The sequence below is a fragment of the Antennarius striatus genome, chromosome 10 (assembly GCF_040054535.1).
Source record: "Antennarius striatus isolate MH-2024 chromosome 10, ASM4005453v1, whole genome shotgun sequence".
Lineage (NCBI taxonomy): Eukaryota > Metazoa > Chordata > Actinopteri > Lophiiformes > Antennariidae > Antennarius > Antennarius striatus.
In genome coordinates, this window is record NC_090785.1 from 1,505,001 (window position 1) to 1,560,799 (window position 55,799).

Sequence of the window (55,799 nt, forward strand, 5' to 3'; positions counted from 1 at the left end):
TGAAGAAGAGACTAGTTTAAAACCTGAAGAAGAGACTAGTTTAAAACACCTGAAGAAGAGACTAGTTTAAACACCTGAAGAAGAAGAGACTAGTTTAAACACCTGAAGAAGAGACTAGTTTAAACACCTGAAGAAGAAGAGACTAGTTTAAACACCTGAAGAAGAGACTAGTTTAAACACCTGAAGGAGAAGAGACTAGTTTAAACACCTGAAGAAGAGACTAGTTTAAAACCTGAAGAAGAGACTAGTTTAAACACCTGAAGAAGAGACTAGTTTAAACACCTGAAGAAGAAGAGACTAGTTTAAACACCTGAAGAAGAAGAGACTAGTTTAAACACCTGAAGAAGAAGAGACTAGTTTAAAACCTGAAGAAGAGACTAGTTTAAAACCTGAAGAAGAGACTAGTTTAAACACCTGAAGAAGAGACTAGTTTAAAACCTGAAGAAGAGACTAGTTTAAACACCTGAAGAAGAGACTAGTTTAAACACCTGAAGAAGAAGAGACTAGTTTAAACACCTGAAGAAGAAGAGACTAGTTTAAAACCTGAAGAAGAGACTAGTTTAAAACCTGAAGAAGAGACTAGTTTAAACACCTGAAGAAGAGACTAGTTTAAAACCTGAAGAAGAGACTAGTTTAAAACCTGAAGAAGAGACTAGTTTAAAACCTGAAGAAGAGACTAGTTTAAACACCTGAAGAAGAGACTAGTTTAAACACCTGAAGAAGAAGAGACTAGTTTAAACACCTGAAGAAGAGACTAGTTTAAACACCTGAAGAAGAAGAGACTAGTTTAAACACCTGAAGAAGAGACTAGTTTAAAACCTGAAGAAGAGACTAGTTTAAAACCTGAAGAAGAGACTAGTTTAAACACCTGAAGAAGAAGAGACTAGTTTAAACACCTGAAGAAGAAGAGACTAGTTTAAACTAGTCTCTTCTTCTTCAGGTGTTTAATCATCATCTTTCATTTCCATTTGTTTTTTTGTTTCTTTTTGTTTCTTCTTTTGTTGTTTCTTCTACTTCCTGTCTGTCGTCTCCTCATTGGTTGACTCTTCCATGTTTATGTCTGAGGCAGGAAGTAAAACGTTATGACGCTTCAGAACCGAACCAAAAACGACGCCTCTGATGGACAGAAGAAGAGACTAGTTTAAAACCTGAAGAAGAGACTAGTTTAAAACCTGAAGAAGAGACTAGTTTAAAACCTGAAGAAGAGACTAGTTTAAACACCTGAAGAAGAGACTAGTTTAAAACCTGAAGAAGAGACTAGTTTAAAACCTGAAGAAGAGACTAGTTTAAAACCTGAAGAAGAGACTAGTTTAAACACCTGAAGAAGAGACTAGTTTAAAACCTGAAGAAGAGACTAGTTTAAAACCTGAAGAAGAGACTAGTTTAAAACCTGAAGAAGAGACTAGTTTAAACACCTGAAGAAGAGACTAGTTTAAAACCTGAAGAAGAGACTAGTTTAAAACCTGAAGAAGAGACTAGTTTAAAACCTGAAGAAGAGACTAGTTTAAACACCTGAAGAAGAGACTAGTTTAAAACCTGAAGAAGAGACTAGTTTAAAACCTGAAGAAGAGACTAGTTTAAAACCTGAAGAAGAGACTAGTTTAAAACACCTGAAGAAGAGACTAGTTTAAACACCTGAAGAAGAAGAGACTAGTTTAAACACCTGAAGAAGAGACTAGTTTAAACACCTGAAGAAGAAGAGACTAGTTTAAACACCTGAAGAAGAGACTAGTTTAAACACCTGAAGGAGAAGAGACTAGTTTAAACACCTGAAGAAGAGACTAGTTTAAAACCTGAAGAAGAGACTAGTTTAAACACCTGAAGAAGAGACTAGTTTAAACACCTGAAGAAGAAGAGACTAGTTTAAACACCTGAAGAAGAAGAGACTAGTTTAAACACCTGAAGAAGAAGAGACTAGTTTAAAACCTGAAGAAGAGACTAGTTTAAAACCTGAAGAAGAGACTAGTTTAAACACCTGAAGAAGAGACTAGTTTAAAACCTGAAGAAGAGACTAGTTTAAACACCTGAAGAAGAGACTAGTTTAAACACCTGAAGAAGAAGAGACTAGTTTAAACACCTGAAGAAGAAGAGACTAGTTTAAAACCTGAAGAAGAGACTAGTTTAAAACCTGAAGAAGAGACTAGTTTAAACACCTGAAGAAGAGACTAGTTTAAAACCTGAAGAAGAGACTAGTTTAAAACCTGAAGAAGAGACTAGTTTAAAACCTGAAGAAGAGACTAGTTTAAACACCTGAAGAAGAGACTAGTTTAAACACCTGAAGAAGAGACTAGTTTAAACACCTGAAGAAGAAGAGACTAGTTTAAACACCTGAAGAAGAGACTAGTTTAAACACCTGAAGAAGAAGAGACTAGTTTAAACACCTGAAGAAGAGACTAGTTTAAACACCTGAAGAAGAAGAGACTAGTTTAAACACCTGAAGAAGAGACTAGTTTAAACACCTGAAGGAGAAGAGACTAGTTTAAACACCTGAAGAAGAGACTAGTTTAAAACCTGAAGAAGAGACTAGTTTAAACACCTGAAGAAGAGACTAGTTTAAAACCTGAAGAAGAGACTAGTTTAAACACCTGAAGAAGAGACTAGTTTAAACACCTGAAGAAGAAGAGACTAGTTTAAACACCTGAAGAAGAAGAGACTAGTTTAAAACCTGAAGAAGAGACTAGTTTAAACACCTGAAGAAGAGACTAGTTTAAACACCTGAAGAAGAGACTAGTTTAAACACCTGAAGAAGAAGAGACTAGTTTAAACACCTGAAGAAGAAGAGACTAGTTTAAACTAGTCTCTTCTTCTTCAGGTGTTTAATCATCATCTTTCATTTCCATTTGTTTTTTTGTTTCTTTTTGTTTCTTCTTTTGTTGTTTCTTCTACTTCCTGTCTGTCGTCTCCTCATTGGTTGACTCTTCCCCCTGCCCCCCCCCCTCCAGCGCTCCTTCCCCTACATCTCGGCGATGGTGAACAACGGCTCCATCAGCTACGATCACGGGAAAGATGGCCGCTCGTCAGAGCTGGGGGGCTGCTCCGCTGAGATCCGGAACAGGGACCACGACACCTACCTCGCCATCCGCTACTCCAGGGGGAGGCTGACCGTACGTAGAGCTCGGGGGCCCCCATCCGTCTGCGTGGGGCCCGACTGACCGCGGGTGTCTGTGCTGCAGGTGATGGTGGACGTGGACGACAAGAACGAGTGGAGGGAGTGCATCGACATCGGAGGGGTTCGCCTCCCCACAGGGTATTACTTCGGAGCGTCGGCGGCGACGGGAGACCTGTCAGGTGAGTCTGAAGCCGCCGTCGGTTCACGGAACCTGGTTAAACTTAAACTGTTAATGTACTGCTAATGAACAGTTAAACTGTTAACAAACTGTTAACTAATGGTTATCTGTTAATAAAGTGTTAAACTTTTTATAAATAATTACTAAACTGTTAAACTTTTAATAAACTGTTGATAAACTATTAATCTGTACTGCATTTAAAACTTAATATTCTGATCTTTATGTTTACAAATCACTGCATCAGTAGCAGCTAGCGAGCAGTAGCTGTTAGCAGCTAGCAGCTAACGTGATCCGTAAGCTAACCTGTCGTTTAACTCTTTCTGGTCCAGATAACCACGACATCATCTCCATGAAGCTCTACCAGCTGATGGTTGAACACACCCCCGAGGAGGAGAGCCAGGACTGGACCAAGATCGAGCCCAGCGTCAGCCTCCTCAAGTCCCCCAAAGGTATGGGGGGGCAGCTCTGGACCCCCGGTTCTGACGCGGGACCCGGAACACAGGCCTGTCTCTGACTCCGTTTTCCCTCTCAGACAACATCGACGATCCTACGGGGAACTTCCGGGGTACGCCGCTGACGGGCTGGAAGGTGTTCCTGCTGCTGCTGTGCTCCCTGCTGGGGATCGTGGTCTGCGCCGTGGTGGGGGCCGTGGTGTTCCAGAAGCGCCAGGAGAGGAACAAGAGGTTCTACTGAGCTGGGGGGCGACCCGCCCAATGTGAACCGCTCTATGAAGACTGTACAAATGTAATATCTGTGAAGCACATCGGGGGCTCGTGGTGATTGGTCGGTGAGAAAGAGCAGAACTCTGATTGGTGCAGGTTTCCTTCTGTGTTTTAACGGCTTCCTGGTGGGGGAGGCGCCGCCGGTCTGGTTTCCGTGATGCGACTAAGTGGAACTTTAGGTTTTCATCTTCCAGGTTTTGTTTGTGTGAGCGAGGGCTAGCGCCCGTTAGCCTCCTGGGTTAAGCTTCAGGCTCCTCCCCCCCCTGCAACAAAGTGACCAATCCTGTGCCGCCTGCTAACGTGGTTCTATTTACAGCTGAAGTGGCGTTTGTAACCTGAAGTTTTGTGCTGCTGCAGATAACGTTAGCAAATCTGCAACCAGCGCCGCTCTCGCTCAAGAGGCGTTCGACTGCTTCTAGGGCGTCAACCTTGTGACATCATCAAAGCTCGCCAGACAAGTTGTGATTAATCGAGTCTTGTCAGTTTCTTCCGCTGCCATTGCTAACGTTGGCTGGCTTCAGTTATCACTGATGAATTTTTGCGAAAAGCAAATGTTAGCACTGAGTTGGAGATAACGGGGCTTTATTAACCATCTTCATGATGTTAGCTTAGCATTTTTGCTAGCCTCACAAAAGTTAGCCACTGACTGTCTCAACTTCCTTAGCAAAATGCTAATTGGTCGCTAAAGCAGTCTGAAACATGTAGCTGAAGTTTGTACGACTGACAGGAAGTACTGCGATATCCAATCACTGTGGTTGTAGCACCATGACGGACAGGTGGGGGCGCCGTTTCTTCTCTGGATGAGGCAGACGAGATGCAATACAGCCAACCTGGATACATTAAACCTGGATTAAATGAGCCTGACCTCAGCTGCTAGCGTGGTGTTTGTATTAGCAGTTAGCGCCTGAATTTTATAAATTTTTTATTTTTCGTTTGTTTCTGGAGGAAAGAAAGAAAAGTTTGTTTCAAAGCAGCTAGTTAGCGGCTGACGATGCCTTCACGTGCCGATTGGACCGCTGCTCCCACGCTGCAGCCAATCAGAGTGCTGGGTTCCGACCTTCATCCTGACGCTCTTCCGATGGGATCTGATGATGGTGATGATGATGACTCTGTGGTGAAGGTTTTGAAGTTTAAAAAAAAAAATTTGTATCAGAAAATAAACGAGTGCTTAAAAAGTTTGCTTTTTAAAAAAAATTTCCCAGAATCCTCTGCTCTTAGAGTCATTACAGCAATTTTTTTGGCTCTGGTGTCCTTGAATCGTTGTTTGGTGATGAGTGGTCTTCCTCACAGATTCTGCATTAAACTGATGAAGAAACGTTTTGAGTGTTTTAAGCGTTTTGTTCTCCAGCTTCTGGGTCGCAGCCGGCCGTCGCCTAGGAGACCAGACAACCGCGACGATCTTTTCTGACCACTAGGTGGCGGCAGGGCGCCTGAGGAGGAGGACGAGGAGCACGTCTGCTGACGTCACGCTGCTCAGAGGCGTCATTCATCACAGGACGGTCCAGGATTGGTTGATTAGCAGAGAGCTAATGCTAACGAATGCTAACAGGACAGACTGGAGAACAACGGTCCATCCTGCGCAACTTAAAGGTGGTGAGGAACCAGTAAGGTTGCCCCCGGTTACTGAGTCCATGACGGCTTTGATTTTCATCACAGTTTGTGAAACTTTTTGGAAGCTAGCGAATGAAGTGTTTTTCTTGAAGCGATTGATTGGTTGATTGATTCTCAAGAACACCACCTGTTTCAGCTACACCAATCAGAGGGCCTCATTCAGCCGAGCTAACTCCAGCAGTGATGCTAACAGCTCTTCCTTGACCTAAAAGGTAATGTTAACAAATGCTAATTATAATGCTAAACGACACTATCACCAAATGCTATTGACTTGAAGAGCAAGTAGCTAACTAATAGTTGTCTTCTTCCGCTGCTGCTGCTCGTTCTTCTGTGGTTATTCAGACATGACAAGTGAAGGCCACGCCCCTTTGAAGAACACCTTGAACTCTTCAAGGTGAAGAAGACGAAGATTGTCCACTTGGGGGTGTTTGCAGTGGCGGGTGTTGACCAGCAGGGGGCGCTGCACACACACAGCCTGGGGCTCAGCTTCGTGCTGCATGGAGGCTACGGAGGTGTGATGGGAGGTCAACAGGAAGGAGCTGTTAGCCGTTAGCTGAAGCTACTTCCTGATCACTGCCTGAGTCACTTTCATCTTGTCAAATCGACGGCTCCCATAGTTCAACAAGTTAGAACGACGCCACATAGGCCACGCCCCCTGGGATCGGGAGCAGCTCGTCGATGTCTCAGCGTTTCGACACCGGCCGTCAGAACGGCATCATGGGACGGGATGGGCCCGGCGCGGCAGGAACAGATTGAATCACCCTTACTGGAATCACTGAGTCATCCTGAGGTCAAAGGTCGCAGCTCCCTCCCCAACACGCCTCCATACGGCGTCCCTCCGCCATCTTTAAACCATGAGCCAGGTCACATGATCCAAACAGTAAACGAAGGATTGGTGAAACATCCCATAATAAACAGGAGCACAATCCGAGTGTTCATTCCCTTCCTCAGGAGGATGATGAGCGAGTGAGTCTCTGAGAACGACAAGAAGACCCCGCGACCCGGAATAACCAGAACCAGAATAACCAGAACCAGACTAACCAGAACCAGGGTGACCAGAACCAGACTAACCAGAACCAGAATAACCAGAACCAGACTAACCAGAACCAGTGTGACCAGAACAAGGAGTTCTGGTCCTGTTGACCTGCACCTGCTGACCAATCAGAGCCGTTGAAACAAAGAGACTGGTTAGAAACACCTGAAGAAGGAGATTAGTTCTAGTCTCTTCTCCAGGTGTTTAAACTAGTCTCTTCTTCAGGTGTTTTAAACTAGTCTCTTCTTCAGGTGTTTAAACTAGTCTCTTCTTCAGGTGTTTTAAACTAGTCTCTTCTTCAGGTGTTTTAAACTAGTCTCTTCTTCAGGTGTTTAGACTAGTCTCTTCTTCAGGTGTTTAAACTAGTCTCTTCTTCAGGTTTTAAACTAGTCTCTTCGTCAGGTGTTTAAACTAGTCTCTTCTTCAGGTGTTTAAACTACAGTAGTCTCTTCTTCAGGTGTTTTAAACTAGTCCCTTTTTCAGGTGTTTAAACTAGTCTCTACTTCAGGCATTTAAACTAGTCTCTTCTTCAGGTTTTAGACTAGTCTCTTCTTCAGGTTTTAGACTCGTCTCTTCTTCAGGTTTTAGACTAGTCTCTTCTCCAGGTTTTAGACTAGTCTCTTCTTCAGGTTTTAGACTAGTCTCTTCTTCAGGTTTAGACTAGTCTCTTTTTCAGGTTTAGACTAGTCTCTTCTTCAGGTTTTAGACTAGTCTCTTCTCAGGTTTAGACTAGTCTCTTTTTCAGGTTTAGACTAGTCTCTTCTTCAGGTTTTAGACTAGTCTCTTCTCAGGTTTAGACTAGTCTTAACTGTATTAAACTTTGCTCCAGACTTCAGGTTGGTTGAGAACACAGGAAACTCTCCGTCCTTCAGTTCTGATTAAACCCGGTGGACTGAAGGAGGACAAGGACACCAGATAAGACCTGAACGAGTCTTTGTCTGAAACAGGACCAGACCCTGTAGACCCGACTGAAGGTCACATGACAGGAAGCAGTCGTTTCACACCTCTGGCTAGCTGTGAAAGCTAAATATGCTAATTAATGTTTAAAAAAGTGAAAACCTTGAACGATTTAATGTCAGATAAACATGATGTGTTAAACATCAATCAATAATTAATAATCTATATGAATATCACTGAGTCATCGGCGTGGGAACTCCTCCTCGGCGCCGGTGAGTGAATCTTACCTGCTCACCTTTGCTCTACTTTACCTGAGGAGGGATCTGTCCCAGCATGCCTCAGTCCGTCCTCATTCCTCTGCCGACGCCCCCACATCTTCATCCACCAACAGGAAGAGGGGCTGATTGATGATGATTGATGACTGATCGATTGGCTGATCGATCGGCTGATTGATACGAGGCTTTCAGGTGGAGTGTCCTGCTTTCTCCTGCACTCACCTGCTGACCTCAGGTGTGTGTGTGTGTGTGTGTGTCCTCTGACCCCTGAGTGAATCCGTCGACGGACGCGCTGACGGATTCTGGTGATGGTTGTCAGGACCAATCAGGAGCCTCCAGCCTCTGACCATTAGCAGGGGGGGTCGCTGACGGTGGTGACAGGTGTCCTTTCACTTCCCGCCTGGAGACGATGGGGGGTGACCCCCTACACCTCCCATCCCCACCCCCCAATGGAGGAGCCCCCTTTGCTCAATGTCAACGATTGATCACAGCTGAGTCAGCACTAGTGACTTACAACTAGTAATTTAGTGTTAGTTAGTCAGTTTTAGTTAATTAGTACTAGTTACTTGAGTTATTTGTCGTTGTGTCCTTGGGCAAGACACTTTACCCTCCTTGCCTCCAGTGGGGCACTAGCTGGTGTGTGATTGTTCCCATGGTGGTCGGAGGGGCCGTTGGGGCAGATTGACCCCATGCCTCCGTCAGTCTGCCCCAGGGCAGCTGTGGCTACACACGTAGTTACCATCACCACGTATGAATGAGGAGTGAATGAAGAATGGATTTGATGTAAAGCGTCTTTGAGTGTCCAGAAAAGCGTTATATAAATCTAATCCATCATTATTATTATTATTATTATTATTATAATTTTTCGCCGCCAAGCGCGAGAAAAGTCGAGAGAAAACGTGACGGTAATGTGCTTTTTAATTTAGTTTACTGTATTCAATAATTTTTCACTTAACTTAGCGTTCCATTGCCTACGGTACGAGTTACGGTACCGTAAACTTCTGTCCCACAGGTAACTCGTACCTGAGGCTAACCCGATTACGTCCATGATTTTTCTTTTTCTTTCTTTCTTTCTCATGTTTGCTTCCTTCTTTTACATTTCTTTGATATGTTTCATTAATATACATTTTGATATCTAAATGACATAATGAAATAACATTATGTTGAATAAGGTAGTTTTCTAGCGTGTTGGAACGGATTAAGACCATTTACATTATTTATAATGAGAAAAATGTCTTTGGAATTCGAACAAATCGCTTCAGCCTTCAGGAACGGATTGTGGTCGGAAACCGAGGTTTGCCTGTATAGTACCTGTCTCAGTTACTCGGTACTAGTTACTTAGTATTAGTAGTACTAGTTAGTACTAGTTACTTAGTGTTAGTTACTTCTACAAAAATCTATTATTGTGCCTGAGTAGCTTTAATGAAGCCTTCTCCCCCACCTCCTCCTCCAGGAGGACCTGAGCTCGTTTCCTGCTCTGCTCCTCAGGCTGGTGGCCTGATGCCCACCTTCTGTCGCTGTTTATTTGTGGAGCAGACCTCCTCCTTGCTCTTCATCTGCCACACCCTCCTCCTCCTCCTCCTCCTCCTCCTCCTCCTCGTGGCGTCTCCGTGCGTCTCATCAAACCTTTGTGTCTCTTCATCCCTCCATTGTTTCCCTCCTCACCTCACCTCCTCCCCCTCCGTCTTACCTTTCTCTCTTCTTTCTCTTTTTTTCTCTTCTTCCCCTTCACTCTTCCTGCCCCCCCCACCACCACCACCAACACACCACCCCCGCCCCCCCTCCATGGACCATGTGTTCTCTCTCTCTCTCCTTTCTATCCTCAGGTCTCTTTACCTGGACCAGAACCTGGAGCCTCAGGGAGCCTCCGGTCCCCTCCTGTCCCCCGTTAAAGGGGCGTGTGTGTGTGTGTGTGTGTGTGTGGGGGGGGGGTGTTCATCTATCATTAAATTTAACCAGCACATCCAGGTAAAGGGGGTGGAGTCAGGAACTCCCTCACCTCCAGACCCTGAGGGCAGACATTCAGATCAGACCAGAAGTGGTCTGGAGGGATCTTGGAGGGGGGGGGGGTCCAGTTGGGCCCGGTGGGATCCGGGGTGGTGTGGACTGATCCAGGTTCTAGAGACGGTTCTGACGGTGGAACCTGAAGGGGGGGGGGGGGGGGGGGCTGCAGAACGAGAGGAGGCGCGTCAGAGAGAAAGAGCTGCTGGCTGTGTTGTTACTGCACACACCAACCATTTGTTTGTTGTGTGTGTGTGTGTGTGTGTGTGTGTGTGTGTGTGTGTGTGTGTGTGTGTGTTCACTTATGTTACTGCATTCATGTTTTGAAGGATAAAGTTTGAACATTGCCCAAAAAGTACCAGATTACTTCTAAAATCCAGCAGAAGCAGAAAAAAGGGGGCGGGGTCAGTGTTTTATCTCCTTTTAGGACTTTTTTTTGTCTGTTTTAACTTAAACTAGTTGATGAGAACGAGTTAAATGTTTCTTGTTGGGTTTTTTTCCCTTTAATCGTTTTTTTAATCGTAATTTCTAAGAAGTGAATTTCTGGTTCCTCGGCTCGATCCTGGCCGGGGCCCAAAGGCCTGGGCCCTCAGGCGGGAGGCGGGGGGAGGCACCATGTGGGCATATGGAGGAGTGTGTGTGTGTGTGTGTGTGTGTGTGTGTGTGTGTTTGTCAGAGAGGAGGGACAGTGGGTGGAGAGGAGCGGAGCCTCATTCTGGTTCAGACCTGTGAAGTCGGCGGTTCCTCTCCTGTCCTGGATGGATTTTAACGGGACGAGTCCAGAGAACCTGAGGGGCCACGGAACCGGGGGCCAGGTGAGCGCCGCCTTTACCTGACACACAGCAAACAGACAGGGGGCTGGGGGGGACATGTCAACAGAGGAGGCGTCGCCTCGAGTGTGTGACAGTTGCAGCGCGGATCTCTCTCACACACACACACACATACACACACACACACACACACACACACACACACACACACACACACACACACATGTCAACGCATGCAGACAAACACTCCCTCCTGTTGCTCAACCGGAGTCCGGAGTGGCTCCGCGTTCCCGATCCGTTACAGACGTTCACCTGAGGAGTTCTGACCCAGAACCTGAGAGGTGGGGGGCTTCGGGGGGGGGGGGGGTTAAACCCGACGGTTCTGATTCTACATGGGTTTAAAGTGAGATTGTTAGAATAACCTTTACTGAGGAGGAGCTGCTGGGTGAGGGGGGGGGGGTCAGTGAAGGTCTGATCTGACAGAACCCTCAGCTGGGACCCCCACCACCACCACCACCCCCCAGCCTGACGGCGTGTTGCGTTCAGGGACCGTTCTATCTGGACTCCTCTGAGGTTCAACAGATTTTATTCGCTTCTGATTGGCTGCATGGGGATGACATCAGAGATGTCTTTTTAACGAGGGAGGGGGTCACGTGATGTCACTGATGACAGCTGATTGACAGGAAGTCCAGACTCTGAGCTTCCCGCCATTTAAAGAGTTTCCCATCATGCAGCGGAGCTGTTTTTACTGGCTTGCAACTCACCTGGTCTGATGACCACTAGATAAACATCACACGACACCCCCTCAAAACCCCCCCAATGCTCTGGCATTTCTGAAACACCCTGTAATTACAGCAATTCTGTTGTCTGTGTCTGTTGGGGAGGTGTGGGGTGGGGGGCTGTTGTCCAGCAGGCAGAGAAAGCCTCAGATAGTTAGCTGTTAGTGTCACACCTCCCCAACCCCACTAATGACATTTGCAGGCAGTGCTACAGCTAGCATGACCCAGTCCCCCCCCCCCCGCCCTAAACCAGACAGAGTTTAACCCCTCTGATGGACAGCAGGTCTGGGCTCTTATCTCATCCCAGTTTAAAACCAGTTAAAGGTCTGGACTCTAGCTGGGGGGGGGGGGGCATACCTTCATCATGAACCCTTCTAGATGAGAGTTATAACAGCGTGCCCCCACCCTGAAAGACCTGCAGTTGGAGGTGAAGGGGTAATAAAGTAGGAGGCCTGACCTGGACCCCCCCCCCCAAAAAAAACCCCAACCCAACCCCCCCCCCCTGAGGAGGAAGACCCAGATGTTCACTTTAGTCATGGACTGATGGAGGTGATGGAGGTCATCATTTATGACCCAGTGCTAGCAGAGGACATGCTAACGCTAGCTGCAATGCTAACATAGAACATGCTATCGCTAGCTGCAGCGATGGCTAAGGGCATGCTAATGCTAGCTGCAATGCTATCAAGGATAAACTGGTTAAACAATGTCAGTGACTTGTGCAGCTAAGCTAACGGTCGCTACTTGTCATTTACATAACAGAATCAAAGTCATGCTGGATCTGGTCTAACGGGGTTGGGGGGGTTGGGGTCGGGGTTGGGGGGGTACTCACTGTTCTCTCGCTGCTCCTCTAAACTCCTGTCATGTTTTGCACCTCCTTCAAGTGAAAGAACCAGTTTGGCAGCGAGTCGCTAACGCTAAAACGTCCCATTCAGAAGTTCCAGAGGCAACATCCTGGTTCCTGGGGGTGCGGGGGGGTCACTCTCGCTTAGCGCCACAGCTGGTCTGTCAGTTGTCAGTCATTATTTACGAGACGTCCTGTGGGGCTCCACAGAGTCACGTCCTGGGGCCCCCACTAAACCAGGGATTAGCCTAAATCGCTCATAACCGGGGGTCTAACCATATACTTATCCCAAATGGACTCTCTGCCCCCCCCCACCCAGGGGAAAGATTTACATCCCATCAGGTCAGACCTGAAGTCAAAGACCATGTAAGTCTGCGTTCAAACGCAGAATGCCGACCGCTAGCACGGCTAAAGCGGCGTAAACTAGCCCCGCCCCCCAAAGAAAGGGTTAGTCATGTGACCCGTCCTCAACTAGCGTGTTAGCGTACCTGCTCGCTTATGGACACTTGACCTGTCCATGAGGTGTCAAGAACTTGTTGACACCATCAGGATTTTTAGCGTCCACAAAAACCAGGAAGTGATGCGACGAATGTGGGCGGAGCTAGAGCGCAGTGGATTCTAGATTTCATAGAAAAAGAGGAGCTGCTAATCTTTTAATTCCTTCCTAAGAACATTATAGATTAACTGATGGACGACTTTGTCCCGACATGTGCAGATGGTTCTGCTTCCATCGGGCCTGACCGGGCCTGCTGAGTTCTGCTGGCTCCCACATCAATCCCACATTCTCTGCCATCCCATAATCAAACGCCCCGGAGCGCCTGTAGGTTGGCAGCTGATGCTCCCGTGACTCAACATGTTTGTGATTCAGTTTTCATCAGGCAGGACGGGAGACGACTGTCGTGTTCAGAACCCCCAGTAGAGGCAGGTCGGGATGTGGCGCCTCGCCGGGTTGGATCCCGGTCCGTGTGTGTGTGTGTGTGTGTGTGTGTGTGTGTGTGTGTGTGTGTGTGTGTGTGTGTGTGTGTGTGTGTGTGTGTGTGTGTGTGTGTGTGTGCAGGTTGGAACACACACAGCGACTGGATCGAGGTGTGTGTTGGAGGTTTGTGTGATGTGGGTTCAGATATCGGCGTCGACCTCAGTGCTGGTAACCCAACGAAGGTTCTGCCCCGCGGCGCCCCTCCAGTTCAGGTTCAGTTCAGTTCACACTGGTTCAGGGGACCAATCACAATCCTGCAGCCCCCCCACCCCCCGCACCCCCATTCACGTGACCCAAAACTCCAAAAGGTCAAACATCCTGGAAAAGTCTTAAAACCAGGTTTAAAGTCTGAGGATTAAACTGGTTTGATTGGTGTTTACACTGGTTTTAACTTTAAACTGGTTTAACGGGTGTTTACATTGGTTTTAACATCAAGCTGGCTTCATTAGTGCTTCATTGGTTTTAACATTAAACTGGTTTAACGGGTGTTTACATTGGTGTTAACAATAGACTGGTTTAATTGTGGTATTAAATATCCATCATCTGCATGGGGACTTCCCTTGTTTTGTGACAGAGGTTATCCATAATGCAATGCAGCGACAGCTGTGGTGTGATTGGATGTCTGGATCTGTGATGTCTTGATGGAGACTTGTCTCTGCTCAACACTCGCCACAGCTTCCCGCCATCCAGCTGTCCAATCAGGTGTCATCTGTCTTAAGTTGAGAATCTGTTTGGGCGGAGCCAGGCAGCCTGGTGTTCCCGCTGTGGAGACAGCAGACCGACCCGTCAGACCCGCCCCCGGGTTGTGAGACCTGAACCTTGAGGTATTTGGATCCTCAGGAAGTCCTTGAGGTTCTGAAGTGTCTGCGGGTTCAGCAGAGCCCAGCTCCTCATCTGATGAAGACGATACCGCCCCAGTGACCCGGACCGTCGAAATCTGATTGCCCCGCCAGGAGATAAACCCCACATCCCTGTCACCCTCCACTGGAGCCCCCAGCGCCCTGCAGTCTGCCTGGAGACGGCCGACCTGAGGTGTTTTCATCAGCCCCCATGATAATGGACCGCTCAGGTATTCACAGCCTGGTGGGGCGGAAAGAGTCCAGGTTCACATGGTGAAACAGTCCAGTTTCACGTGGTGAAACAGTCCAGGTTCACGTGGTGAAACAGTCCAGGTTCACGTGGTGAAACAGTCCAGGTTCACACTGTGAAAAGTTCAGGAAATAGTTCTGACAAATCCAGAGGCACCACAGGATGTGATGTCACGTGTCAGTAAGGGTGGAGTCTTTACATCGTAGCCAACCATTGATACAGGTGGATGACCATGTCAGAGCTGGTCAGCGGCTCACTAGTGTGTCACCAGCAGTGCTCATTTGTGAATCCTCCGATATCGATGCGTCTGAGATTCCTTTAAATATCCTGCAGCGCTGATTTCAGAGCAGTTTCTGCAGCTGATGGTTTGATCTCATTTCTTCGTCATGATACTGATTTATAAAGGACCTCTAAATGGTTTGGAATGAGATGCTGATGGATCAGATTTGGCTCTCTGACTTGTGAATGGTGCCAAAACACAAGTGTTTGGGTTTGATCCTCGTGTACGACTTTGACTATCAACCCACAAGGATCAGAAAACAGTATCCGAAACTGTAAACAGTTAGCTTAGTCGTGGACGCTAATCCTTCAAATCAAAGACATGATTTTTATGAAACATTGATAGCATCAGTTGTGTTATCAGACCTTCAACACCAGACAGAAGCAACAGATCAAGATGGAGATCAGGTTGGAGGACGAGTGCTGGAATGTCACCGCTGGAAAAAACCAAAATGAAAGAAGAGAACGCTGCAAGCTTCCTCTCCGGGTACCGGGGAGAGCATTCCATCCTGGAGACAGGAAGGTAGAAAGGGAGGCAGGGATGGAGGGAGGAAGGAAAGTAGGGAGAAAGGGAGGAAAGAAGGAAGGACAGATGAAGGAATGAATGAAGGAATCAAGGAAGGACTCATGGAGGGAAAGAAGGATGGATGGATGGATGGATGGATGGAAGGAATCCAGGAAGGAATTAAGGTATGAAGGAAGAAAGAAAGGAATGACAGAAGGGTGGAAGATAGGCAGGAACAAAGCGGGAAGGACAGAAAGAAGGAATAAATGACTGAAGGAAAGAATGAACGTAAATAATGTTTAAATATTCCTGCAATATCATTGTTTCCATGGTAACATGTGTTGACTGAAGGGATGGATGTAGTGGTTGTTTATCACTGGTTACTATTGTCTCTATTTGTCTGTCCAGTCCTGTTGATTACAACAATAGCAATGCAGCTCAGTCTGGTTGACGTATCAGGACAGTATCAGGACTGAGCCACCTACATTATACTTACTTCTACCCCCCCATACCTTCTCCCCCCATAGAGGTGTGATGACGAAGGCTCAGCGCTAACATAACGTGAAGCTTTTAGTTGCTGCCTTTATGAAAGGCCTGGAGGCCCTCAGGTCCAGAAACATTGGGACGTGTCGGGACAGGATCCAGATGCCTCCTCTGTGTATTCTGGTCCATTTGTAAAGCTCAGGGTAATAATTGGTCTTTTTGAAGGTAGAGTTTCAGGTATCAGGTATGAAAGGTGAAACAAGGTAAACGCCATTAAACGTATTTGTGTTTGTTTCAGCAGGTCTGAGGATCCTCATCAACCCACTAAAGATGGCAGCTCTGGGAACGTTTCTCTTAACTTTAGCGGCAACCTTCCCGTATTTGTCAAAATGTCAGGGAGGACTGGGAAAAGGGAAAGACATCTCGCCACTGAGGTTCACCCACCATCTCTACAACACCACCATCAATGAGAACCCTGCCCCCAGGACGTACATCGAGACGCCGGTGAAGATGGGCATCGAAGTTACTGATTTGTTCTGGGAAATCAGCTATAAAGTCGTCTCAGGCGATGATGATGAGCTTTTCCAAGCTGAGGCCGTTAAAATTGGAGATTTCTGTTTCCTCAGGATCAAAACTCGCAGCAGTAACTCGGCCCTCCTCAACCGGGAGGTCAGAGACACCTATACCCTAACGGTAGAGGCGACGGAAAGCACTTTTGACTTCCAGGCAAAGACGCGGGTGTTAGTCCAGGTACTAGACACCAACGACCTAAAGCCTCTTTTCTACCCTGCGTCCTACAATGTGGCCATCAGGGAGGACACCCAAATCCAGTCGAGTGTAGTCCGGGTTAGCGCCATGGACGCCGACATTGGGACCAATGCCGACTTTTACTACCTGTTCACCAGCAGAGCTCACCCTTTTGTCGTTGACCCATTCACAGGTACAGTCAGCCTCGCCAAGAAACTCAATCACACCCGCAGAGAGAGGTATGACCTCACGGTTTTAGCAGAGGACAGGACAAAGAAGATATCTGGCGTTCAAAAATTTGGTAATGTTGCAAAGATTACGGTAAACGTACAAAAGTTGTCCAAGGTGGCCCCAGGCATCACTCCTCCCCTAAAGCCTGTACTCTCTCCGGACGGGAAAGTGACTATCAATGTCCATGTTGAGGCTGGAGTTAAGCCCGTGGAATCCCTTCATATTGTTGGAGGAGATCCCCGCAAGTGTTTTGAGGTGATCCCTTCAGGTGTGCATGGCGTAGACTTCCAGGTAATCTCCTCAAAGCGGATTAACTGGTCTCAACACCCTCTTGGTCTGAATCTGGCCCTCCAAGCCAAAGATAGGAGTCTCCCAAGTTTACTCTCTCCGGTGACACACATCCACATCCCGCCCTATCATTATAGTCCTCTGGCATTTTTGGAAGACACCTACATTATCACCCTGAGCGAGTTTTCCCCTCCTGGAACTCACGTTGGGAAGGTTGACACCACGCCTGTCCCGTATAATGTTACCTTTAGCATCAGGAATAATCCAGATAGCGTGAAATTCAAGATTAACCCCAAAACAGGAATTATAATAACTACAGAGAAACTTGACTATGACGTGAAGAAGCGCTATGAGTACGATGTGGTGGCCAATGGCGGCGAAGCTGAGACTCATATTGTGGTTGAGGTAACGGATGAAAATAACCACAGCCCACAGTTCAGCCACACTTCCTACGAGGCCAGGCTGGATGAAAACGCCCCCGTCGGCAGCAGTATTTTGAAAGTCGCAGCTACAGACAAAGACGAAGGTGAGAACGGCTTTGTGACCTACGCCATCGTCAACTCAAGTCCCTTACCTTTCACGATAGACCCGTTTACGGGTGTCATATCAACCTCGGAACACCTGGACTACGAGCTCATGAAGCGGCGTTACCACCTGAGAGTTTGGGCTTCGGACAGCGGCAGCCCTTTCAGCCAAGTCAGCGAATGCCCCGTGACGATAACCCTGAACAACGTCAACGATAACATCCCTCTGTTCGAGAGGGTGGGCTGCAACACAACCATACCTAAAGATTTACCTGTGGGGCAGGTGATTGCCCAACTGTCGGCCATCGATTCAGATGAGCTGCAGCAGCTCCAGTACAACATCGAATCAGGAAATGAGCTCCATCTGTTTGGGATTGGTCCTTCCTCGGGAGCCATCACCCTCAAGGAACCGATTCCTCCACTCGAAGGGTCGTTCACATTAAGAGTCATCGCCACTGATGGCCAACACCGCTCGGAAGCTTCCGTCGTCAGGGTAACCGTCACTAGCAAGGGCGATGACGCAACGGTCAGCTGTCAGGAAACGGGAGTTTTTAAGAAGCTGACCGATAAACTGATCGAGTCCATCAAACCCATTTTGACCGATCCGGAGGAAGATGCGTTCTCCGATGTTCACATCACCAACAAACATTCACCAAAGTTTGACCTGAGCGCCCCGAGTTCCGTCGACCTCTTTGAGAACCATCGACTGAATTCCACCATCATTCAGATCAAGGCATCGGACGCTGACACGGGATTCAACAGCAAGTTGGTGTACGCGATTTCAGGAGGGAACGAGGACGGCTGTTTCTCAGTTGATACCTTCTCTGGCGACCTTCGGTTGGCTTGCCCGTTAGACCGGGAGAGTAAAGAGTTCTACATCCTGAATGTCACCGTTTACGATCTGGGAACGCCACAAACATCGGCATGGAAATTTGTTGCGGTGAATGTCAAAGACGTCAACGACAACCCTCCTGTTTTTGATCAGCCCAGACACGTGATCCGGGTGCCCGAAAACACGGAGGTAGACTCCGTCGTGTTTACAGCTGGGGCAGTTGATCCGGACGTAGACGGGAGTATCCAGTACTCGATGATGACGTCCACCGATCTGTTCAGGATCGATGAAATCACCGGCGAGGTGACGGTGACCGGCCGTTTAGATCGAGAAACCTCACCCAGGCACGACCTCCGAATCCGAGCCACTGACCAAGCCAAAGTCAGCCCTCAACTGTTCTCCACGCTTGACCTTGTGGTGGTTTTGCAAGACGTAAATGACAACCCTCCCAAGTTTGTACCCAAAATTTACAAACTAAAAGTTCCAGAAGATGTTCCTATAGGGACACTTCTTCTCTGGGTTGAGAGCATCGACCCAGATCTGAGCGGCGGACACGTCGTCACCTACAACCTCAAGAACACAGAGGGCGGTATCTTCCACCTTGACCCGTCCTCCGGTGGTTTGACCCTCGAGAGGGAGCTGGACTTTGAGAGGCGGCCAGCTTACAACCTCACAGTCCGGGCAGTTGACCATGGTCTTCCTCGCTCCCTGTCCTCTTCTTGCTTTGTGGAGATTCAGGTTCTGGATGTCAATGAGAACCTCCACAGGCCTGTGTTCTCGGAGTTTGTGTATCAAGCCGGTGTGATGGAGGATGCCGCCGTTGGAACGTCGGTGGTCACGCTGAAGGCTTCGGACAAAGATCCGGGAAGAGATGGAGTCATCCGGTACCAAATCCATGATGGCTCTGGACTAGAAGTCTTCGCCATAGATGAAGAAACAGGTAAAGAACACCTTGTTTAGTCTGCTGCTTGTATTGTTAGTGCGACTGATCCACCGTTGACCCAACAAGATCTGATCCAACGGCCCACAACATGGACCTCAGGGGGTCTCTGTAGACTAGATGGACCCTTTAAATGTTTTCTGGGTAATTCAGCATAAAAGTTGTTTTGACCCACTTTTCTTTGTTCTGAAGCTGAATTCATTAAAGCTTCATCAACCATCCTCCAACAGGAATCCAGGCTGTGTAGCTTAGCTTCGACGTTGCCCTAAGGATGACATATTCTGGCCCCAGGTGTCTTCTAGAATTTCCTGGTTGTCAAGTGTTTAGATTAAAACCCTGAACAGAACTTTAGCCTTCGCTGTCAGTCGCTGTGACCGATTAGCATATCATTCCCAAAGTTAAACAATTTAGCGCTTGTTCCAGATCAGATCTCACATCACAAGCTGTTCTTCATCCCTTGATGGTATCACAGTCTCCCTTGTCAGACGACATATTTGGTCCCTGCGCTGGAGATGAGCTGGAACATGCGTGTGTTTGCACAGCAGACGTACATCAGCAGCTCTTAGCATGATGTTCATTCCATTAGGCTCCTGTTGCATTCAGGGCTCAGATAAAATCAGGGCAAACACTTTCCTGTCATAATGGAAGCCGTTGAAATGCCCCCAGCTGGGGTCGATCCGGAGTGCCTCTGTGCAGAAAAACAATCAGAAACCGACGCCTCCCGTATGACAAGAATCTGACTGTATGTTGGCAACAAGCGTGGAGGCGTCGGTTTGCGTTGATGTGATTAATCCTTCCTCCGCGGCGACAGGAGTGATTTATAAAATGTATGAAACCATTTCTTCCTCAGGCTCAGCGGCAGGTCTTGTTGCTACGAGTTATTAATTCTCCTCCCGTTGAACTTCAGGGATGATCCGAACCACCGAGGTGCTGGACAGCGAGGCCACGCCCCACTACTGGCTGTCCGTCTACGCCACCGACCTGGGGACGGAGCCCCTGACGTCCTGGACTCACGTCTACCTGGACATCCTGGACGTGAACGATAATGCCCCAGAGCTTTCTCAGCCGGTCTACTTCGCTTCCGTCCAGGAGAACGTGGACAAGGTGAAGTCGGTGGTTCAGCTGTTGGCGACCGATGTGGACAGTTCCTCCGAGGGGAAGCTCAGTTTCCACATGCAGGAATCCCGTCGCTCCGTCTTCGATGTGGATCCGGAAACAGGTAAAGCGCTTCCGCCGGACACACAGTTAGCTTTAGTGCTTCTACAGGTTGACAACACCTGAAGTAGAAACAGGTCATCACCATTTTTCATAATTTTTTTTTCTGCAAAGACTCAAAAGAGTTTCATGATTACAAAACTTTCTTTTATTCCAATGAGAGTTTTTCTTTTCAGCCGCATCCAACTTCCAACCTGAAACAACGGGTGTTTAGCTCCAGTGTGAGAATAAAGACACACACACACACACACTTCAAATAGACCAAGCAGGACATGGGCTGTTAATGTTAGCTTCAGAATTGCCAATGTTAGCAGGAAATGCACTAATGTTACATGCAGACAAGCTACTGCTAGCTGCAGATGGCCAAAGGTAGCTGCAGACATGCTAACATGAGTTGCACACGTGACAATGTCAGTTGCAGATGTGCTAACATTAGCGGTACAAGAGCTAAAGTTATTTGCAAATGTGCTGATGTTAGCTGCAGACATGCTAACATTAGCTGCAGCCGTGCTATTGTTAGTTGCGACATGCTAATGGTAGCAACAGATGTGCTAATGGTAGCGGCAGGTGTGCTAAAGGTAGTGACAGGCATGGTGATGGCAATGCAGACGTGCTGATGTTAGATGCAGATGTGCTAATGTTTGCTGCGGACGTGCTAATGGTAGCTACAGGAATGTTAATGGTAGTTGTAGACATGCTAATGTTAGCTTCAGACATATTTGGAGTTTGACCAGGTGTTTCCTCAGGTGAGACGTCCTGAATGCTGATTTTCTTCATGATTAAAACCAAAACGTGATTATTTACATTCAGGAGGGCGCCAACGGGTCCAAAGCGACTCTGTCAGATAATTATCCCTCATTAATTTCATTCTGAACAGGACGTGTTCGGGTGAGTCATGAATGCCTTTCCTGCTCTTCTTTGTTTGACACGTTGCTAAAGATCTCCATCACGTTCTGAGCGGCGAAACGTGGAAACGTTTGAACGCCCGGGCCAGATTTGCATTTCTCTGCAGCGAGGTATTCCCCAGAAGGGAAGATGTACAAATCTCATAATGCACAGTTGCAAGTCGAAGCAGAAACAGGCAATTACACGGAGAACCCCTCAGAGGTCAGTCCTGCTCGTCTCCACCTGAACCGAGGTCCTAGAGAAGGAGATACTCGTCCCGTTTGACAGCGGCTGAGTCACTTTCATGAAGCTAAATTATGGCGGCCTCAGCTTTTATGTTACATGCCGCTGCAAGCCTGTTCTCCTCATTTAGCGTGGGGGGGGGTCAACGCCCTGAGGCCAGTATGCTGGCGGATTAGTGGAGGGCGAGTCCGGAGAGAACCACAAAGACGGGAGGTGTTGAAACAGCGGAGAGTCACTTAAAAAAAGCTTTTTGTGTGAAACCAGGTGTGTTTGATTTAATCACCCAGACGACAACAACGGCTTGAAAAGACTCATTGTGTGTGTGTGTGTGTGTGTGTGTGTGTGTGTGTGTGTGTGTGTGTGTGTGTGTGTGTGTGTGTGTCAGACCCAAAGTCAGAAGGACAGACACACAAAATGAATAAAGAAAGAAACAGTAGAAGAAGTTCTCCTGAGAAGTCTCCATGTTTAGGAGAACGTGGAACTTCCTGTCATGAAGGAACATCAAACTGATCACAGGAACGTCTCCTGAGGAGCGACAGGAACGTCTCCTGAGGAGCGACAGGAACGTCTCCTGAGGAGCGACAGGATGGATGTGACTCACGGCTCTGACTCATTGTCTTCGTCACTCTTTGAGATCCATCGATCGCCTCAAGATGTGATGAAAGAGAGAAGATGGACCTGAAGATGATCGTCCTCCCCAACCCCCCAAGAAACTTGGTCTGGAGGAGGAGGACGTGGCCCCTGAAGGGCCCCGACTGGCGGGAGGCAAACACTCCGGGTCCTGACTTGTCGGGCGTCTGTTTATCTCCTGGTGGTTTTGACAGCAGCCCAACATGGCTGAGTGAAAACAGGCGGCGGGGTAGGGGGTCAAGGCTCCGCCCCCTGGTTCCCACGTCTGCACTAATGACAAAAACACACTTTCTAATGGCCATCACCTGCCTGATGATACCCCACTTCCCCGGTTGGCCTGAAACGACCCTCGACGGGGCACAAACATCTGCCCCCGTCATTCCTTGAAAACCAAAGAGGAGAACCTGTTCAGGCCTTGTTCGCCGCCTCCGGCTCGGATTTGATTCCGTCTTTCTTCTTTACGATTGAACAAGTTGGTAAATGTTTACAGTCTCATTTCTGAGTAGGAGGCTCCGCGCATAGCAACAGCAGAGGACTAGTACAACAAGTGCTAACGCTACGTCTGATAATTGGTTTTTAATTTGTACACTTAAGGCTCGTTGAGGAAGAACACTACATACAAGGAGGCAGTCTCTGATTGGCTGGTTCCTCCTGGGCAGAGGACGGCTGCTAACGCTACGGTAGCATGCTAAAAGGCTCAGGCGGTGGAAGTGACCCGGGCTGAGTGTTTAACGAGAGTCTGACTTGAACTTTTGACAGAATGAACGTCAGGGTTGATAGAACATCCATAAAACAGATGACAGATGTTTCGCTAGCAGCGCTAGCAGCGTTAGCAGCGCTGATGTTCATAGGACGCCGTTGTGTCGGGACACGATCGACCAAGCCCAATAAATCTGTCAGGACGACCACGGAGATCCAAGAGCAATGAGCTTGTTGGGTTTCGACTCATCCTCCTTTAAATATTAGCAGCATCACGTCGTTTCATACGCCGTCGCCGCCACGTCGTGACCAACGGCCCCACGGAGAAGTTTGTGCGGCGTCCTGCAAAGACACCTTTACTTCATGCTGTTAATCCTCATGCGTCGTCGGGTCGGAGGTCGGATTTATGACTCCAGTCGCGTTAGCGAGGCGGCAGTAACCCGGCAACAGGCCGACCAATGGGAGACAACGATTCAGAACTTTTCAGATATATTGTTAAAAATAAACTTCCTGTTGTCGTCCAATGAAATACACTTGTTTGTGGCAGTGCGCACACACACACACACACACACACACACACACACACACACACACACACACACACACACACACACACAGGAGAAACAACAGACATAAACCAAATTGTTTGTTTTTAGGTGCAAACAGCTGCTGATGACACACACACACACACACACACACGTACACACACACACACACACACACGTACACACACACACACGTACACACACACACACACGTACACACACACACACACACACACACACACACACACACACACACACACACACACACAGAGTAAAAGTTTATGTAGGTGTAATTGATTCTTTCTCACCCTCTCTCCGTGTGTGTGTGTGTGTGTGTGTGTGTGTGTGTGTGTGTGTGTGTGTGTGTGTGTGTGTGTGTGTGTGTGTGTGAGCAGGTGTGATTCGTACCCTGTCAGCCTTGGATCGGGAGGATAAACCAGAGCACAGCTTTGAGGTGAGAAGGTGTTATAAATCTGTGGGTCGGAGAGGGAGGGGTCAAAGGGTTAAAGGGGCGTGGTCACTGTCTGCCAATGAATGCTAGAATAATGGTTGTGAGGTCAGGATGATAAGAACTATAAATATAAACCAGATGATGAGGAACCGTTTCCGTGACGATCCAATCGCCTCCCTCAGGTGGTCGTCTCCGATAACGGAGCCCCGCCCCTTCGATCCACCGCCACTGTCATCATCAAAGTCTTGGACGCCAATGACAACAGGCCCAAGTTCACCGACACCGTTTTCCACGTCAAGCTGCTGGAACAACGCCGCCGGGTGGGTCGACAGGAAGTGTGCAGGATGGTCGCCCGTGACGACGACGAGGGCCCGAACGCCGTGGTGACCTACAAGCTCCAGGACAACGCCGACGAGCGCTTCCAGATTGACGCTGTGACGGGGGTGGTGACGGCGCACGGCGACTTCTGGTCCGGGAACTACAGCATCCTGTCGGTGAGGCTCCGCCCCTCTCTCCCCCCTGAGGCGGGTGGGGTTCTGATTGGTCAGGTGACAGGTCTGATGATGGTTCTTGGTGTTCTAGGTGAGGGCCACCGATCAGGGCCGCCCGCCGCGCTCGTCCTCAGCCAGACTGGACATCGAGTGGACGGCGCCACCACCGCCGTCGGACGAGCCAATCGCCTTCAACGAGCCTCACTTCCCCTTCGCCATCATGGAGACGGAACCCGTCACGCACATGGTGGGCATCATCAGGACGGAGACGCGGCAGCAGAGGTGGTTCCACATTACAGGTGAGCGGCTGATTGGCTATCGATCGGTGGGGGGGAGGGGGCTGATCCCCACCACATACTTCCAAATGTTTATTTATTCGTTTGTTTCTGTCTCATTATGTTCTTTTTACCAAATATAAACATCCTCGTCGTCGTGGAGATAAGTCGCTTTCACTTTGACAATTTAACTTTTCTCTGATTCGGCAATTTATGACGACACCAGTAAAAGATAAACCAGCAGGGAGGAACGGAGGAAGAGGAGGAGTGAAGGTTCTGTGTATCAGCAGGAAGTTTTTTCTCTGAGGATAAATCGGCTCCATTCTTTTTCTTATTACCTATCAGATCTGCTCCAGACGATCCTCCCTCCTCCTCCTCCTCCTCCTCCTCCTCCTCCTCCTCAACAATGTGTGGAGCTTTGTGAATTATGAAAGCTGTGTTTCATTCGGACTGGAGGTTTTGGAACGAGAGGAAAACATCCGACTTCCTCCGGCTGTGTTTCTGTGCCAAGTTTGAAACAGAACCGAACCAAATAGAATAAAACAAAACCAAACAGACCAGAAACAGAAACCGGAATTTGTTTAACCATAGCATAGCCATTAGCCTGCAGCTAACCCGATAATCAGTCGCTAACAGCTGGAGTCAGAACTGTGGTACCGATGAGGTGCAGCGACAGGAACACATGTAGACGTGTTGATGAACACGTCAGAAAAAACGAGACGAGAGGGAAGGATGAGGGGGGAGGAGCCTGGAGGACGAGTGGATCTGCGTGAACAGATGGACGGAGGGCGGCGCTGGAAGACCGTCCAAAGACAAATACCTGCAGTCACACCACCTGTTTCCACGGGGACAGATCCAAACACTGGATCCAGGACCCCTGTAGGCCCCTGACTTTTAGTAGAAACTGGCAGGAAGCTCAGTCCACCAGATGGCTAAACTAGGCTAACCCAAGCTAAGCTAAGATGAGCTTACCAGATGAATGACTGTCTTTGTCTCAGCTGGAGACGACCACAAGGACTTCGACATCCAGAGGAACACGGGGGCCATCACCATTGCCCGTCGCCTCGACGCCGCCCGCCGCTCCAACTACAACATGACAGTGCGGGTGACTGACGGCCATCGGAGCGCCACCACTCAGGTAAGAAACACACAGAAAAACCTCTCACGTATGAAGGAAAACTGGTCACATGACCCCCGCGTCTCGTCTCTAGGCCTACATCCGGGTGCTGGACATGAACGAGCATCGCCCCGCCTTCCTGGAGCCCCAGTACGAGGTGAGTCCTTCTCAGAGGCCCCACTGTGACATCAAGAGAACTTCCTTTCACGTGTTCCTGCTCTGTCTTCCAGGTGAGGGTCCCTGAGGACACGTCGCCCTGGAAGGACATCCTGCAGATTGGCGCTCAGGACGCCGACGCCAACAGCAAGCTGGTGTTCTCCATCCACCGCAGCCTCCACCCGGACAGCGCCAAGTCCTTCCACCTGGACCCAAAGAGCGGAGTCCTGGTGCTGACGGAGGAGCTGGACTACGAGACCATCTCTGCTCACACGCTCATTGTCGCGGTAACGACACGTTTACCTCAACCAGATAGGGCCAAGTCACAGATCAATAAGCACCGATGATTTTAACATGTTTTTATCTTCAGGTTCGGGACCAGGAGATCCCGATGAAGAAGAACTTTGTGAAGGTGGTGGTTCAGGTGGAGGACTGTAACGATCACTCGCCGACATTCCTCAGACCGCGGTACGAGGCCAGCGTCTCCAACCAGGCCCCCAGAGGCTCAGAGGTTGTCCGGGTCAAGGCTCTGGACCGGGACACCGGCAGCAACGCAGACATCAGATACTCTCTACACTCAGGTGGGTCGCTTCAGCTTGGGTTTATGCTAGTTCCTGTTAGTTTCTGGCCACGCCTTCGCCTCCTGAGACTGGATTAAAGCAGGAGGAGTTTCATGTTGGATTCACTCCTCGCCTCGTCTTTAATTTCCTGCAGGAAACATCGACCACATCTTCACCATCGATCAGGAGCTGGGCTCCATCAGTGTGTCCAAACCTCTGCACCTTCAGCCTCTGGACCACGTCCACCTGACGGTGAAAGCCACCGACCAGGGCTTCCCTCCGCGGACCGACTTCTGCTCCGTCCACATCAACATTCGCATTTCGGACCACACCCCACCGGCCTTCCTGTCAAATGAATACTTGACCGAGATCAGTGAATCGAGCCCTCTTGGAACCCCAGTCATCACCATCTCAGTATCCAACCCACCTGCAGTGCATTATGGGATCGAAAGTGGCAACCTAGACGGTACATTTCACATAAACCCCTACACTGGGCTCATTTCCATCCAAAAACTCCTTGATTTTGAGACGTGCACCTCCTACAAACTCAAAGTTACGGCTTGCACGGCGGCTGGCGCTTTGTCCAAGACTCTGGTTCTGGTGTACGTCGTTGATGAGAACGACAACGCCCCTGTTTTTCAGCAGATAGAGTACCTTGGGCAGGTAAGCGAGTTGGCTCGCATCAACAGCATGGTGATGGGAGAAACAAACACCCCTCTGGTCGTCCAGGCGTCCGACGCCGACAGAGACGCCAACTCTCTGCTGTTGTATGAAATCCTGGAAGCGGAGGCCCAGAATGTCTTCAAGATCGACTCGAGTACGGGAACCATCTCTTTAATATCGCCAACTGATTTTGAAGCCAAGGCAGAGTTTCACTTCAGCGTGCAGGTAAAGGACTCGGGGGAACCGTCACTGTACGCCGCCCAACCTGCCAAGGTCACCATTCACATCCTGGATGGGAATGACTGCCCACCTCATTTTAACTCCCCAGTGTACGAACCATCCATCATCTACCCAGCTGTCAGAGATGCAGAGGTTGTTCAAGTCACAGCCCATGACCCTGATTCCGCAGTCTCATACAGCATCACTGAAGGGAATCTTCACAACGCCTTTTCAATTCAACCCAATACCGGAGTCATCACCGTGAGAAATGTGTCTGAATTTAGGCCCTTTTACCAACTGGTTGTCCAAGCCTCTGACAGTCTCTTCAAAGACGTAGCTACCGTCAGGGTAAACACCACGAACCTCACGGCCAGCGATCTTGAATTTGAGCAGACAGTGTATTCAACCAGCATTACCGAGAACCTGGAGAACGTGCGTCGTTTGGCGGCCCTCAGGGCTAAGGGGCGCTACTTAAACGAGCCTCTCTTTTATTCGGTTGTCAACCCAAACGGAAAATTTACCATTTCAGAGTCATCAGGTGTCCTTCAGACAACAGGTATCCCTTTTGACCGAGAGGAACAAGACACTTATGAAATGGTGGTAATGGTACAAGACACGAGAAACCCACCGAGGACCGCTACGACCCAGGTCAAGGTTTTCATAGACGATTCCAACGACAACGCACCACAGTTCCTCAACCTGCCTTTTTCAATGATGATTTCTGAAACGTCTGAACCGGGAGATGTTTTATATCAAGTAACTGCGATTGATAGAGATCTGGGAGAGAATGGATCCATGATGTACTCATTGGAGGAGGACTACAGCCTCTTCAGGATAGATCCTGAGGTGGGTGATGTATCCTTACAAAGGCCTCTGGACTTTGAAGCTCTTAACAAGTACGTGTTGACAGTGTTGGCTACTGACGAGGGTGATCCCAGTCACACCACAGCAGCGGAGCTGAGTATCCAAGTTAGGAATCAAACCAACCCCATCTTCCAGACTCTTCTTTATCCACTTAAAGTCCCCGAAAATGTCCCCCCTTTCACCACCATCTTACACGTTCAGGCCAGGAATCCAGAGGGCTATCGGCTCATCTACAACCTTCAGGAGGAAAACGCCTCCAAGCACTTTCACATCGACTTCAAAACTGGCGTCCTGACCGTCACCAACCCCCTGGACCACGAGAGCCAAACCTTACATGTGTTAACTGTTCAGGCGACCGACTCTGTGACTGGAGCTTTCTCAGAGGCTTCCATTGAAATTGAAGTAGAGGATGTGAATGATAACGCTCCAGTGTTCTCAAAGGTAAAATACCCCGTGACCATTGCCGAGGGGCTCCCAGTTGGGACCCCCGTGATACACCTGTCTGCTCTGGATAGGGACTCAGGCAGGAATAAAGATCTCACCTACCAGATGGTGAAGACGGAGGGGAACGAGACTGATTTCTTTGACATAAACCCCCAAAGCGGGTTGATTATTACGAAACAAGTGCTGGACCATGAAGACACAAAACATTTCAATTTAAAAGTTAGAGTCAGCGACAAAGGGGCGATTCCTCTGAGTGCCGAAGCTTACGTCTTCATCAATGTCACTGACGTCAATGACAACCCACCAGACTTTGCCACTTCCAAGTATGAAGCCATGCTCGATGAAATGGCAAAGTGTGGCCACATAGTCATCAAAATCCAAGCTTCTGATCCAGACACCGGCGACCTGAATAACCTCAAGTACAAAATCTTGTCTGGGAATGAGGGCCGGTACTTCAACATCAATGAATCCTCGGGGATCATCTCCTTTTCCAACGTCTGTAAAAGGAACCTGGACCCATACTACAACCTGACAGTGGCCGTGTCTGACGGAGTGTTCCAGAAAACTGCAAGGGTCAACATTGACATGATGAACAGCAACAGACACAGTCCGTACTTCAAGAAGAGTGTCTACGAGGCAGAACTGGCCGAAAACGCGCAGGCAGGAACCGAAGTGATCCGATTGGCCGCCATCGACCCTGACGATGGCCCGTATGGCAGCATTGACTACACCATCATTAATAAATTTGCAGAAGAAAATTTTGCCATCGACAGTAATGGACAGATTGTCACGACAAAACCACTGGACAGAGAGAACCCGGACCAGAGGGTCATAGCTATCAAAGTGATGGCGAAGGATGGCGGCGGGAAAGTGGCTTTTTGCACAGTCAAGATTATCCTCATGGATGAAAACGACAACAGTCCTCAGTTTAAAGCATCGCAGTACCACGTCTCCATTCAGTCCAACGTCAATAAAGGCTCCCCCGTCATTCAGATCATGGCTTATGATGCAGACGTTGGCAAAAATGCGGATGTCACCTACACAGTGGATGAATCCGAGAAGGTCACCGAAGACATCATTGAGATCAACCCGTTCACAGGGGTTGTGAAGGTCAAGGAAAGTCTTCTTGGCATGGAGGACAAGATCTTCAACTTTAACATCAAGGCTCGGGATGGCAGCTTACCTTTCTACAACTCCACGGTACCGGTTCAGGTCACAGTGGTCTCCCCTGAGGTTCCTCTGCCCAAGTTCTCAGAACCTCTTTACAAGTTCTCAGCTGCTGAAGACAGCCCCATCGGGACGGAGATAGGCTCAGTGAGGGCCAACTCTGACACGCCCCTTATTTACAGCCTGGTGGACGGGAACACAGTGGAAAGCAACAAGGACAAGATTTTCACGTTGGACAAAGAAAGCGGGACTTTGTTGTTGCAGAAGAACATCGACCACGAGAAGACGAAATCGTACGTGATCGACGTGATTGCTCAGGGGAACCACAACGGCACTGATGTTGCATCCCTGGTGTCCATCAGCATCCAGGTTCAGGATGTCAATGATAATGAACCGGTGTTTGATTCCAGCCCATACCGGGCCTTCCTGGCCGAGAACCTGCCTGCTGGAACCTCTGTCATTCAGGTGAGACCAACTTGACGTTGATGAAGCTGTACGTGAAGTATTTCCGTTAAATGTTTCCCTGGACCCACAGGTGACCGCCAACGACCCCGACACCGACACCAACGGTCTGGTGACCTACAACCTGGAATCGCTACCCGGTGACACGGCTGGTGACATCACCGAGGTCTTTTCCATCGATGGAGAGAGCGGCTGGATCACCACCGTAAGGGGCACCGACTGTGAGGCGACCAGGTTCTACAGGTTCCACGTGGTTGCCATGGACCACGGCAGCGACGTCAAACTGTCATCCAGCGTCCTGGTGGAGGTGACGGTGACTGATGAGAACGACAACCCGCCAAAGTTCTCCAACGACATCTACCAAGGCTCGGTGGTGGAGAACAGCAGTCCTGGTGAAGTCCTCGTATCCATGACGACCACAGATGCCGACGTGTCCCTGGAGAACCGCCTGGTGACGTGTTACATCACAGGTGAGACGACTGTACAACAACACATCTGTTCAAGAACACACCTGCTGGTCGTTTCTTTGTCATTTGCGACACACCTGACCTTTGACAGAATTGGTCTCGTTTATCAGTTCCTGTATCAACCAATCACAGACAAGCGCTGACTGTACCTGTTGTTGCAGATGGCGACCCTCTGGGCCAGTTCGCCATCATCCAGGAGGACGAGGGCCAGTGGGGGCTGATCACCAAGGAGCGCCTGGACAGAGAGACCCGGGACCGCTATCGGCTGAGGGTCACCGCCACTGACGGCAAGTTTGAGGCGCCGGTCGTCGTGGACATCCACGTGTTGGACATCAACGACAACAGTCCTCTGTGTGAACAGGTGGGGGCGGGGCTTCATCATCTCATTTATTATATCTTTATAAACACACAGTCTTCTGCTGACTGTGTGTTTGGAGTTTAATTTAAACTAGTCTCTTCTTCAGGTGTTTTAAGCTAGCCTCTTCTACTTAAGGTGTTTTAAACTTTTGGAGAAAAAAAAACTACTTCAGGTTTTGCGGTTTGATCTGAATATTTAAACGGGTCTGAAGGGTCTATCTGAAGCTCCTTTGACTTCAGGTTGCTGGTTATCCGTATGAACTGTTAGCTTCTCTGGCTGTTAGCCTAACTGTGGTGTTCCTGCTCTCCCAGCTGCTGTACACGGAGATGGTGATGGAGAACTCGCCCCCCAACAAGTTTGTGCTGAAAGTGTCGGCCTCGGATCCGGACGTGGGCGCTAACGGCCAGGTCTCCTACAGCCTCCACGGTCCCAAAGCTGACATGTTTCATCTCGACCACAGGACCGGTATGACCCAGTGTTTGTATGTTTGGAGTCACAACATGAGCGCCGCTGGGTGTCTGAGTTAGCGATAGCATCGATGCTATAGCTGCCATTGTCTTGAGACTTCCTCACATCCATCACACTCCAGTCCTGTCATAACATCTGTCCTGATGTAATATGAGATATCCGCCAAAAGGACGTTAAAGCATGAGCCTATAGATGATGTGATGCTACCGGTGTTAGCATGCTATAGCGACGGGAAGCTGCTGACGTGTTTATGCTGTTAATATCAAACATTATGAAACAAAGTCACACCTCCATGTCCCACAGGCGATCTGTTCACGTTGGGGGTGTTGGACCGGGAGACGGAGGCGGAGCACAACCTGGTGGCGAAGGCGACGGACGGCGGGGGGCGCTCGTGTCAGGCCGACATCCTGCTGATGATCCAGGACATGAACGACAACCCGCCCCGCTTCTCGGCCGGACACTATGAGGTCACTGTGTTCGATAACACGACCATCAGGACACCCGTCGCTGTCCTGTACGCCCAGGACCCAGACACCGGTAGGCCCCGCCCCCTCAAGATGTCGTTAAAAGTTACGACACATCGAGACGTTATGGATCAACGCACTCCTAATATCAGGCCAGAACATGTAGCAACAACAGGTTGTGTGTGTGTGTGTGTGTGTGTGTGTGTGTGTGTGTGTGTGTGTGTGTGTGTGTGTGTGTATGGATTAGTTACTCAGTCCCAACATTTTATTGTGACATAATCACATTTTCATCCACGTGAACGAATGATTTTTCAGACTTAAAGTCTCCGCTCTCATAGACGTGTGACGTCACAGCTGGTGGAAAATTATCAGGAGGACGGCTGCTTTAATTTAACTGTTTCACTGTGTGAACCTGGACTGTTTCACCACGTGAACCTGGACTGTGCTGAACCTTATAGAAGAACTGAGTGTTTATAAATCCTGTCATCACAGATTTAAATAATTATTGAAGCTGCAGTGAATTATGGGCTTTTGTGGAAATGGAGATGATCTCTGATTGGCTGAATTCATGTCAGACACACCCACCCATCATTAGAACAGGGCAGCTCCGTCCTGAAACCTGAACCGATCCGCTTTGCTTTGTTAGTAGTTAATTCTGATGCATCCATGATACCTGTTACACACCTGATGGCGGCGCACACACACACCTGATGGCAGCGCTCACACACACACACAAACACACACACACACACACACACACACACACACACACACAAACACACACACACACCTGGTGTGTGACAGGCGCTGTCAGAACGCCACTCCTCGGATGTGCAGCAGCTTGTTGCGTATCCCAAACGTTCTCACAGACGACAGTGAATCACCGTCGCCGTTCACACCTGTTGGAGGGCTAACATTAGCTTGATGACGGGGGACAGCTCCGCCCCCTACGTCGGCCCAGCAGGAAGAGGCGGGGCCTGGGCCCTGGTTAGTCATCATGCCTCTGTAAACACACCTGAGTGTTTTACGGCGGCCCGCAGCCTCAGATTTACGCTGCAGGGAAACATCGCGCTGACACCATTGGGAGTTAATGGTCAGACAGATTTATTAGGCCCCGCCCACTGCCGTCCTTGAGTTACCTCCTCTTCCTCAGAAAACATCTGTCTGATATATGTCAGAGATTAAAGGAACAAAAACAACCGGGCCTTTCCCACCAATCAGAGCCAGGGGGAGTGTCTGCAGTCATGTGATAGTAAACATGCCAAGTGTGTAAATTACTGCTGGGTTTGAATCCCACAGAGACGGGTGGTGCGTTCAGGTACAATCGGACATCATTTGACCTTCAGTAACCCCCGGGTCTTGTCTTGAAGGTATCAATGCGGAGGTGAGGTACGCACTCCTGGGCGACGACGGCGGGTTCTTCTCCCTGGACGAGTTTTCGGGCGTCCTGCGTTTGGAGCGACCCCTGGCATCCGACGCCCCTCCCACTTTTGAGCTGAAAGTGAAGGCGACCGATCGCGGCCTGCCTCGGCACCTCTATTCCGTCGTCACGGTAACGGTGGAGGTGGTCTCCCTGGATAACTACCAGCCCATCTTCCTGAGGTCGGAGGTGACGGTCCAGCTGCCGGAGACGCTGGAGGTCGGTTCTGAGGTGGTGAGCGTCTCCGCCCTGACCGGCGGCGGCGGCGAGTTGGAGGGAGTGTCCCTCCGCATCGCGTCTGGGAACGACGACGGACGCTTCCTGCTGGACCTCCGGACAGGTCAGAACCACTCCCACACGGTGGAGGTGAAGACAGGTTAGGGGCGGGTCCATGTTTTGGGGCCAGATTAGGGGCAGGTCCAGGTGGGTCCAAATTGGGGTGGGTCCATGTTTCGGGCCCAGATAAGGGGCGAATCCATGTTGTGGGGCCAGAATTGGGGTGGGCCAATTTTTTGGGCCCAGATTAGGGGAGGGTCCATGTTATGGGGCCAGATTAGTGGCAGATCCACTTCCTTGACACCGTGGTGTCTGCTGAGCCGCAGCGGCTCGTCGGTCTCTGATTGGTTGTTTATCGTAAACTCCGGGTGACGGACGTGAACCCGCCCGGGGTTCTGGTCCAGAGGTGAGGAACACGTGTCGGTTTAACCGCCGAACACCCCCCCCCTGTAAATCTCTTGACTTGATTACCTGCACAAACCTGCTGGAGGAAGAAATGAGAACGAAAGAACGCCTCTGGTGTTTCTGCTCCGCCGTGTGAACGGCGAGGAAAAACTGCTGCATTCTGGGAATTGTCTCATAAACTGTCAAAAGGTTCTTTGAGCGACAACGTTCTACCGCCGTGTTCTCCAGAGAACCTGATGAGACCTCGGGCCGGTTGTTCTGGCATCCGTCACCTCAAAGAGAACACGTGTTGTTTTCATTGGATGGCAGACGGGGGAAGACACGCCCACTGGCCCCGGGCCAAAAGTCAAGGTTCAGTTTGACGTTGATTTATTTTACAGTGACGTTAAATTAATTTAATGTGACTTTAATTTATAGGATTCATTATCCAGTAGAGGAAGACTCTGGGTCAAAGGTCAGTCACCAGGCTAACCATTAGCAACGAATGCTAGCGTGAGCGTGCTGAAAGGTACCTTGTTAATACATGCTACTTCATGCACACTAAATGGTAGCATCTTGCTTGTATGTTTATATGGTTTAGATTAAGATTAATTGGAGTTAGTTAGAGTCAGGGTTTAAGTTAGGTTTAGTTAGGATTACGGTTTGTCAGAGTTAGGATTAGTGATTAGGTTAGGGTTAGTTAGGGTTAGATTTAATTAGGGTTAGTTTGGATTGATTAGGGTTATGGTTAGAGTCAGGGTTTGAGTAAGGGTTAGTTAGGGTTATGGTTTGTTAGAGTTTGGATTAGTGGTTGGGTTAGGGATAGGGTTAGTTAGTGTTATGGTTAGGTTTAGTAAGGGTGATTGATAGGGATAGTTCTGCTTAGTTGGGGTTAGGGTTAGGTTAATTAGGGATAGGTATAGTTAGATTTAGTAGAGGTTAGGGATAGGGTTAGTTAGGGTTAGGTACAGCATTAATTAGGGTTAGTTATGGTTAGGTTAAGTAAAGATTAGACATAGGGTTAGTTAGGGTTAGTTGTGCTTAGATTTACTAAGAGATAGGGAAAGGTTTGATCGGCTTAGTTTCGGTTACGGTTAGGTATAAGGTTAGTTAGTGTAGTTGTGGTTAGGTTTAGTAAGGGTTAGGGTTAGTTATGGTTGGGGTTAGTTAGGCTTAGGGTTAGTTAGGAATAGGGTTAGTTATGATTAGGTTTAGTTAAGGTTAGATATAGGATTTTTTAGGGTTAGTTATAGTTGGGGTTAGTAAGGCTTAGGGTTAGTTATACTAGCTAACAGACCTCCAGGTAGCCGCCCTGTGGCTCCGGCCGCTGCAGGAGGTGAAGGACGTCTCTGTTAGCCGGTTTTACGATGACTAGGATGAGCGATGGCTCCACCTGAAGGGTGCGACTCAATAACAGAATAAAAAGTGGACTTGGCAGCAAAACGCCCTGAAGGACTCGGACGCCATCTTTATCGGCCCATAAATTAAGGTTAAACTTCACGCGTGGGTGATAGATAAGATGTGAAGACATGAAGTCAGCTGAGGAGATTTATGGTTCCTGAAAGGTTCCCCTCTGCATCACTGAGCTGACAGAAGTGAGAGTTCACCACATACGTCACGCGACGCCACACAGGCTGTGACGGATGAGGAGATTATCCCCCCCGGCTTGTAGCAGGAGAACATCCATCTTAAACGTGTATTATGGTCGTCGCTCCACAGGCACATATAAATTCCGCATTTCAATATATGTTCATTCAGGCGCCGCGGCATCGCCGCAATTTACATAAAGAGAGGATGATGATGGTGGTGCAGCGCCGCGGGGCGTTCACAAGACGTTACGCCTGATGCTAAGCACACATGTGTTATTTGTCGTCGCTGCTGTGAAACAGACAGGTTTTCACTTTAGCTCGATCTTAATATCAAGTTATTCCTTATTTAAATTAAATTAGCTAGATAATTACATTAAAATGGCAAACATGAGCATGTAGCTTTAGCATTAGCATTGTAAATTGTGCGTTGTTTCATTGTTGAAGAGGATTTTATGCCAAACAAAACACTAATGTGAACAGATTTACTATGATTAGCATTTTACATAATTAGCGTTAGCTTATGGCATTGTAGACTTAGGTAAAACTGACAGTCGCTCAATAAATAATAATAAAAATATTTTTACATTTCCCCCTTTTTCTGATTAATGTCCCTATCTTTTTCACTCACGTTTTTTCTGGCGTTCGTTCAGGTCATGTGATCCTCACCGCGCCGCTAGACTACGAGGCGTCCCGGGAGTTCTACCTCTCGGTGGAAGGACGTCGTGGCAGGTCGTCTCTTAGCGACGTCACCATGGTCATCATCAACGTGACGGACGTCAACGACAACACGCCGGTGTTTGAACGAGGCGGGTACAGTGTGGAGGTCGCTGAGGACCTGACGCCTGGAGCCCTGGTGATGAAGGTAGACAGCATCATCATCATCATTATCATCATCATCATTCATTAAATCATTCCAGTCCTTTACGGAGGACTTTCTTGTTAGCATTTCACCTCTAAAATTAGCATTAGCACATATTTCTATCACCATGCAAAGTAAAATAATAATAATAATATATAGCAAAGTAAAGTGCAACTTTGTTGATTTATACACGTTAGAATGTTAATATTAGCATGTTAGAAATATAATTACCGCAATGTTCAATGCATTTTAGCATGCTGCGCTGTAAACATTAACATACTAGTAGTAGAATGTTGAAAACATTACTACTACTATGCTAAATACATTTTAGCATGCTACACTGTAATTATTGAAATGCTAATAGTAGCATGTTAAGATTGTTCTTATACTATTGTGCCAAACGTCAGCATTTAGCATTCTAAACATGAGCGGGCTAAATATTAGCATGTTAAAAACAGAATTACCGATATATTAAATACATTTTAGCATGCTGCACTTTAAACATTAAAATGCTAATAGCTAATAGTAGCATTTAAGATTGTCATTGTGCCTAACAACACCATTTTGCATTACAAACATGAGCAGATTAAATGATAGCATGTTAGCATGTGCTACGTGAAACACATTAAGAGGTTGCTGAGGTATTTCAGCGCCATGCTAAACATTAGCATGCTAATGCTGGCGTGCAGGACGAGCAGAGACGTCACGAAGAAGAAAACAAACTCACTCTCTGCTGATTCGGCCGCCTGTTGGCGACAAGCTGGTATTAAACAGATTAAACACGCAGTTATCCGACATGTCAGCCGTCATCTGTCAGGTCAGCCCAGAGATAACGGCGCAATAACACAGCTCAGTGATTCGCTGATGCCTTCGCCGCTGATGACTCGTAATCGTAGATTTTGGTGTCACTTCTTCGCCGTTCCGTCTCTGCTTTCACCGTTTAGCTGCTGTTTAACAATGCTTTTAAACGACAGCCGTCTGTCAGGCAGAATAACGGGATTCACGGCTGTACTGAGCAGCTGCAGGGTAGAGGTGGCATCATAGTTAAAAAAAATAACACTAATTTTAAGAGACACGAGAAGAACAAGAAGAATTTTATGTGCTTTTCATGAATATGCCAGTAAATAAATAATAAATGAGGTGCAACCTTCAAACGAGATTCAAGAAAGACTTTTTTCTCAAAGAATAAGAAAAGACAATAATCAAACTCAATAAAGACTCAATAAAAATTAATAATTAGTAGTTTAGGTTTAAGTTAAAATTTAAACATGATTATGTCATTAAACTACAACAGAAAAAAGAGGCAATGCTAATGCTAACGTCTTCGTTAGCAGCAGTGCTAAAACAAGCTAGAAGCTGGACCAGAAGCATCTCGACATGTTGGATCAGCTCGTCCACATTCAGATGTGAACAGAGGGTGCTAGGCTAAAGAGCATGCTAAGCCTTGTTGTAACTGTCCGATCAGATGCTAGTAGCATAATCAGATATTCTTTGGCTGCAGTGTTTTTCTCCTCCCTCTCTTTCTCCAGATAACGGCCACTGATCGAGACGGGCCGATCAATAACCTCCTGCGTTACTCCATCGTTAGTGGCGACGCTATGCAGCAGTTTTTCATACATCCAAGGAGCGGAGAAATCTCAGTCCGGACGGCGCTGGACAGAGAGGAGGTGTTGTTTCTTATTTACTCATTCTTCTAATTATAGGAAAAAACAGCTGGAATGGTTCAGAAAGCAGCTGTGATGATGTCAGCATGAGCAACACATCCTAACATACAGTAGAACGTACTCTCATTGGCTGACTGGTTTAGGACCACGCCTACAAAACTAGATAGCTGGTTTTCTAAGCTGTTTAAAACTTGAGAAAATGTTGAGATGGTTTCCCAGGTAGAACTGAGACTCTGAGGACAGTTAGCCTGAGGAACCTTCAGAAGAACCGGCTATTAGATGGTTGTTAGGAGGAACAACGGTCTCATGAATCCTCTGAATATAACAAGTTCTCAAACAGGGTAAAGAATGGTGGTGAAACCAGCCAGTAGAACCTCTGGACGTCTTTTGTCTCCTGCAGGTTCCTCATTACTCTTTGACGGTCCAGGCAGCAGATGAAGGCAACCCTCCTCTTTCCTCGGCGGTTCTGGTCACCATCACGGTCTCCGACGTCAACGACAACCCGCCTCTCTTCTCCCAGGTCAACCGCAGTCTGCTGCTGCAGGTAGGGCAGCCAATCACGTCACACGACAGGTCTCCACGGGAACCGCCCATGCATCATCAGATGTTGAGGTGGACAAACGTTATCTAAGGGAGGAAGATCAGGTCTCCCATCTCCGACTCAGATCCCTGGTGGTCCTGGTTGGTTCAGAGCCCCCGGTGGTCCTGGTTGGTTCAGAACCCCCGGTGGTCCTGGTTGGTTCAGAACCCCTGGTGGTCCTATTTGGTTCAGAGCCCCCGGTGGTCCTGGTTGGTTCAGAGCTCCTGGTGCTCAACCTCCAGATGTTTTGTCGTCCAATAAACTTTCTGAGGAGAAAAGTAATTTTCCGACGGGAAAATTAAACTTCCTGTTTATCTATCTGGGTGTGAACTGGACCGCGGTTTGTGAAGCGTCTGTTAATTGAAATCTGAACGATGGCGCTGGTGTGTTGATGTTCTAGACCATTAACTCCAAACAGTTTGTTTCACGGCTGCAGCGTGTTAGATTGAGGAGCGCTGCTCTGGAAATGAACAGACTGATAGATAATCAATCACAGGAATGTCGGAGTTGTTCTCTGTCCTGTGCTTGAAAAGTTAAACTGTGTAGACGGATGATTTTAGACTCTGTGGTGCCCCCTGGAGCTCAAACACATGATGAACTACCTGAAGGTGTTTAGGTTTCACGTTTCATGACCCATCACATGTTCATGTCCTGACCTGTAGGTCCAGACAGGACGTTTTTAAGGGCGTTTTTAGATGGGACTAGGATTAGGATTGGGGTCTCCTGATGAACCTGAACCTGGTCATTTAAACCGAACCTCTCCTGCAGGAGGGCGAACCTGTTGGCAGCAGCATCCTCCAGCTGGTGGTGGCGGACAAAGACACGCCCAGGAATGGCCCGCCTTTCTCCTTCCACATCGTCAGTGGCAACGAGGACCGCCGTTTCCACGTGGACCAGGGCGGCCTGCTGTCGCTCTCAGCTCCGCTCAAGAAGAAGGTCAAGTCCCATCACCGGCTCAAGATCCAGGTAACCAGCATTAATCTGAATTAAAGCTGGAGCAGGTTAGCTTAGCTTAGCAGGAAACCTAGGAAAAGTTAACCAAGCAAAACAGTGACCTGCTTCTAGTCTTTAAACCAAGCTAAGCTAATTTGTTTGGACCAATCAGGTGACAGACAGTGGCCACCCTCCCCTCTCCTCCATCTGTGTGGTGAACATTGATGTCACCGAGCCAAGCAAGTACCCACCCACCGTGGTGCCACTGGAGGTCTTCATCACCACCTCCGGTGGGCGGTTCGCCGGCGGTGTCATCGGGAGGCTCCACGCCTCGGACCAGGACCTGCAGGACGTCCTGACCTACAAGCTGGTGTCAGAACATCCGGACCAGAGCAGGTTCTCGGTCGACCCGGCTGACGGGAAGATCTGGGCAGACGAAAACCTGGAGGAAGGTTCCTACTTGCTGAACATCAGCGTGACTGATGGGAAGTTCAGCGTGTGGACGGGGGTCAGAGTTCATGTGTGGGCAGCCGACCAGAGGGTGCTGGATGCTGGCGTAACGCTGCAGCTGGTTGGGTTGTTGCCGGAGGAGTTCCTTGGCGACCACTGGAGAGGCCTCCAGCGTATCCTGGGACAAGCTCTGGGTTTACCCCGACAAGACCTTCAGCTGGCCAGCCTCCAGCAGTTAGAGGACCCCAAGGTTCTTGAGGTGCTGCTGGTCTGGAGGCCTCAGAACGGACCCGCCCACGCTCTGCCAAACAACAGACTCGCAGGTGATCAGTCACCCCTGACCCTTAACCCTAGCCATGACCCTAAACCTAACTGTAATCCTAACTCTAATCCTAACCTTAACCCTGACCCTAACCCTAATCCTAACCCTGACCCTAAACCTAACCCTAAACTAACTCTAACCGTTACCCTAACCCAGACCCTGACCAACCCACCCTGTCTTTTTGACCAATGAGAGACTCCGATCACCGAGGTGTCCACCTGTCCACTCTGCAGGCATCATATCCGACCTGGAGGACTCTCTGGGTCTCAGCGTTCTAGGGGTCAAACACGACGGCTGCCTTGGGGCCGGCTGTCCGCTGCGGGGCTGCAGGAACGCCGTCCGGCTGTCAGGCGAGAGTCTAAACCACTTCACCACCGCCCGAGCGGGTTACATCACCCCATCCCACAGCTGGGACAGCGTTTGTCCCTGTAATGGTAGGCGGACCATCAGGACCTTCATCAGGTAGGTCTTCATTGCTTCACCGGTTTGACCCACTTCCTGTTTCAGAGTCGGCCGTGAGCTTCGGGGGCGGAGCCTACCTGAGGTACCTCCATCGGATGGACGAAGACCACCAGGGGTTCCAACTGTCGCTGAGCTTTAAGACTGTCCAGGATCAGGGCGTCATCATGTCCACCTCTAGCTCCGCCCACTGGGGAACCTTACAGGTAATGCACTCCGAAGGTCACCTGACACACCGCTCGAGTTGTCGTCATGGTGACACGTGGGACGCATATGTTTGTGTTTGTTGACACGAGACGTCTGCTTATCTGGAGTGTGACGTCATCGCATCGCAAACCAACGAGGTGTTTATCTCGGTTCATTCGTGTTGTGTGTCAGCATCAGCTGATGGGGGCGGGGCCAAGGCGGGGAGTGGGGGTAGACTTAAATGCCAGCAATCGCCGGGCGCCAGCCGTCGTGTTATCAGCGCTCGTGTCACAGATCTGGAAACGCCAAGCGTCTAATCTGTTTGTCCTTTACGGCGCCGCAGATCCCAGATCAGTCTGAGGTAAATCTGGATCAGAACCGACCCCAAAGTCCAGATGCTCCCGTCAGACCCCAGCCCAGCTCAGCTCGTTTTCCTCATCAGTTGTCACTCCACCCGCCTTTTAAGTCTCACGTCAACTGATGAAGCGCCTCGTGTCCGTTTCCCTCCAAATTCCCACGGGGACCAATGGGAGCCGAGTAGAACGTGTCGCCGCGTGAGGCGAGGAAGATCCTGGTTGAGCAGAAGAAGAAGAAGAAGGAGAAGAGCGATGAAGACGCGTCTCCTCTGACAGACATGAATAATTCCTTAAACTAAGAAACGTCTTCCAATCAGGCGTGGGCTCGTCTCATTTGCGCGACATCCGTGTGCGCTCGGGCGGAATATTCAATCATTTTAATTCCCGGGAAAACTTCAAAGGCGGCGTTCCCCGTTTTTCTCAAGGTCTGACCTCCCGGGTTTCGTCTCCGGTTCCTCGGTTCCTCAAACGACTTCAAAAGGAATTTCAGAAGTCGGTCATCTGAGAAGACTCCGCCCGCTTTTTTTTTGTGATCCGGGGGAAAACGTCTTGAGATCCAAAGACGCGTTTGTGGGCTTTGTTCGTCCTGACTCTGGAGCTCATCGGTATTCCCCACCAGGAGCCGCCACAAGAAAGAAAACACAAATTAAAGTTCAGACTTATTTGCCGCGGAACGCCGCCGCCGCCGCCTCGTGTCTGACGGCGACGCCGTCGCCTCTGAAATGCTAATGGGAGACACTCGAATCCCACCGAGCAGAAGTGAAAGGTGAGAGGAAGGATGAGGATGAGGAGGAGCGACGGCGGAGTCGCTTAGAGACACACTGGGATGGAGTCGGCGGGGCGACGCCTCCTTTGCGTTGCCGCCGCGTCAGACTCCGGGTTAATCATCCATAGGCCGACGGAGGTCAGAGGTCGTGTCGTCAGATTAAGAAGAATGTTATGATGGAGGTCATTGGTTCTATTTCCGTAGGTGGGGTCATCAACAGAAATGGGAGGAGTCACACCTGTCATGCCGTTGTCATGACGGGCCGCCGCCGCCGCGTCTCCTTCTGCGTGAGAGCAGCTTGAGCTTTTTGTGATTTGTGAAAACCTGAGGCTCTGATGCGATGCGACACGGGGGGCCAGTTCCGGCCCCCACGGAGATGCAGCTCCGGCCCCCGTGGAGGCGTCCGCCATCAATCAAACGCGTAAAACAGATTAAAAGATGAGCGGCTGACGCTTCCAGGTTCTCCTCTCCCCAACATCATTCCAGTATAATCTCCTCCCGCCTCCGCGGTCCGTCGCCGCTTCCTGTCGGAAAATGAGAGCTCCGCCCACAAGGGAATCAGCACGCCCTGAGGACCCCACCCCCCCCATGCCCCAACCCCCACTCCCCTCCCCCTACAGGCCTGTAAAGTACAGAAGCTCATTGTCATGCAGCGTTTAAAGAAGCCGGAGCGAGCAGATCGGTATCAATAATGCATCAGCATCCAGCGGGGGAGCGGCGGCGATTTGCAAAGCACACACTTCACGTGTCGGTTTAATTGGGAGGAGACGAGGAGAACGTGAAGAAAACGTGCTGCCCTGTTGGTTTGAGGAGCGCTGAGGAGGCAGAAAGAGCTGCGGACAGGGGGGGGGGGGTGCTGAGAGCAGGAGGTTGTGTGGTCGACGCGGTAAAACACACATCAGGTGGGGGGCATTGTATTTGGTCATAGTTGTGTTTTATCATGAATTTTTAAGTGAAGCTCTCTTTAGATTCCTTTGAACTAAAACAGTCCAGGTTCACGCAGTGAAACAGTCCAGGTTCACGCAGTGAAAAGGTTTCACACCATGCGTACTAACAGGAATTCTTCTTCCTCCTCAGCTGACCAATGGAGAGCTGCGGTTCAGGTACAGCTGTGGACACGCCTCCCCTGGCTCCTTAGTGATGCGATCTGATCTGGTGTCAGACGGCCAATGGCACAGCGTCCTGCTGGATGTCAACTCCACCAGCCTGAAACTGACCCTGGACCAGCAGCATCCAGCCTCCGCCGCCCTAACCGAGCCGTGCCGGATGTTGCGCTCCCATGGTGCATTGCTCTTCGCCGCTGTCCCTCCAGATCCCGCGCCGGAGGTCCACCGGACGAATTTCATCGGCTGCCTTAAGGACTTGGAGTTCAACGGGGAGCCAATCAGAGTGGACAATGTGGCGGACTGGGCGGGACCGGGCAGCAGGAGGGTGTTTGGGGCGTACCAGTGCTGCAGCCGGGCGGCGCCTTGCGGGGGCGGCCCCTGTCTGAACGGCGGCGTCTGTGTGGAGGACGCCAACGGAGGTGAGCAAATCCTGCTTGTATCGACGTAAAATATTATTGATGAGGCGTTTCAGGAGCCGCTGCTTCATGTGGACGGCGGGCGTTGATTTGGAGGCGGGTCTGGATCAGATCCAGACAGGACCAGCTCTAAATCAAATGTAGTGAAGGAAACTTGGGAGTCCCTCCTCCTCCATCACCAGGATTTGTGGGAGCTCTGCTGGTACATTTTGTTCAGTCCTCGCAGCCCCATCACCATCATCACCACCATCTTGTTTCTTCATCATGTGACTTTGATTGACAGGTAGCATCAGCCAATCAGCAGCTCATCTGTGTGTGTTTGCCGTTGCAGAACCGCACTGCAGATGTTCCGGACTCTTCAACGGCGTCCGCTGCGAGCTTCCCAACAACCCGTGTTCCTCCCATCCGTGTGCCGACGGCCGGATCTGCATCCCCAAGGCGAAGGGTTACATGTGCAACTGCTCATGGGAGAACGCCGCCGCACGGTGAGCATCCGGCAGCGTCGCTCTGGCACATCGTGTTTGCACGCCATGTTTGTTTTTTCTGGAACGATGCAGCTCCAGTTTGGAGCGGACTAGCAGTGGCGTTAGCTTAGCGGCAGCGGGAGGTCACGGTTAGCGATGACACAAGGTCGTCCTCCTTACCTTTTTGTCCCCGCCCCCCAGGTGTCACCAGCAGGTGGAGCTGTGTTCGCCCACTCTGTGTCCCGGAGGCTTCGACTGTAAAGTCTCCGGCGGCTCCATCCACTGCGACCCGCTGCCCCAGGTCAGTCAGAGGAAGTCGTGGCGTTGCTTAGCAACCAGGTTAACTCGGCTCACACTGACGCCGCCCACCCCCTCCTCCCTCGTCCGACAGGTGTCTCCGGTGGTCGGATACCTGGAGATCATGGAGATCTGCGCCGGCGTGCTCGGACTGCTCTTCCTGGTCGGCCTCTTCGTCTGCATCCGGAAACGCTACGTCCAGAAGAAGAAGAAGAAGCCAGCGTGTGCGCAGGACTCCAACGGGTGAGAAACAGGACACGCCCCTCTCAGGAGGTGGAGCCTATGTGAGACATGGGGGCGGAGCCAGAGGAAGCTCTCGTGGGGACAATCTGGTTGAATGGGCTCGTGGTGCCGTCCAGTAGCTATTCAAATTGGAGGGATAGGTTGTCGGATTGGTGGGCGTGGCTTGAAATAAATCAGCCAATCAGATCATTAATATTTTTGTCCCTTGCAGCCACTCCCAGTCCGGTCTGGCCAAGGGTCACAAACCCAACAACCAGGGAGTGGAGATGACCTCGCTGGTCCCCAACGACTTGGACCACACCCCCTTCCGGTCGCTCCGCCCCAGGAGCCAGATCATCTCGGGGGGGAGGGCCTCCCCGCTTAAGTCACAGGGGCCCGTCGTGTGCAGCGTGGCCCCCAACCTCCCCGCAAGGCCCCCGTCAAGTTCGGACAACGACTCCATCAGGAAAAACCACTGGGACATGGACTACGAAGGTAAGGACCAGCCTCATCATCCGCCGCCGCCGCCAGCACCGCCTTCTGCGTGAGGCTGACACGTTCCTCTGACACCGTCATCATTCAAGGTCGCTGTGTGATTGTCATGCCTACTGGTGCATCATGGGAAACAGCAGATTGTCTGTCAACACACGCCGCTGATTGAATATTCGTAGATGATGCTGATTGGACGATAACATCAGTAAATAGAAAACAATTTGTTTCATCCCTCAGAATGTCTTCACTGTCCTTGCCTCCATCGCTCTGTTGGATGCATCCCATAATATTCCTCACTCCTCTATTTGTTCTGTTCCACCAACGGATGGATGGTTGGATGTATGGATGTATGAATTAATGGATGTCATGTCTAGACAGACGGACTCAAGGCTTTGATGTCTTTGGTAACCTCTCTCTCCACTTCCTGTCCAGTCTACCCGGCGGACCCGGACTACTACGGGCGCCCGGTGGTCCAGGACTTTCCCCGCTTCGACATCGTGGAGGACCCCTACTCCAGCTCATCCATCGACTCCCGCAGGAACTCCCGCTTTGGCGGTTTCCCCTTCCCTCTGGAGCGGGGCGACCGCCGCGCCCCCCTCCCACCCTGCTACAGCAACCAGAACCTGGACGACTTCCTGGGTCCGGACGGCCTTCCCCTGCCGACCTCCCAGTGCCCCAACGAGTACACGGCCATCAGCTACTACCCCAGCCGACAGACCCACAGCCTGGACAACGTGTCCGGGGCCTACAAGAAGCTCAACATGCGCCTTAGCGTGGCGATGCCATCGTACGCCGAGCGTACCAATTCGCCGCCACTGCCGCCACCCAACCCGGCCGAGCCTCAGACGAGACGGGGTCCACAGCCACGGAGCTTTGACGGGTCGAGCGCCGTGGAGAGCGACTATGGGAGCTGCGAGGAGGTGATGTTCTAGGTTCTGATTGGACAGTCTTGTCTTGTTTTGGGAATCTGTGTCCTCATTTTTGTTTGTAAGGCAGCTTCTGACCCGATCGTCGGTTCCATTGGGTTATATTTGTTTGTTGGACTGTTTAATGTGGTCTAGCTGAGCCGGACTGGGTGGGGTTGAAGTGGTCCCGGTTCTGCAGCAGTATTACGTCTTCCTGACTCACGGCGAGACTTCTGGTCAGTCCCATCACCTGTTTGACGGGACCGACAGATCTGATGACCGCCAGAACCTCAGGCGGTGGTTAAGGTCCGAATGAATAAAGAAGGGGGGCTGGATCCCCTCATGTAGACCACCACCATGAGCCGTGGGCGCGGGTTCAATGTCTGTTAAGTGTTCGATGTTCCCGTAAAGTTTCTGAATGTGTGACGACCAAAGTTAAGACGAGTCAGAAACATCCTGGAATGTTCTAGTCGAGTGAACAACCGGGTCTCCGACCCAATGAAGGGGGGTTTAAGTGGACTGGGATCTATTGGGGTCTAGGATGTTGTTCTGGTACTCAAAGCTTCCTTATTTCAATCTATCAATCAACCTTTATTTGTAGCGCGTTTAATCACATCGACAGACATTTCAAAGCGCTTTAACAGACAGAGAAACCCAACAGAACCCTTCAGGGCATCAGAGACAGGGGCAGAGAAAACTCCCTCATTGAGGAAGAAACTCCTGACAGGACCCAGACTCTGGAGGTTGGGTGGGAAAGGAAATACAATGGGGATAGAGACAGGGCAAGGAAAAGAGAGAGAGATAGGCCAGATAGAGTTTCCAGTTGAAATCGTGCTCTAGTTGCTGATTCCAACAAATCCAAAATACCTAGCATTTTCCCCAGAACCGCCCACCATCTTTTGGGTCCTGGAAAAGTTCTGGTAGTTCTTGTGTAAACTGACCAACAAACCGACAAGGTTTGGTTGAAGGTTAGAGCAACAACGTTTAGGATCTGCTGCTGCTGAGGCATGGTGACACCGGTCTTTGGTGGTCCGGGTCTGAATGGATCCCTAGAGGTCCTCATAGATTCTCATTGATCCTCGTGGGTTCTCATTGGTAGTCGTAGATCCTCATAGACCCTTATAGGTCCATAGATCTTCAAAGAACCTCATAGATCCCTATAGGTCCTTGTAGGTCCCCAGTGGTCCTCAGTGACCCCCTTCCTGATGTGTGCTGGTTGTGTCTCTGGTTTTGACTGTGACTGCTGGTAAAGAACCTTGTCCCGTTACACCTGTTGTGTTGTTGTACATACATGTTGTTCAATTCAATTCAGAAAACTTTATTAGTCCCCAAGGGGCAATTGAAAAATGAAAGTTGTCGTGTTTTACATACGTGTTGTGGTGTACACGCGTGTCGTGGTGACTTGAATGTACATTTTGTCGTCGTTCATTTCAAAGTTTATTTTTGTACCAATGTGGGCGGTCCCACATTCTGCTGCGTCGTTTCTCTGTGAGAGATTTGAGTAGAATCGTCTTCCTGTCCTGTTTTATTGTAAAGAGATCATGAATAAAGATCATATCTGCTGTCAGGAACCTTCTGGATTCCTTCATGAACTCCTCCAGAGACGCCGATCAGGACCAGCGGGAGGGGTTCTGATTCTGGTCCAGCATGTTGGTGTTAATGAGGTGTGGTCAAGCAAATCATATGAGCAGCAGCGACCAATAAAAACCTGCTGAAACGACTAGACACGCTTCACTTACACACACACTGCTTACACACTAGTGACATCATCACATGCTCATTAACCTCAACCAATGATTGGCTTTGATTTTCACTTTGTTGACACACTTGACTGACAAACTTTCACTGCGTGAACCTGGACTGCCCCCCCCCCCAGTTTAACAGCCCTACCGGGGCCGATGAGAGACGATTCCCATGATGTTCATCACACGCCTCTGATCTTCATCTGGCGCTCACCCTCCTCTTCCTCACCTCCTCACATCTTCATCCCTTAATTCCTTTATCTCTTCATCTGCTGACGGACTGGATTTGAACATCACCGCTCGCGACTTCCTGCATTATTCATGACGGCGTCTCCAGCGACTACACGCTAACACGTATGCAGATTCTGACGCGTGTTTCCACACCTGGTGTTGATTTAAACTTGTGTGTGTGTGTGTGTGTGTGTGTGTGTTTGCGCATCACACACACACACCTGCATCACACTGGGAACGCTGGTCGGTTCGTCCACGCGTCTCGGCGGCAGCGTGGAGACGCCTTTTACGAACGTGTTTAGCGGGGTAAGAATCCACGCCATTCGGCTGCGACTCGCCGCATTATTCCAGAGGACAGAGGCAGGGGTCAAAGGTCACAAAAACCTATTTCAGCCTCACATTTTTTCCTGCCAGGTTGCAATGATTTCTGGGAAAAATGGCCTGAAATTGAACATATAGCAGCGAGTGGAATGTAAACTACAGGTGATTTACTGCATCGCGGCGGCTGAATTACACGATCGGGTCGGTCGATGGGAGAGGCGTCCGACGGCGTCGGATTCAACAGCCGACTGGAATAAAAAGAGTTTTCAAATGAACCAAACCTTTATTATTCTGCTGCTCCACGAGCCTCATCTGCTGATATCTGTTGCCGTGACGATGATAAGCCAACACCCTTTATTATGACATCACTCGATAACATTTCTTCTTAATTTGAAGCAGTTTATATCGAGAGTGATTCTGATATAAAAAAGTGTTTTTACCAAAACCACAAAACACAAATTTTAACATTGTTATGTTAAATCTTTATTCTTATTCTTCTTACATTACTAAAAATACTTATATTCAGTCCAGTGGATGTGATGACTGTAATAATTTCGATCAATCAGATTTATCAGACATGATTTATAAAACATGACCGCGGAGATTGACCCCTTATTTATATGTTTCATATTTTTTTACAGTGAAAATGTTGGTTGGAATCCATCTTTTTTTTAAATTTTTGTGGAACAAAAATTGGTTTTGAATTGAAATTTCCTTTCTTTTTATTTTTTTGCAGAGTAGTTGCAAACTTTTACAGCTGATTTCATTATTTTATATTTTGTTCAAGTTCAACTGCTCATTTTGAGATTTTTAGTTTTTGAAGAGAAAGCTGTAAATGTTTAGAAAAAATTAAGATGCTTTCATCAATGTTCTCATTGTTTACAGTCAACCTGATTTTAATATTTGTATTCTTTACAGAGAAGCTGCTGATTTGCATGGTTTAATTTATTTATTATTTATTATTACTATTTATTTACTGTAACTGTAATATTACTTGTAGTAATTGTGATATTTATTTATAGTAACTAATATTTATTTATAGTAACTAATATTTATTTATAGTAACTGCAATATTTACAGTTACTATAACTGTTATATTTATTGTAACTAATATTTATAGTAAATATTTACTTAAAGTAACTAATATTTATTCATAGTAACTAATATTAATAGTAACTGTAATGTTTACTTATAGAAACTGTAATATGTATATATAGTAACTAATATTTACATACAGTAACTGTAATATTTATTTACCCCCCCATTAAACGTATAACCTCGACCCCCCAACACACACACACCCAGCCACCCCCGTCACCTGTACATCCTATAATATGTCTGCGGTCCAGGTTAACAGAGAGCGCGCACCCGAGGGGAGGGCACGCGCAACATCATCTGGAAGACGCGATAAGATGCTGAAGCAAAAGGAAGCGGGAAAGATGGAGGGGGGGGCAAGGAGGGGGAGAGAGGGAGGGGGGAGCGAGAGAGGGGGTGTAGAGATAGAGAGAGAGGTGGGGGTGTAGAGATAGAGAGAGAGGTGGGTGGGAAAGGGGATTAGGGGAAGACGGGAGGAGGGAGAGTGAGGAACAAAACGGGAGAGGCAGAAAGAGAGAGGGGGGGATGGAGGGGGGACGGGGGTGGAGTGGGGGGGGGGTGTTATAGGGCGCATGAACCTCCTCCTCCTCTCACTTTCGGACTGAATGAGCGGCTGAAAGAAAGAAGATCATGAATCACGGAGCGGATGAATGAAGCCGGGACTCGATTCATAAACCTGATCCGGACCTAATCCCGACCTGATCCGGACCTAATCCCGACTTGATCCCGACCTGATCCGGACTTGATCCTGACCTGATCCGGACCTGATCCCGACCTGATCCGGACTTGATCCCGGACGACCCCTCTGCCTCCGGGTCCCAGGCACGGGGGGGTCGGACCCTCAGGATTATGGTGACACGTTTGGAGCGCGGGGCGCGTAAAGGACGCGCTGCGTCTCGCTCCGGGGACGCGGAGGTTCTGTCCGGGGGGGGGCGGGGGGACGAGAAGTTCGCACGTCGCCGGTTCGGCGGATCCGCTGCTGATTGGAGCTGAACTTTCCTGCAGAATCCACGAGTGACGTCAAAACACCTTCAAGAGGAAAAACTGACCATCGTCATGACGTCACACACAGAACCCCACGCGTGATGCTGAGCGGAACCCCGACCACATGCGACTCGACGAGCCCACGCACCTCCCGCAACTGATGTCCCTGGAGGACCATGAGCCCACTATGGAGGGGGGGACCCTGGGGCCCCACAACGCCACGCCGGCGGGAGAAGAGGGGGCCCCGGGCCCACAGCAGCAGTCCCTCCCCTGGGTGCTGACGGTGCTGGCCGGCGTCCTGATCACCACCATCGTGGTGGACGTGATCGGGAACCTGCTGGTCGTCGTGTCCGTGTTCAGGAACCGGAAACTCAGGAAAGCAGGTACTCCACGTTTCCGGTTTCTTTCTGAGGTTTTCGTTTCCACGAGGGACAAATAAATAAATAAACGTTTAAATGTTCCTAAAAACAAAGTTATGGAAAGTTAAGAAGATCATTTAAATATTTTCTGTCAGTTATTAGAAACTATTCTGAAAGTCAGTAAAACAAACAAATTAACAAACAGTAAAAAATTATCATTACTTTGGGGGAGTTTCTCGTTTGTTTTTTAAATCTGAAAGCATCAGTGAACAAACGCGGCATCTTCTGTTCATGTTAAATACGATGTATACTATAATAATATAGTAAAATATTGTACAATGTTATTATTATTAAAATATTTAAAATGAATTTTTACTAAAATGTTTTTGTATTTTCAGTATAAAGTATTTTGTACTTTTATAAAGTATTTTATACTTTATCTTTATTATTACATAAAAATATCATATTATCATTATTGTTACATTACATTATTATGTATTATAATTCATTTTTATTATTTAATTATTATTATTGGTATTATAATATTTTATTATTATTATTATCATTATTACTGTATCTTGTTTGAATAATAATAATTAAATAGTATAAAATACTCTTTAGATATAAATCAATAACTCCTTTGGGTCCAGAGGGTTCAAAAGTGTCTAGAGGTCAGGTGACTTCAGTGGGAGGAGCTTCAGCTGTGGAGGCGGAGACTGTTTGATGTTTGATTGATGATTGCATTTGAGGGGATGGAGATGAGCTGTGATTGGCTGAAACACACCTTGTAATCAGCAGCAGATGAAATACGACCCTCTAAGTTGACTCCTCCCCCGAGGGGCGGGGCTCCTCAAAGTCAGAAATCAACATCTTCATCTTCGCCGACTCATCCCTCTTCGTCTTCTGGCCCCACCCCTTCCAGAGGGGCCATCCGTCTCCATGACGAGTCAGCGTCCAGTCTCTTCAGTGGGACGTCCTCTGGGCCACGCCCCCGGCCACGCCCCTCCGCTAGAGGATCCTGGGTTTCCTGAGCGACGCCGGAAAACGGGATGAATCTCATTTACTCCTCTGGCTGCCTCCTCATCCATCTGATCTCCCCTCCTGTCCTCCCTTATCTGCCCCCCTCCTCCCCCCCCCCCCCATCTCCTGAGCTCTCAATGCATCTCCTGCCCCCCCCACCACCACCACCACCACTCCACCGCCCCCCCAGCCGCCTCTCTTGTCCTCCGTTTGACTTGTTCCTCCTTTTCCTACCCTTCATCCATCTTCATCTCTCGTCCTCATCCTCAGTAACACACTGACAAGTAATAGATTACAGCAACAGCAAGAAGGTAATCAAGTAGAGTAGCAGTAATAGATTACATCTAAAAGGAGCCAACCCAGTCCTGAATCCACCAGCTCATTAAGCCGTCCCCTGATTGGTGGAGAGACTTGTTACATCACCAGAGTTTAGGAATAAACCTCATCAATGTGCTTCAGTGTTGCCATGGCGATAGTGAAACAGGTGTTTTATCTGGACTCCAGCTTCCTGTCTGGACTTCCATGCGTGTCTCCTTACGCGGTCCGGCGGACCCTGAGGCACGTCCGCCGCCACAGGGAGTCACAGCCTGAGTTCTGCCCCCGATGCCACGTGACCCGACCCGGGCCGACGGCGGCGCACCTGCCCCCCCACCCCCACCCCCACCCCAGGCACTGTGATTTATCAGATCCCTGTTCCTTCAGCTGCTCCATCGTCTTGTGGAAAGCATCACTGCCCGAGGCGCCGAAGACAGGGCGGCCGACGCGACCTTTAACCCCTGGAAACATTCGTCTGCAGGTTTTGTTTCTGTCACGGACTCGATGTGAAGTCGTGCAAACGTGAATCACTTCCTGTCTGTTCCAGATGTTTCTACCTGAAGAACCGACCGGATCTCTGGTTTCTCTGGTTTTGCTTAATGAGGAAGTAACGGCTTGATTGACAGATCCAGGAGCCAATCAGGGACAGAGTTCTAATGTGTGGATGTAGACCCACATGTTGGACCAGAATCTGGTTCTGGATCAGTTCATCATCCGTCAGAGAGAAAGTTCTCGGCTACTCCTGCAGCACACGATCTGATAACAGCTGCATGTTATTAGCATTTCAATGCTAACGCCTGCGGCTCGGAGGCGGAGTTCACTCTGATAGGATCTCTGCTTGTCATCTGATTTTAATGAAGAGGCTCATTAGCATAAAGCTTGCATTTCATTCGTCCTGGAGGAGCCGAGGTGACTCTCTGAAGGTTTCAAACGTTTATTTACTCGCCAACACATTCTCAAAACTGACCACGCCCACCGCTCTGGAGCGTCTGATTGGACCGTTTCCTCTGACAACCTTCAACCTTCTTGTTCATTCTGCATCTAGAAGCAGTAGCATCGAGTAGCACTTAGCATCCAACCTGAGGTTCAGCAGCTCCTGATCCTCCAATCAGAGGACAGGATGGACAGGATTGGACCAGAGATGCTGGTGTGAGCGTTGAAGCCACGCCTCATTGGTTAAAGATGAGGAGCTTCCTCATTCCTTTGAGATGACATAAACATCCATCAATAGAGTGTGTCCCACCCCCCCACCCCCCCAACTAGAGGAGGAGTGCTCTGATTGGTCGGTCTGACCTGCAGGAGCTGAATGAGGACAGACGGAGTTGTAGATGGGACTAAAGCTGATGGCCTCCTGTTCTTAATGAAGATGGAGTCAGGAGGTGATGAACACTGAGGGGGGGCATCCGTCAGCCTGAAGAACCAAGTGAGGCTAACTCCACCACAGTCAACCCCCTCCTTTACCGGAGTCAATCCCCCACACCCCCCCCACACCCCGCCGGAGTCGACCTCCCCTCCGGTCGCCTGGAAACGCATCCGTTACAGCAGAGTGATGAGACTCTCATCCGACGGACGGGTTCATCAGCAGGAGCAGTGACCTCCAAGATCTGATTGGTTCATCCAGTCCATGATGGATCACAGCCCGCCTGAAGAGGCAGGTCACCTGACAGCCAATCACCAGCTGACAGCCAATCACCAGCTGACAGCCAATCACCAGCTGGCATCCAATCACCAGCTGGCATCCAATCACCACCTCCAGCCAGGTGGAACGATGGAGCAGCGCTGTTTAAAACACCTGAAGAAGAGACTAGTTTAAAACACCTGAAGAAGAGACTAGTTTAAACACCTGAAGAAGAGACTAGTTTAAACACCTGAAGAAGAGACTAGTTTAAAACACCTGAAGAAGAGACTAGTTTAAACACCTGAAGAAGAGACTAGTTTAAACACCTGAAGAAGAGACTAGTTTAAACACCTGAAGAACAGACTAGTTTAAACACCCGAAGAAGAGACTAGTTTAAACACCTGAAGAAGAGACTAGTTTAAACACCTGAAGAAGAGACTAGTTTAAACACCTCTAGTCATACTTCAGACAGATTTTAAAAACAGACTCCTTCTGGTTCTGGTGACCAAACCCCCTCCTTGTTTGTTTGGTTGGTCACATGACCCACCGAGTCCAATCAGCACACCTGAATCGTGTCACCTGACCCTGTCTTGTCTCCCCCTGTCGTCTACAGGAAACGCCTTCGTGGTGAGCCTCGCCGTGGCCGACCTGCTGGTTGCCGTCTACCCGTACCCGCTGGTCCTGACCGCCATCTTCCACGACGGCTGGATCGCCGGCCACGCCCACTGCCAGATCAGCGGCTTCCTGATGGGCGTAAGCGTCATCGGCTCCATCTTCAACATCACGGGCATCGCCGTCAACCGCTACTGCTACATCTGCCACAGCCTGAAGTATGACAAGCTGTTCTCCAACGGGAACACGGCGTGCTACGTGGTGCTGGTCTGGGCGCTCACCGTCCTCGCCATCGTCCCCAACTGGTTTGTGGAGTCTCTGCGGTACGACCCGCGGGTCTACTCCTGTACCTTCGCCCAATCGGTGAGCTCGCTGTACACCATCACAGTGGTGGTGGTGCACTTCATCCTGCCTATCGCCATCGTCAGCTACTGCTACCTGCGCATCTGGATCCTGGTCATCCAGGTGCGGCGGCGCGTCAAGCCCGACTCGCGCCCCAAGATCAAGCCGCACGATCTCCGCAACTTCCTCACCATGTTCGTGGTGTTTGTGCTCTTCGCCGTCTGCTGGGCGCCGTTGAACTTCATCGGCCTGGCGGTGTCGCTGGACGCCAGGCTGAACCAGGCGATCCCCGAGTGGTTGTTCACGGCGAGCTACTTCATGGCGTACTTCAACAGCTGCCTCAACGCCGTCGTCTACGGCGTCCTGAACCACAACTTCAGGAAGGAGTACAAGAGGATTGTCCTGATTATCTTCAAATTCCACTGCTGAGGGGTGGGGCAGGGGGCGGGGCAGGGGGAGGGGCAGGGGTGGGGATAGGGGTGGGTAGGGCAGACAAGAAGTAAGGTAAACAAGGAGGAAACAAGTCCAGGAAGGTGATGAACCACTTGAGGATCCCATAGAAGACAGGCCAGAAGGTGGACCATAGAGACTCCGTCCTCAGTGGTGCTTTCAGGGACGATGTCCTCCAGCGAGGGAGGGGGCGCTAGAACCGGAAGGAACTCCTAACTCAGTCACGATCCATCACAGCCTTTGTTCCACCTCAGGAACCGGACTTTCAGGTGTTTAACGGACGCTGTGGTTCCTGAAGGCGGAGCTAAAACAAAACAAGTTGTTTATTATTTGTTAGGATTAGAAATCAATAAAGGTGCTAAACAACAGAACCTTGTTCTAACAGGAACCAGAACCTAAAATCTGAAGACAAGTTCTGGAGCAAATTAAACTCTGGTGTCAACAGAAACAGGTGAGATGTTCAAGGCCAGAACCAAACCCAGTTCAGAACTCTCAAAGCACAAACTGTCCCACCTTTTTATCCTCTGGGACCTCCCACCTCCCAGACATGCTCCGCCCAGAGAGGCGGTTTCTCCGTGTTGGCCCGACCAATCTGTGATGAAAGTCATAAA

At 49.3% G+C, this 55,799-nt stretch overlaps 3 protein-coding genes across 5 annotated transcripts in view; all 3 read left to right on the forward strand.

Moving 5' to 3' along the window:
- lman2 (lectin, mannose-binding 2) overlaps positions 1-6,551 on the forward strand; it is a 10,104-nt gene extending 3,553 nt beyond the window's left edge. Inside the window, exons 5-10 of the mRNA XM_068324939.1 lie at positions 2,943-3,104; positions 3,174-3,288; positions 3,617-3,736; positions 3,820-5,602; positions 5,757-5,832; positions 5,963-6,551. Coding sequence (XP_068181040.1) covers positions 2,943-3,104; positions 3,174-3,288; positions 3,617-3,736; positions 3,820-3,980 — 558 coding nt within the window. The 3' untranslated portion in view covers positions 3,981-5,602; positions 5,757-5,832; positions 5,963-6,551. The remainder of the gene's footprint in view (positions 1-2,942; positions 3,105-3,173; positions 3,289-3,616; positions 3,737-3,819; positions 5,603-5,756; positions 5,833-5,962) is intronic.
- A 3,996-nt stretch (positions 6,552-10,547) lies between these two features.
- Positions 10,548-47,654, forward strand: fat2 (FAT atypical cadherin 2). 3 transcript variants are annotated; one of them, XM_068326341.1, is made up of 29 exons: positions 10,548-10,641; positions 15,850-19,110; positions 20,018-20,329; positions 23,723-23,781; positions 23,961-24,272; positions 24,361-24,568; positions 25,543-25,682; positions 25,756-25,818; positions 25,892-26,104; positions 26,188-26,398; positions 26,532-30,199; positions 30,270-30,666; positions 30,825-31,024; positions 31,333-31,486; positions 31,793-32,026; positions 33,324-33,713; positions 36,273-36,484; positions 38,011-38,148; positions 38,546-38,689; positions 39,494-39,691; positions 39,831-40,431; positions 40,664-40,864; positions 40,938-41,095; positions 43,275-43,722; positions 44,051-44,204; positions 44,385-44,484; positions 44,575-44,723; positions 44,935-45,197; positions 45,627-47,654. In XM_068326341.1, exons 2-29 carry the CDS (start codon positions 15,879-15,881, stop codon positions 46,124-46,126), a joined length of 13,059 nt encoding a protein of 4,352 aa, XP_068182442.1. In that variant the 5' UTR covers positions 10,548-10,641; positions 15,850-15,878; the 3' UTR covers positions 46,127-47,654. The 3 variants fall into 3 exon arrangements, with proteins under 3 accessions (XP_068182442.1, XP_068182441.1, XP_068182443.1); XM_068326340.1 differs by having other exon boundaries at positions 10,555-10,641; positions 15,847-19,110; XM_068326342.1 differs by lacking the exons at positions 44,385-44,484; positions 45,627-47,654 and having other exon boundaries at positions 10,555-10,641; positions 15,847-19,110; positions 44,935-45,127.
- A 2,640-nt stretch (positions 47,655-50,294) lies between these two features.
- Positions 50,295-55,167, forward strand: mtnr1al (melatonin receptor type 1A like). The gene is made up of 2 exons (XM_068325464.1): positions 50,295-50,855; positions 54,398-55,167. The coding sequence occupies exons 1-2, from the start codon at positions 50,597-50,599 to the stop codon at positions 55,165-55,167; spliced, it is 1,029 nt and encodes a 342-aa protein (XP_068181565.1). The 5' UTR covers positions 50,295-50,596.
- Positions 55,168-55,799: the final 632 nt, after the last annotated feature.

Bases quoted from the DNA above. Each gene is read 5' to 3' on its own strand.
- fat2 (XM_068326341.1), top strand. From the start codon at position 15,879: ATGGCAGCTCTGGGAACGTTTCTCTTAACTTTAGCGGCAACCTTCCCG. The intron at 23,782-23,960 runs GTGAGAAGGTGT...CGCCTCCCTCAG, and splicing joins AACCAGAGCACAGCTTTGAG to GTGGTCGTCTCCGATAACGG. The intron at 45,198-45,626 runs GTAAGGACCAGC...CTTCCTGTCCAG, and splicing joins CTGGGACATGGACTACGAAG to TCTACCCGGCGGACCCGGAC.
- mtnr1al (XM_068325464.1), top strand. From the start codon at position 50,597: ATGCGACTCGACGAGCCCACGCACCTCCCGCAACTGATGTCCCTGGAG. The intron at 50,856-54,397 runs GTACTCCACGTT...TGTCGTCTACAG, and splicing joins CCGGAAACTCAGGAAAGCAG to GAAACGCCTTCGTGGTGAGC.